Source organism: Pelophylax lessonae (genome assembly GCF_965119305.1).
Source record: "Pelophylax lessonae genome assembly, contig: HAP1_SCAFFOLD_320, whole genome shotgun sequence".
NCBI lineage: Eukaryota > Metazoa > Chordata > Amphibia > Anura > Ranidae > Pelophylax > Pelophylax lessonae.
In genome coordinates, this window is record NW_028120024.1 from 138,962 (window position 1) to 205,954 (window position 66,993).

The following is a 66,993-nucleotide window of genomic DNA, read 5'->3' on the forward strand; positions in this document are numbered from 1 at the left end:
CATTAGTGAGTTCCGGAACCGCTTTTTGAAAAAGGTCCCTCGCGAAAGACGGTAGTTGGTTAGGTAAAAGTGACTCCGGGACGCCACGGATCTTAAGATTGTTGCGTCTGGATCTGTCTTCCAGATCTGCAATTTTTGCTTGGATTTTGTGGATGTCTTCCTGATGGGAGACGTGAGAGTCCACTAATACATTATAGGAGGATGTGAATTCCTCCATCTTGTCTTCCAGATTGTGTACCCGGTCCCCCAAGCCATGCAGCTCTTTCTGGCAGTAGGAGATATATGCAGCAATGTTAGCCTGCATGGAGTTGTTAAGCATGGACATCATCTCCTTGAGCGTGGTGTCTGACACTGGCTGCCCTGTGGTGGTAATGGCAGCAAAGGGGTCTGGAGGCGGTATATAGGCCCAAGGCAGAGGGCTGGTGGATGATTGAGTGCTCACCTCCATGTCCGGTGTTTCATATGTCGCATGGCTGCTGTCCCATCTAGGCCTGGATTTCGCAGGGCTTTGCGTGGAGTGAGTGGATGGAGAGGAGTCCCCTGTGCAGGATGATCGCATCTGGGTCGGTGAGCCGTGCTGCCCGGGGCTCGCCTGATGCAGGTGCGGCCGCCGCTAGAGGGCTGGCGCGCTGCGGCAATGGCTGGGAGCCGGCACCATTTTTTTTAAGACTGGGAGTTGTCGGCCGAAAGAAGTCCGAGAGTTTGCGGACTGTTGGGGCCTCGGTCTTCCGTCTTGCCATCTCTGGGGTGTGCGGGGAGTGATCACGCACTCGTTCCCGAAGAGCTGAGTTGTGAACAGCAGTTGTTGCGGGCCGTAGATCCGGAATTTGCCGGGTGGGATCAGGAGCTCCGGCTCTATGCGGCCATACTAGTTGGCGGTCGCCACGCCCCCCCTCTGCCTGTCATGTTTTTTTTTTTTTTTTATAAATTTTATTGAAAATTTCTTCACAGTACAGTAACCACAATCAAAACAACATGTAATGAATGAAGGTACAGTCGTGTACAGACAGTCGCATTATTGCACCAATAATAAACCGAGAACAGGTAAATAGCAGTATTACTGCATGAAGGTGGGGGGGTGGTGGGGTGAAAAGTAGGGAACCTGGGGGGGGGGGGGGGTAAAGACTACGGAGGACGGCCATAAGTAGTTTGAGGACACCTAGAGTAGAGATAAAATATGCAAATATTCAGATAGTAAAGTGGGACCATCAATTCAATAGTGCCATAGGTAACATTGGCAGATGGATAGACTGACAATAATAACTGATGTTACATTGAGCCCGTCCTTTTCAGCTTAGCAAGATGACCAGTATGGTACGCTGGCCGATTGTGAAGGTCCAGTTGTTCCTGATTTGTGAGCGTAGTAAGGATAAAAGCATTCCAGCGGTCGGAGAAGCGATTAAAAGAGGCAACACTCCCAACATCCATGGACAATCTTTCATTATAGAGACACAGTTTTATGTGTGTGATTTTGGGGCACAAATGGGAGGTCCATTTGTTCAGTATGCATTTCCTGGCTATAAGGATGCAAAGTAAGATCCATTCCTTATGGGGGAGACCGGTGTCCGGGGGTCTGGAAAGAACTTGCGGGTCCCAATATCCGAAGAGCAAAAGGAAGGGATCCTTGGGTATGCGGACTTGCGTGACTCCAAAAATGAAAGAGAGAACGTGGTCCCAGAAGTTGGATATAGCCATGCATTGCCAAAAGTGGTGGGCCAGGGTGGGGCGTGGAACTTTGCAGTGTGGGCATGTCGCACCCTGTGGGTTATGAGGATCCGTAGAGAACGGCATATAGGCACGGTGCAAAATGCGCAACTGAGTTTCCCTCCAAATTTCATTTGGTGTCAGGCAAAGAGTTGCAATAAGTCCTGTTCGAAGTCGGAGGAAAAGATCTGGATGTGGAAAGGCTGTACCCCAGTTCAGAACTGTTGAGTCAGATAGGGGGGGGGGCGTGGACTTCAAAAGGATCGGTTTATATATGCCCGAAATAGTGTTTATATTGTCAGCAATAAAATTGTCTAGGATGGAGAGGCGGAAGCGATCAAAGTCAGAGCTACACGACTTGCGAATAAAGCTCAAGCATTGTCTGTAGTAGAAATGATGAGAAGGTGGCAGGGAGAAGGCTTTGGCTACAGCAGAAAAATCCAAGGGGGTGCCAGAGGTACTGTCACACAGATCCGAAAATTTTGTGAGGCCGTTGGTTTTCCAGAGGTAAAAGATACCAGAGTCCATGCCCAGTGAGAACATAGGGTTTCCCTGAATCGGGAGGTGCCGAGACATGTGGAGAGGAAGATGTAGAAGCTTTCTGAGTTCCCTCCATGCAATGGCCGTATCACGGAGCAGTACATTATGTTGGAGGACAGGGGCCAAGGTTTTCCATTTGCAGTGTAGCAAGGCAGATAGGGAGACAGGGTACACCATAGCGGCCTCCAATGTATACAAAGAGCAGTGGGTAGACTGAGTTAGCCAATCAATACATATCCTAAGTAAGCATGATAAGTTGTAAACTCTTATGTTGGGGAGACCAATTCACCCCTCTCTCCTGGGCAGCTGCAATTTCTTAAGAGATATCCGTGAACGCCTGCCTCTCCAAATAAAATGAGAGATAGCCTTGTTCAAAAGCTGAACATCTTTATGTTTAAGCAACAGAGGCAGGGTTTGCATTGGATAGAGCAGTTTAGCGAAGCTGACCATCTTGACCAGGTGACATCTGCCAAGGAGAGAGAGAGGCAATTCCATCCAGCTGCCCAATTCCTGTACAATTTTGGTTATCAACGGTGGAAAATTTAGTGTGTAAAGTGAGGAAGGGGTCTTACCAATTTTTATTCCTAAATAGGTTATGTGAGTTTTGGCTATAGAGAATATAGAAGTCTGTGGCCATTGACGGGTTGGACAACAGGTGAGTGGTAGTATTTCGCTTTTTTGATAATTAATGCAGAGACCCGCACATATTTTAAAAGTGTCAAAGATAGATTTTATAGTGGGTAGATCAGAAGCCGGATTGGACGTGAAAATAAGCACGTCATCAGCAAAAAGGGCCGTACGGAGGTCGTGCTCACCCACCTTGATGCCATGTAAAGGGGCTTGTTCTGCTAGGTATCGGGATAAAGGTTCCAAGGCTAAATTAAAGAGTAGGGGTGAGAGGGGGCAACCTTGTCTCGTACCTTTATGCAGGCTAAATTCCCCCGTGAGGAGACCCTCCACCACCAGTCTGGCTGTAGGTGCCTTATACATGGAATCAATCAAATGGGTGAAGACCCCAGAGAAGCCCATGTCGGAAAGGACCATCGACAACCAGTGAAAACCCACGTTGTCGAAGGCTTTCTCGGCATCCAGGGTGATGATTGCCAGGTCTTCCCCAGGGTGGAGCCGGGCCTGTTCCAAAACCACAAGATATTTAGCATGGCCGTTCTACCTTTCACAAAACCTGATTGGGCCGAATGGATTAAATGGATGGCCGAAGAGGGTAAAAGGTTAGCCAATCTGGTCGCCACTAGTTTTGACAAAATTTTTACATCCAAATTAAGTAGGGAAATTGGGCGGTAAGCACCTGGGTCAAGAGGGTCTTTACCTTTTTTAGCTAAGAGTTTAATTAAGGCTTGATTACCGGTCGGCAGATATTCGCCGCCTTCCCAAATGTTGGTGTAAACCCGATGTAGAGTGGGTTGGATCACTTCGCGAAAGGATTTGAAAAATTTGCCGGTAAAGCCGTCAGGGCCAGGGGCTTTATTAGAGGGCAGGGATTTTATGACCGAACTCAGTTCATCTGGTGAAATTGGAGCATTAAGAGTTTCCAGCTGTGAAGGGGTCACCTTAGGCAGCTTAGTGCGTTGCAAGAACTCGCGGGTGGTCGGGGGGTCAATGGGGTCTCTAGAGTAAAGCCTGGAATAGTATTCCAGCATTGCCTCACTGATCCGCTTAGGGGGAAGTTGAGGGAAATTCAGGAGGTGTGCGATGAGTTTCTCGAAAAATGGTTTGTCCGGTGTGTTCAGAGCATAAACATTGGATATTAACAACTCCGTGGAGCCAATCTGGATGTGAGCCGTACAAAAACGACCATGGTCGTCAGATGTGACTGACAAAACATTACAGGATAGATTTTTATGGATCAGTATAATGACCCCAGCCTTGCGACCTAGAGCTGCTGATCTCAGCACCTCACCCACCCAGAGCTTCCTAAGCCGGTGGAAGTCTGAGGGGGCGAGGTGTGTCTCTTGCAGTAGGGCAATGTCTGCATGCAGTCTGTGCAAGTGACGTAAAATTTTCATGCGCTTGAGAGGGGACCGGAGGCCCTTAACATTCCATGATATTAACTTCAGGGAGGGTAATCAGGGGAAAGAACTGGTTGCAGGAGTGGGAATGAACACGCCTTAGCTGGAAGCTCAGAGAGTAAGTATCTGACTCTAGATGGGGTAAGAGCAAAGATATGCAAATAAATTGGGCCAGGGCCTTCACCACAATTAGTGAGGGAAGCGAGGTAAAGGGTGAGATATAAGGAGAAGGGGTAGGGGAATACAAAAAAACAACATACAAAAACCAGTACTAACTTCTCTTTTTTCCACATGGGGTCACAATCGAGGGGGTCTCCCACTCACAACGGCCCACGCAGATGCACACAAAATCGCCCCAAGGGAGTCAAAGAGGATGACTTCTCCTGCTGTAAAAAAAAAAAAAAAACACAGGGGGAGAAATAATGTGTGCCCTGGGAGGGATGGAGCGAGCGGCAGGGCCAACAACCCAGGGGGGAAAAGAAGCATGGCAAAACATAGCAATATAATCACATGTAAATACATAGAGAAAATAAAACATGTTCCCTAGGGAGCGGAGTCCTGTAAAAAAAATGAATAAGGCATGGGAGTGAGGTAATTGAGGGTTTGATCAACAGTCAGGTGAGCGAGTACTCGCGTGAAAGGAGAATGAAGATGGAGGACAAAGTCCAACTACAGTACCTTTAGCTGCAGAACAGGCAGGTCCGAGTCCGAGACCTGGGAAAACATATGTAAAGCATACCACAAAATTACTGCGATTGAAGATTGAACATTGAAGATGCAGGAGAAAGTTCAACGGTGTTTAGTGCGGTAAGACGGATCAGCGAAGCGCTGGCGCTTTGGCGAGTCCTTTCGGGGGCTCCGTTGATCCATAGGTCGCGGGAAAGAGAGAGGCCTAGGGGTAAACTGTTGCTGATTGTCTGGATTCAAAGAGCGCAAATAATCTTCCGCCTCAGAGGGATCCTGGAATGACAGCTGCTCACCAGTAGATGATTTCAGACGCAGAATGGCGGGGTAGGCAAGGGTGAACTTTATGTGTTGTTGGAAAAGCTGGGAGCAGATTTGCTGAAAGGCTTTCCGTTTTTTGACACTTCAATGGAGTAATCAGCAAATATTAAAACTTTGACCCCATCCACCTGAAGGGATTTGGATTGTCTGTATTTCTGCAGTAGCAAGTTCTTGTCAGCATAATTAAGAAATTTAGCAATGATGGGCCTAGGGGTCTTGCGGTCCTTAGAATGAGCCCCAATGCGGTGAGCTCGTTCTACCACATGAACACCGGTCAGACCAAGCGCCTCCGGGATGCGGCGGGAGCAGAAGTCAATCAGCTCTGAAGAAAGTAGCGATTCTGGGACTCCCACAAAACGCAAGTTGCTGCGTCTGGCTCGGTTTTCCAAGTCTTCAAGTTTCTGTGACAGGAATACATTCGTCTTTTCCTGCATTTGTTCTTGGGCCTGCATGTGATAAAGTTCATCCTCCAGGCTGGAAATACGCTGCTCAGCCTCGTTTAACCTGGTGACATGTTCCCCCAGCTCCTTCTTTATTTGCAGCATGCCAGACTGCACTGCTTTCTCCACAGTGCTTTGTATGGTAGGGGATAGGAGAGAGGCAACAGCCTGTGCGATCCGTTCAATGAACCCCGGATCGATGTGCGGAGTATGGGAGGAGGAGGGGCCGCCCACCTCCATGGCTGGCTCCGAGGCCTCTGCCGGCTGCTGTGAGGAAAGCGCGGCTTGGACAGCGGGCGGTTCCTGGGCTGCCCGCGGACCCGATTTCTCCAGGAAACGATCCATCGTGGTGGCGGGTGAGTGCACGGCCGGGCTGCGGGTCCCCGATGGGTACAATAGCGGGCGAATGGCAGATTTTTAAGCCGGGCGCGGGAGCTGAGGTGGAGTGTGACTACTCCATGCGGCGCCGGAACCGAAAGCCATGTTTTTTAATTACCCTGTGACAAAAGTCTCTAGAGAATTGCAGTATATCTGGAAAAAAGGTATACAACACCTCACTTCAATCTGTGGTATTGGGGGGCCACAGTTTTATCACACCAGTTCTACAAATAATTGGCTAGTAACTGTTGTCACTGTGTGTAGCACAGTTAATACAGCAACAGAGGCCAAAAGTTTACAGGACTAAAATACACTCTTAGAAAAGTATACTGTTAAATAACATGCCACTTCAATATGTGGTATTGGGGGCCACTGGTCTATCACACCAGTTGTTCAAAAAATTGGCCAGGGAGTTTGGCACTGTGTATATCAGATTGAATGCAGCAAAAGAGGCAATATTGTTGCAGGACACAAATACACTCGTAAAAGTATACTCAGATAACACCCCACTGCAATATGTGGTATTGGGGGGGGGGGGGCAATTGGTCTATCACACCAGTTATAATACATTAAAAGTGCTTTTGTCACTGTTTGTAGTCAGGGCTAGCCTTAGGTGTTCAGGCGCCCTGTGCGAGCTAATCCTGTGCACCTTTTTTGCACTTTATTTGACTTTTCTTTTTTATGATCACTAATAACTTAGCCCCCCTTACATCAGAGAACCCCCGCACATCAGAGACCCCCCCCACAAAATCCCCTTAATTTAGAGCCCCCCTACATCAGAGAGCCCCCCTCACATCAGCGACCCACCTCACATCAGAGACCCCCACACAGAGCCCCCTCACATCAGAGACCCCACACACAGAGCCCCCCCCTAAGGCCGGCCCTGTTTTTAGTATTGCTGCAGCAACGCTCAGTCACCACACTTGTCACAATGCTGCACAGTGGACAATAATACCACTGATCCACTATAATATGCTTTCTACGAACTATATTATACCGTGGATTACCCTCCCCCCCCCCCCCCCCCCTTACATGGTGCACTGCACAGCAATACCAAAAAAATTGCAGCCCTTTAAATGGCTTTTGTGGACATTAACAGAGTGATTTGTGTGACTGTTGCCGATCTCTAACTTCCCCTAAAGCACAGACTGGATACCTGTCCTTAAACTCAAAAGAGACTGTAGTAGACCTATACCAAAATACCAGCCCTGAAAAGGACTTTTGTGGACATTAACAGAGCGTTTTGTGTCACTGCTGCCGATCTCTAACTGCCCCTAAAGCACTGACTGGATACCTGCCCCTAACTTGAAAAAGATACTAGTAGACCTATACCGAAATACCAGCCCTGAAAAGGACTTTTTTGGATCTTAACAGAGCTATTTTTCCCTTACAATCTCTCCCTGATGCATGCAGCAGACCTCTCCCTACGCTGACAAAAAGCAGAATGTGAAATGGCCGCCTGCTCTGGTCTATTTATAGGATAGGAGGCATGTACATGTGCTGAAATGTTTCAATGGCTGTCCCGTTCCACCTGATGGCTGTGTCATGGGTCAAAATTCTCCCCAATGTAAACTAATATGGCCGCCACGAACAACACCATGTGTTCGAAAATTGGCGGGTAGCGAACAAGCAAAATTTGCCGCGAACCGACCGCCGGGCGAACCGCAAGGCCATCTCTAGTGGGCACCCCTCCAATCAGATATGGTCACCTCTGTTGTCATACAGGTACCTCTGCTGTGACATGGGCCATGTCACAGCAGAGGTACCTGTATGACAACAGAAGTGACCATATTTGATTGGAGGTGCCCACATCACATCAGCGTGCCATATTCACACCAGGCCAGCAGTCCTCAAATCACACCAAAAGTGTCCAGACCATATATGGAGCTAAGTGCCTGTAACAAAGCTGTATTAGTCCAGACAAGTAACTGTTATGATTGATCTGTTATGACCATAGACACACATGTTTTCAGCATGGCTCTTTATGATGGAACAGATGGCAGAGCAGGAGGATGACAGCAAAATGAGGAGTTTTTAATACAGTGGCCTGTGGGTGTCAAACTGGTGGCCCTGCAGCTGTTGCGGAACTACAAGTTCTATCATGCTTCTGCCTGTGGGAGTCATGCTTGTAACTGTCAGCCTCGCAATTCCTCATGGGACTTGTAGTTCTGTAACAGCTGGAGGGCCGCCTGTTTGACACCTGTACAAGGAACCACAGAACCCAGCACTGCCCTGCTTCCCTATACTGTATGCTGTAACTAGGATAGATTTACAAATCTTACAGAGCAGAAGATATGTATGTCTGCAGAAAGATGGTCTGTGGGTGGTACTACTTTGTTCCTCATTGGTTCTAAAATCATCCTAATAGAGACTATTGTATTAATAAACTCAGAATTCTGTAAAAAAAAAAAAAAAAAAAAACAGATATAAAAAAATTTGAAAAAAAATGTGTAGATATTAGTAAAGGTGCTACACATGTCCAAAGATAAAGGAAACATTTTCTACTTCAAACTTCTATAAAGGACTGTGTGCTGTCCGAGGTGATATTGTGATCAGATTTGTATGTAGCTGATACTTTGTACATATTTTGTGTCATTTACCTATCAGGCAGCTTATGGCTTTATCTATGGACATCAATCTGCTGTTGATGATGGAAATAGATACAAATAGGCTGGGCTGATGGAATAAATACGTTTCTTTTATCTTGCTTCTTTTCTCTTGTAAGAATGTGTGAGCGCGGCATAAATGTTTATTCAGCTCTGCCACCTTGTGGTGATTCCTGGTAGAACAGTTGGGTATGTGTGCAGTACGAGGCGATGAATTGGGAATGTATAGAGGCAGAAAGTGGAGATGATATCCGCAATAAATCTAGAATCAGGACGGTTTGATCCATTCCCCACAGTACTTCTCTACTAAATGTCATTATTATTAGTTTCCCACCCAAGAGCCGGACATAATTGGATTTATTTTCTTTATCAAGTAATATTTTATTGTGATAAATTGTATAATTAAAGTGCACTCTACAGGCAAACACTTTGTCTTCTTATCACACTCAGACTTGTAATACAGGTGAGTAGTAATGAGAGGAAATGTGATCACAGAACTTCATTCTCTCTCATCTCTTTTACTTCCAATCTATCTATGCTGATCGTCTACTCACCGCTAAACTCCTCCAACCAAATCCATTCCTCCTACGTCACATCACATTATAATTCATAGTTCAGGACATTATTTACTCTCTTGGCTATTAATAGACCACGCCTATAATGGATCAGAGTTGCTTCTTTTAAATCTCCCGCCGTTATTCGACTGGCCAATAGGAAGATTGAGCCGCATTATCCCGCTAAACTCGACATTGTAGAAGTTCTATTCATAGATTCGCTCATCTTCCTCCAAATCACATCACTTGTGTCGCCTTTCAGGTTCCAAATATTCAATCAATTATTTTCTATTCCCAAACACCTCCATCCTTTAATTCTGCTGAATAATTTCTGGAGATCAGAGATCATTGAATATTAAATACCAAACAAACATCCCCCATCTGAAAAGGAACACAGATCTCAGATCCCCCTTCACACTCCTTGGAAGAAAAATACATTTTATTATGGGAAGAAACCGCCCAGAACTGTGATTGGTGCAATTTTCACATTTTAAAATTTAAATTTCCCGCCGGAATTCTATGGAACGTTCCAATTATCTCAGATAGAATAATCCGACACTAAAATCTGATATCTTTTCCTCCGGGAACATCGATCATCCGTCCTCTGAATTGTCGGGCAGTTTATCTAACCAAGAATAATAAATACGTTAGAAATATTAGGTTCAGTTTCAACATAAACGATATATTCTCCTCACCCAGCAGCCAGCTCGGAAAATCGGCTCCATCACCCGGAGTGCGGACTCTACAATCAACTATAACAATGCATCAACTGCCCAACCAATGTAATTTGTAATATTGTTCTGTTCTTCCATAGCTTTGTTAAACGTAAAACAGATCGAACAATCAGATCGCAGAGTGTATGGGCAGCTAGACATCGCAGCACTCCATTTCTTAGTGAAAAGAAATGAGCGGCAGTTCCTATGGTTACACAATAAATGTGTAGAAATGAGTGTTGGGAGTTGTGAATGATCAGCCCTTTGTGTGAGAAGGTGGGTGGCCCTGAGAAGGACCTTTGTTGTGATGAAGTGGGTAAGCGGTGGGGTTTTTTAACCTCCGAATCCGTAGAGAGTGCGCCCCTGGCGTTTGAGAGCATAGACGACATCCATGGCGGTGACGGTCTTCCTCTTGGCGTGCTCGGTGTAGGTGACGGCATCGCGGATGACATTCTCCAGGAAAACCTTCAGCACTCCGCGGGTCTCCTCATAGATGAGTCCGGAGATGCGCTTGACACCCCCTCTGCGGGCCAAACGTCGGATAGCGGGTTTGGTGATGCCTTGGATGTTGTCCCGGAGCACCTTCCTGTGCCGCTTAGCGCCTCCTTTCCCCCAGACCCTTCCCTCCTTCACCGCGACCAGACATGATGATTCTCTGCTACAAAGACAGACTGAGCTCAGCTGTCTGCCCGCCCTCCTTATATACAGCCTGAGCGGACCAGATGGAAACCTTCCTGGGAAAGAGGCGGAGTCACACCATTCATTAAAAAATAAGACAATTTAATTCATTTATAAGGCACCTAATTATTATATTATATGCCGATACATTAATGCAACAGCAATACATTTCCGGAAGATGCATTTATTCCTTCTTATCATGTATTTCTAATTATAGCTGGAGATTACACGGAGAAAAGGAATCTTTAACACTTCATAACAGAAACACAATCACCAGTTTTAATTGTTCAAAGTAATTTAATATTTATAAAATATTGTTTTGAAAAGGAAACAAGGACACGTTTTCCCGACATCTCACCTTCCTGGGTGTAAGGCTGGGCGGACCTGATGGGAGACATGCTGAGAAGGGGGCGCTGTCAGTCATTTATTACACTGCAGATAATTGCATTTATTTAGAATATTGTAATGAATGGAAACGGATGTAATTTATCAGAAGCGAGATATTTTCTTTATTGATTCATTGTACATTTTTTCTGACATGTCATAATTTGATATATTTATATAAGTTTTTTCTTTCTTCATTTACTAGTTGGAAACATTGTTAACAGTTTGCTGATTTTAAAGTTACAAAGAGGGAGCCGATCAGACATGAAACATTTGTTTCATTGTACATATGTATTTGGCAGTGTCATCATTGCTACATATCTCTACCAGCACTTTCACTTTTTTACTCTAGTTTTAATATGGGGGAAATCTGTAACTGTTACATCTCTGAAAAAGGGAACATTAATTATCGGCCAGTTCCACGATCATATACAGATGTGATGACGAAACGTGTAATACTTCTTATCCCATCATATAGAAAGGTAGAGATCTATGAGAGAAGTCATCTCACTATCATGTTCTCTGTGTAGCAGTGTGTGTGTGTGTGTGTGTGGGGGGGGGGGGGGGGTTGGATTCTGCATTCTGAGGACTTGGAATAAAAGAGAACATATGGAAATGTTTTACATTATTCAATCATCTTCACATTCCATTTCTATTCATCTTCTTGATAATAAAGCATTGATGAGATTTCTCGGATAAATGTCTCATCTGATGATCTCAGGTCTCAGTGTCGGATTTGGCGGTATAATAGGGCTGAGTATTTCTCTGTAACGTTCTTCACAATTCAGGCGGCAAATTTAAAAAAGAGCTATGTGAAATCTGGGCCAATTAGAGCCGTGGGCGTTTCCCTCTTAAGCCTCTACTTCATAGAAATCTATTCTGAGATCTTTCTCCGTTTCCCCCCGAGAAAATACTTGTTCAGTAGACTTTTCATTGATCTCTATAGGAAACATTCTCTAGCAGGGCGGATTCTGTATTGTAAAGTAAAAGAAAAGCTTGGAAGAAATGTGACATTTATATTTCTAACGTATTTATTATTCTTGGTTAGATAAACTGTCCGACAATTCAGAGGACGGATGATCGATGTTCCCGGAGGAAGAGATATCAGATTTTAGTGTCTGATTATTCTTTGTGAGATAATTGGAACGTTCCATAGAATTCCGGCGGGAAATCTGAATTTTAGAATGTAAAAATTGCACCAATCACAGTTCTGGACGTTTTCTTCTGATAATAAAATGTATTTTTCGTCCAAGCAGTGTAAAGGAGGATCTGAAATTTTTGTTGCTTTTCAGATGAGGGATGTTTGTTTGGTATTTAATACTGAAAGATCTCTGATCTCCAGAGGATATTCAGCAGAATTAAAGGATGACGGAAAATGAAAACTAACCCCTATAAGGAGATCACATCGTTCCTTATACGATATAAACAAGTAGATGATATATATATATATATATATATATATATATATATATATATATATATATATATATATATATATATATATATATATATATATATATATATATATATATATATATATTCTAATTTGAACAGACAGGTGTCATTATAGCACATTGTCCCCCCACCCGGATCATAATCTTAGGTGTATAAATATACGATCAGATCTCCTAAACATGTATGTCCGGCTCCTTCTTAGGCTCTGGGAAGATCTGTTGGATTTGTAAATAGAAAATAATTGATTCGGATTACTTGGCGCCAGACTTGTGTCAGTAATCATCGAGAATTTAACCGGTTTGGAAGAAATATTTGGAACCTGAAGAGCGACACAAGTGATGTGATTTTGAAGAAGATGAGCAGATCTATGAATAGAACTTCTACAATGTCGAGTTTAGCGGGATAATGCATCTGAATCTTCCTATCGTCCAGAAGGAGCACCTTTACTAATATATACACATTTATAGATGAATCAACATTAGCAGATTAAAAACTTAAAGTGTTAGTAATAAAGGAGCTAAGGAATAAAGGCATCCTCGTAGGGTGGTACTGTAAATGCGAGCATAAAAAGGTGCCACATACCAAATTGAATAGCAAAATTGATCAGTGAACTCTTATGGCCTGTTTAGGCACCAAACTACACAAAATGTCTTACAAATGATACATTTTATTGCATTTTGTTCTTGAAATAGAAAGAGCAAATAAAATACTTGCGGTATGATACAACCCAAATATTCATAGCCACATGACCTTATATATACAGACCAATAGCTTACATGCCCGTACTTCTTGAATTGTATATTTGTTTGCTCTCTGAGCAATCCAATTTGTATACATGCTATACTTTGAGAATGTATCTTCTCATTTCATTTTTTGTTTCCTTTACATCTTTAAAAAAAAAAAAAAAAAATCAAATACAAAATTAAAGTAATAATAATAATTTAAAAAAAAAAAAAAAAAAAAAAAGAGATCACTTAAGACACATACTTTTTTCTTTATTTTAGTTGGAGTGGAAAGGGATAGGACCCCCTGACAGGTTTTTAATTCTGCTTGTGTCCCCATTGAGGGGGGAATTTTCCCTCTCTATCTGTCCTGTTTACCATTTTCACTGAGCTTGAAAGTAAAAGAAAATCTCAAATGTTGGGTTATCACCGGAACAGTAGTAGAGTGGAATTCTTTCACACTGGACACTAGTTCTGGTGTGAATCAGGGATCCCCTCACTTTGCAAGGATTTCTTCTCACTCCCCGTTTAGCTATGGGACCAAAGATGGTAAAAATACATTTTTCATGGGGTTTATTATAACCCTCCCTTATTTTATATATTGAAATAAAATGGAAAAATAAATAAAAAATGATTATTATTATTAATAATAATAATAATAATAAAGACGATTAACACCAACCTCTGCCTTACTTACATCCTCTTTTTGCCCCGTGTGAAGGAATGTGTAGATGTTACCTCTGATTCTAGATACAAGGAAACATTCTACCTGAGTAGTCTATATAGCTGTGTAGTAATATGTGCTAATAAAGTTACTCAGAATATCCAGTGACAATATATTTGTAATGATGAGCAGAAAATGATACAAAGATGATGAGAACATGTAATGTTTAATGTACTGACACCTTCGAAATCTCTAACAATCTCTCCCATCACATCACACAGGGATCTGATGTCCCCGGCTGATGTTTTTGTTCCAGGCTCCTTCTACTCAGCTATAGACGAGCAGATTTGTGTGTTGGAGGGAAATGTTTCCTGATCTTCACTCTTCACTCATGTCATGTGGAGATGATTTAGTTGGAGATGTGAGAAGATTGTTTTCTGATGGGAATGTGTGTAGAAAAGCAGGTAGAAGGAAGAATGAGACACACACTCAGGAGGTTGGAGGTGTTTGCAGCCTCTGTGTTCAGCCTCCTGAGCAGATGATGAGAGCGGTAAGTGAGAGATCGATAAGTGACAGTCCAGTGAGCAGATCGGGTCCCCGATAAAGATCGGCCATCCTTCCATTTCATATTAAAATCGTTTATCTCTCTGACGGGGAAACACAAGAAGAGAGAGAAGATTCTCCAACACTGAAATAAGAATTAGTGGGCGTGTTTAAGGTGTAACCAATAGCAGCGCAGAAGACAAATTCTATATCAACCAATAGCGGCGCAGAACGTCTGTATATAAGGCAGAGCGCCATTCCAGAATGATGTTTCTATTATCTGTTTTAAAAACTCCCTGAGAATCATGACGGAGACCGAGAGCGCCCCAGCCGCCGCTCCTCCAGCGGAGCCCGCCGCCAAGAAGAAAGCGACTAAGAAGGCGACAGCCGGAGGAGGGAAGAAAGGCAGCAAGAAGCCGTCCGGTCCCAGCGTGTCCGATCTCATCGTCACAGCCGTGGCCGCTTCCAAGGAGCGCAGCGGGGTCTCCCTGGCCGCCCTCAAGAAGCTCCTGGCCGCCGGAGGATACGATGTGGAGAAGAACAACAGCCGTCTGAAGATCGCCGTCAGGGCGCTGGTGACCAAGGGGAACCTCGTCCAGGTGAAAGGACATGGAGCCTCCGGATCCTTCAAGATCAACAAGAAGCAGCAAGAGGGCGACAAGGCCAAGAAAACCGCCAAGAAGCCATTGGCTGCTGCTAAGAAGCCGGCCAAGTCCCCCAAGAAACCGGCGGCCAAATCACCCAAGAAGCCGGCGAAGTCCCCTAAGAAGAAGGCGGCCAGCAAAGCGGCCAAGAGCCCCAAAAAACCGGCAAAGGCTGCAGCTGCCAAGAAGGCGACAAAGAGCCCCAAGAAGCCCAAAGCTGCAGCCAAACCGAAAAAAGCCGCCAAGAGTCCGGCTAAGAAGGCGGCCAAAGCCAAGACAGCAGCCAAGCCCAAGAAGGCCGCTCCGAAGAAGAAATAAATCCAAGCAGCCGGAGATCTCCATCTACACCCCCCAAAGGCTCTTCTCAGAGCCACCCACCTCCTCCTAACAGAGCTACACATACCTGCCTACACCCACCTCCTCCTAACAGAGCTACACATACCTGCCTACACCCCACCTCCTAACAGCTACACCTACCTACACCCATCTCCTCCTAACAGAGCTACACCTACCTACCTACACCCATCTCCTCCTAACAGAGCTACACTTACCTCCTCCTAACAGAGCCACACATGATATTCAGTATGTAATGCGGCAATTATGAACGTTCTAAGAAGAATCATTGTAATGTTCGTGAGATCTCATCCTCCTCTATGGGCTGATCGATCCTCAGATCTCTAAGCACTATTCCTAGCGATTCTGTTTGGAATAAGAAATGACGTTTCTAGAAAATACAAGAATGTGTCTCCTGAGAGAATCCAAACATTGTTCAATCTGTTCCTAGGAAGTGATTTGTTTTACCGTTAAATATTGTCCCAATGTATCTCTTAGGGAAGATATTGAGGAAGTGTGAATTGTTACTCTGTAATTGTTAGTAATGTTACAGATGAGTTCCATTGTATTTAGGGGACAATAAATCGGTAAAAGGATCTCCTTTATAGATGAGAAATGTGAATTTCTCTGGGATCGGTTTAGAAATGTTACAGATGAGATTTACTTCCACACTGAGGATCGGAGCGGAGAGAAAAGAGAAATGCAGTGAAGCTGATGGCCGGGAAAGTGTAGAAATGTAGTAGCGGGGATTGGCAGCATGTAGTAGCGGTGATGAGGCGTGGAATGTGTAGAAATGTAGTAGCGGGGATTGGCAGCATGTAGTAGGAGTGATGAGGTAGTATGGAGCTCTCTGTGAGGAGGATGTGGTGGCTCTGAAAAGAGCCTTTGTGCTGTGTACAGATAGTATGGAGGGAGATAAGAATGTATTTAGGCCCTCTCTCCGCGGATGCGGCGTGCCAGCTGTATGTCTTTGGGCATGATGGTGACCCTCTTGGCGTGGATGGCGCAGAGGTTGGTGTCCTCGAAGAGTCCTACGAGATAAGCCTCGGAGGCTTCCTGCAGAGCCATGACGGCGGAGCTCTGGAAGCGCAGGTCGGTCTTGAAGTCCTGGGCGATCTCTCGGACGAGGCGCTGGAAGGGCAGCTTGCGGATGAGCAGCTCGGTGGATTTCTGGTAGCGGCGGATCTCCCGGAGAGCCACGGTGCCGGGCCTGTAGCGGTGAGGCTTCTTGACTCCGCCGGTAGCCGGGGCGCTCTTGCGGGCGGCTTTGGTGGCCAGCTGCTTGCGGGGAGCTTTCCCTCCGGTGGACTTACGAGCGGTCTGCTTGGTTCTTGCCATGGCGGAAAAACTCTTCTAATCTCCAGACGTAACAGAAGTGTGAGAACACGGGCTGTGCGGCGTCTATTTATACAGACCGCGCTCCGCGTTTATTGGTTAGTGCTGACCACGCCTTCTTAGGTTTAATTGGACTATTTCTTAGAGCTCTAATCAGCCAATGACTGAGTTGTGTGATTCAGCTTTCAGTAGGGCGGGGCTTTCCCAGCAAGAGGTCACATGGGGCAGAATAACCCGAACCTGCCCGGAAAGCTGTGCGCGCCATTCCTGAAATAGGAGACATTAGAAATATTGTGAAGATGAAATGCTTTGTGAAATCCACTAAAGGACAATTTTACTATAAACTGCCCAGGAAGGATCATCGGGAAATGTTTTATTGAATCGGAAATAATTTCTGGCTTTATAAAGTCGTTTTTTTCTTAGTGATCAGTAAGGTGTCAGAGTTTAGATTTGATTTTCAGGTAAAATCTCTAATGAAGGTTTCTATGAAACGTGTAATACTTCCTATCCTATCATATAGAAAGGTAGAGATCTATGAGAAAAGTCATCTCACTATCATGTTCTGTATGTAGCAATGGGGGAGGGGATTCTGCATTCTGAGGACTTGGAATAAAAGAGAAGATATGGAAATGTTTTACATTATTCAATCATCTTCACATTCCATTTCTATTCATCTTCTTGATAATAAAGAATTGATGAGATTTCTCGGTTAAATGTCTCATCTGATGATCTCAGGTTTCAGTGTCGGATTTGGCGGTATAATAGGGCTGATTATTTCTCTGTAACGTTCTTTACAATTCAGGCGGCAAATTTAAAAAGGAGCAATTTGAAATCGGAGCCAATCACAGCTGTGGGCGTTTCCTTCTTCAGTCAATAATGTCTTTCTTATAAGGATTTTAAAGAAATGCATTCTGAAATCTTTAATCGTTTCCCCCCCCCCCCCCAAAAAAAAAAAATACTTGTTCAGTAGACTTTTCATTAATTTCTATAGGAAACCTTCTCTAGCAGGGCGAATTCTGGATTGTGAAGTAAAAGAAAAGACTGGAAGAAATGAACATTTATATTTCTAACGTATTTATTATTCTTGGTTAGATAAACTGCCCGACAATTCAGAGGACGGTTGATCGATGTTCCCGAAGGAAGAGATGTCAAATTTTAGTGTCGGATTATTCTATTTGAGATAATTGCAACGTTCCATAGAATTACGGCGGGAAATTTGAATTATATAATGTGAAAATTTCACCAATCACAGTTCTCTGTCTCTAATTCTGCTGAATATCTTCTGGAGATCAAAGGATGGAGGGAAATGTCAGCCAGTCCCTGTAAGGAGATCACATCCTTCCTTCACATTAAATACGATATAAACAAATATAATAACTAAATAAATATATAGCACGTTGTTCCCTCAGCCGGGTCACAATCTTAGGTGAGGAAATCTACAATCAGATCTCCTAAACATCTATATGCCGCACTCACACATTCTTACAATAAAACATCCTCCACAATCTCCCGCCTTACATTGTTACTTTATCTCAAATCACACGTTGGGAAGATCGCGGAGCTTTTATCCCACAACACAATGGAGGAGAGAAGCAAGAGAAACGATACATTGTATCTATTCAATCAGCCCAGCCAAATCTTTGTCTATTTGTATCTATTTCCATCACCAACAGCAGATCGATGTCCATAGATAAAGCCATAAGCTGCCTGATAGGTAAATGACACAAAATATGTACAAAGTATCAGCTACATACAAATCTGATCACAATATCACCTCAGACAGCACACAGTCCTTTATAAAAGTTAGAAATAGAAAAATGTTCCTACGTCATTCCACATGTTTAACACAATTACTAATATCTACACATTTATAGATGAATCATCATTAGCAGATTAAAAACTTAAAGTGTTAGTAATAAAGGAGCTAAGGAATAAAGGCCTCCTCACAGGGTGGTGCTGTGAATGCGAGCATAAAAAGGTGCCACATCCCAAATATAATAGTAAATTGATCAGTGAACTCTTATGGACTTTTTAGGCACCAAACTACACAAAATGTTTTAAAAATTATACCTGTTGTTACATTTTGTTCTTAAAACTAGTGATCGACCGTTATAGTTTTTTTTTTTTTTTTTTTTTTATTGTGATACCGATAGTTTGGTCATCGCATATCGGTAAATATCAACCGATATTTTCGTACATTAAAATAAATAAAAAAAAAATAATATATATATATATATATACATATATGTTTTATTATTATTTTTTTTTACAAGTACTCTTGTGGAGGGATCTGGGGGTCTAAAAGACCCCAAACCCCTCCTCTGCGCTTGGAAACATTCAAAACGCCACGTTTGGCTGTTTTATATGCTGTAATTTATTAGAATTTTGCGCAGAATGTGGGGAAGTCCCCTCCCCCTCCTTGTAATGGCAGGCTGTCCAATGACTTCATTGGAGAATTGTCTTCTTCTATAAAGGACTGTGTGCTGTCCGAGGTGATATTGTGATCAGATTTTTGTGTAGCTGATACTTTGTACATATTTTGTGTCATTTACCTATCAGGTAGCTTATGGCTTTATCTATGGACATCGATTTGCTGTTGGTGATGGAAATATATACAAATAGACAAAGATTTGGCTGGGCTGATTGAATAGATAAATGTTTCATTTTTCTTGTTTCTCTCCCCCATTGTGTTGTGGGATAAAAGCTCCGCGATCTTCCCAACGTGTGATTTGAGATAAAGTAACAATGTAAGGCGGAGGATGTTTTATTGTAAGAATGTGTGAGTTCGGCATATACATGTTTATTCAGCTCTGCCGCCTTGTGGTGATTCCTGGTAGAACAGTCGGGTGGGTGTGCATTACGAGGCGATGAATAGGGAATGTATAGAGGCAGAAAGTGGAGATAGATCTCCGCAATAAATCTAGAATCAGGATGGGAATAGAAGGAAGGTTCGATCCACTCCCCTCCCAGTCTAGGCGATCTACAGTACTTATCTAAAGATAATTTAAAGAGAAAAGTTTTCTATTTTCTAAAAATTAATTAACTTCCTAAATGACAAAACACATAAAGATCGGAGTAGAGCTCTGCTGTGATGTCTGTGGGTGGCTCTTAGAAGAGCCTTTGTGTGTTGTTGGGGTGATGGATGGGGGAAGGGTATTACTTGGCGCTGGTGTACTTGGTGACGGCCTTGGTGCCCTCGGAGACGGCGTGCTTGGCCAGCTCTCCGGGCAGGAGGAGGCGGACAGCCGTCTGTATCTCCCGGGAGGTGATGGTGGAGCGCTTGTTGTAATGAGCCAGGCGGGAAGCTTCGCCGGCGATGCGCTCGAAGATGTCATTGACGAAGGAGTTCATGATGCTCATGGCCTTGGAGGAGATGCCGGTGTCGGGGTGGACCTGCTTGAGCACCTTGTAGACGTAGATGGCATAACTCTCCTTCCTGCTCTTCCTCCGCTTCTTGCCGTCCTTCTTCTGGCTCTTGGTCACGGCTTTCTTGGAGCCCTTCTTGGGCGCCGGGGCGGACTTGGCTGGTTCAGGCATGATAAAGGATAAGAATGTTTCCTCCGCTCTGAGAAGAGAAAGTGTACTGGCGCCGCCCTCATGTGCTGCTTATATAGGCGGTCCTATGCAAATGAGCCTCCTCCCTCCTCACTCTTCTATTGGAGGACTCAGCCATGTGATGGGGAGTGACGTCATGCTTTCCTACCTCTTTTACCGATTGGTCTAGATACAAACCTAGAGGTTATTGGCTGGCTTCAAACGTGGCCAATCACAGGGCGAGACGTCATATCATTCAGAGTATAACAGGAAAGGGAGCGGCTCCAGCCATTCACATCTCTTTGAGAACTCCATTATCACAGAATCATGTCTGGCCGCGGTAAACAAGGAGGAAAGGTTCGGGCTAAGGCCAAGACCCGATCGTCCCGGGCTGGTCTGCAGTTCCCAGTCGGTCGTGTTCACCGCCTGCTCAGGAAGGGTAACTATGCCGAGCGGGTCGGGGCCGGAGCTCCCGTCTATCTCGCCGCTGTTCTCGAGTATCTCACCGCTGAAATCCTCGAGCTGGCCGGCAACGCCGCCCGCGACAACAAGAAGACCCGCATCATCCCCCGACACCTCCAGCTCGCCGTCCGCAACGACGAGGAGCTCAACAAGCTGCTCGGGGGCGTCACCATTGCCCAGGGAGGAGTCCTGCCCAACATCCAGGCCGTGCTGCTGCCCAAGAAGACCGAGAGCCACAAGGCCGCCAAGACCAAGTAATCCCCAACTCCTCTTCCTCACCAAACACAAAGGCTCTTCTCAGAGCCACCCACAACTACATACAAAGAGCCTCATACCTCATTCTGTGTCTTACAACAAATCACATCTATCACTCAGTAGGAAAAGTTTTTCATTCCTACAAATACCTCTAAAAAGCAAACAACTTGCTTATTAACCCTTCTAATACCGGGGACTTGTAGTGAGAACATTTCCTACATCTAAAGAGAGCCTTCCACTCATTATTGGAGAATCTCCTTTCTAAAGTTCTCATCTCCCTCCAGGAACTCCTCGTCATTCCCCATCCTTTATTCCTGCTGAATGGATTCTACAAATCAGCAATTACCAAACAAAACCTCTTCCCAAGGATCTCCAATATCATCCAAGTCAGGATTCTCCTGTAAAGGAAGAAAAAACGTTCAGAACTGTGATTGGCTCAAATTTCCCGCAGGAATAGCATGGAAAGTTACAATCCTCTCTGATTGGCTGATCTGACATAAAATCTCCCTTCCGGGGAAAATTCATCAACGGTCACCCTCTGCTTCCAGGCAGTTTTATAAGCATTGAAATGTTACATTGTTTTAGGGTTTGATTTTACTACAGAATCCTCAGCCATTACTGGCGGATGAAAGGAACGCCCACAGCTCTGATTGGCTCAGATTTTAAATTTGCCCGCCTGAATTGTGGAGAACGTTACAGAGAAATAATCAGCCCTATTATACCGCCAAATCCGACATTTATCCGAGAAATATCAACACTTCATAGTTTTATTTTCACCGCTTAGTGAGGAATGACTACAAATGGAATCTGAAGATGAAAGAAAAGAGAACATATGAAAATGTTTTACATTATTTAAAGTCCTCAGAATCCCCCTCCCCCACACACAACATGAGAGGACTTCTCTCATAGATCTCTACCTTTCTATATGATGGGAAATAAAGGATTGCATGTTTCATTATCAGATCTGTGTAGAACTATATCTCCCCTCTGCCTGATATACAATTTGTACATATAGCAGATGCAAAGATTTCTTCTTACTGTATTACAATCGGAATGTTCACAAAAATTCCATCTTTGAAACATTCTATTTCTAGAATCATCTCAGTATTAGTGATCTCCATTCTTTTCATAATGAAATATACATTTTTAGGTTCAGTTCCAGGATAAACTATGATCTATTCTCCTGACTCAGCAATCGGCTCCACCACCCTGAGTGCTGACTGTACAATCTCCTATAGATCTACTGACCGCCCAATAAGATTCCACATATAATATTGTCCTGTTCTAACATCTATTGTTCAATCTGCTTTATGTTTAGCAGAGTGTATGGGCAGCCAGACATCGCTCCATTCAATTTCTTACTGAAACAATTAGCGGAAGTTCTTATTGTTACACGATAAATATATAGAAATTACATTTCTGAGTTATGAATCATCATCAGCCCTTTGTGTGAGAAGGTGGGTGGCCCTGAGAAGGACCTTTGTTGGGGTGAAGTCGGGTAAGCGGTGAGTGTCAGGGTTTAGCCTCCAAATCCGTAGAGAGTGCGGCCCTGGCGTTTTAGGGCATAGACTACATCCATGGCGGTGACGGTCTTCCTCTTGGCGTGCTCGGTGTAGGTGACGGCATCGCGGATGACATTCTCCAGGAAGACTTTGAGCACTCCGCGGGTCTCCTCATAGATGGGTCCGGAGATGCGCTTGACACCCCCTCTGCGGGCCAAACGTCGGATGGCGGGTTTGGTGATGCCCTGGATGTTGTCCCGGAGCACCTTCCTGTGGCGCTTAGCGCCTCCTTTCCCCAGACCCTTTCCTCCTTTACCGCGCCCAGACATGATGACTCTCTGCTACAAAGACAGACTGAGATCAGCTGTCTGCCCGCCCTCCTTATATACAGCCTGAGCGGACCAGATGGAAACCTTCCTGCGAAAGAGGCGGAGTCACACCATTCATACAAAATAAAGATAATCTTATTCATTTATAAGGCTCCTAATCATTATATTATATTCAGATACATTAATGTTGCATTACATACACAGCAATACATTTCCAGAAGATTCATGTATTCCTTCTTCTCATTTATTTTCGATTTATTTCTGGAGATTACACGAACAGGAAACTTAACACTTTATTACCAGAAACAAAGTAACCAGTTTCATGAAATTGTTCATAGTAATTTCATATAATTTAAATTTATAAATATTGTGAAAAGGAAACAAAGACACACATCTTCAGACATTTCACAGGCTGAGCGGACCTGATGGGAGACATGCTGAGAAGGGGGCGGGGTTCAGTATTTATTACACTGCAGAGAAGTTAATTTATTTAGAAGCTTTTAAATGTTTTACTGAATAGAAACGGGTGTAATTTATCAGAAGCGCAATGTTTCCTTTATTGATCCACTGTACATTTTTTTCTGACATATCATGATGATATATATATATATATATATATATATATATATATATATATATATATAGATATATATATATAGATATATATATATATATATATATATATATATTTATTTATTTATTTCCCTTACTTAGAAACATTGTCAATATTTTGCTATTTCTATTTACAAAACGGGACCGATAAAATAGAAACATTTGTTTTATTAATTCATTGTACATATGTATCTGGCAGTGTCATTATTACTACATATTTCTAACAACACTTTCACTTTTTTATTCTGGTTTTAATATGAGGGAAATCTGTAACTACTTCATCTCTGAAAGACAGAACACTAATTATCGACCAGTTCCACGATCATATACAGAAGTGTATATGTTAATTTTCTCGGATATATGTCTCATCTGATGATCTCAGTGTCGGATTTGGCGGTACAATAGAGCTGATTATTTCTCTGTAACGTTCTTCACAATTCAGGCGGCAAATTCAAAACAGAGCAATATAAAATCTGAGCCAATCAGAGATGTGGGCGTTTCCTTCTTTAGCCAGTAATGTCTTTCTTATAAGGATTTCAAAGAAATGTATTCTGAGATCTTTCTCCGTTCCCCCCCCCAGAAAATACTTGTTCAGTAGACTTTTCTTTGATCTCTATAGGAAACATTCTCTAGCAGGGCGGATTCTGTATTGTGAAGTAAAAGAAAAAAGACTGGAAGAAATGTGACATTTATATTTCTAACGTATTTATTATTCATGGTTAGATAAACTGCCCGACAATTCAGAGGACGGTTGATCGATGTTCCCGGAGGAAGAGATATGAGATTTTAGTGTGGGATTATTCTATCTGAGATAATTGGAACGTTCCATAGAATTCCGGCGGGAAATATGAGTTATAAAATGCGAACATTGCACCAATCACAGTTCTGGGCGTTTTCTTCCGATAATAAAATGTATTTTTCCTTCCAAGGAGTGTGAAGGGGGATCTGAGATCTGTGTTCCTTTTCAGATGGGGGATGTTTGTTTGGTATTTAATATTCAATGATCTCTAATGCTGTTGAATATCTTCTGGAGATCAAAGGATGGAGGAAAATGACAGCCAGTCCCTGTAAGGAGACCACATCCTTCCTTCACACATAAATACGATATAAACAAATATAAATAAATAAATATATAGCACGTTGTTCCCTCACCCGGATCACAATAGGAAACCTACAATCAGATCTCCTAAACATCTATATGCCGCACTCACACATTCTTACAATAAAACATCCTCCACAATCTCCCGCCTTACATTGTTACTTTATCTCAAATCACACCATAGATAAAGGCATAAGCTGCCTGATAGGTAAATGACACAAAATATGTACAAAGTATCAGCTACATACAAATCTGATCACAATATCACCTCGGACAGCACACAGTCCTTTATAGAAGTTAGAAGTAGGAAATTGTCCAATAAAGTCATTTGACATGTTTACTAACATCTACATATCTGCATCTACATGCATTTCTTGTTTTGGATAAAATGTCACTTCTCCTGCAGTGAGATAGTCTCGCGGTCCCACTACTGCTTTATTTTTCTCTGTTCTTGTTATTTTGAATTACCTTTTTATTCACAATAAAATATATTGAGGAGAAAAAAAAGGCCTGCATTCTTGCTTATAAGAAAAAAACTGACCTGATGGAAGACTGATGGAAGGGGCGGGGTCACAGCCATTCAACGATCTGCAGAGAATTTAATTTACTTAGACACATTGTTAAAATGTTTCCGATTTCTATTTACAAATAAGAGACTGAAATGAAACAACTGTGTTTATTGATTCGTTGTATATATATTTATCTGGCAGTGTCATGATTACTACAGATTTCTACCAGCCCTTTCACTTTTTGTTTATTTTAGGATGTAGGGGGGAATCCGTAACGGCTACATGTCATGTCTGAAAGATGAAACATTAATTATCGGTCAGTTCCCCGATCATATACAGATCTGATAATGAAACATGTAATACTTTATTTCCCATCATATAGAAAGGTAGAGATCTATGAGAGGAGTCATCTCACTATCATGTTCTGTATGTAGCAGTGGAAGGGGGGGGGGGGTTCTGCATTCTGAGATCATATGGAAATGCTTTACACTATTCAATAATCTTCCAATTTTATTTCTGTTTATTCCGTACTAATCAATTAATCTGCCTGAAAATAAAGTGTTACAGATATTTATTGGATACATATCTCATCTGATTATCTCAGTTCTCAGTGTGGGATTTGGTGTTATAATGGGACTGGTTATTTGTCTGTAACGTTTTTCACAATTCAAGCGGGAAGATTTGAAAATGGCTAATTCAGATCTGAGCCAATCAGAACTGTGAGCGGTTTCATTATCAGCCTTCATTGGTCAGCGATGTCTTTATGAGGAATCCAAAGAATTGTATTCGGAGATTTTTCTCCATTTTCAGCCCAGAAAAGATTTGTTCCATAGACTTTTTATAGATCTCTATAACAAACTATCTCTATAACAGAGCAAATTCTGTATTCTGATGTGCAAAATCAAACCTTAAAACAGAACAATAATATTTCTACATATATATTTCCTGGAAGTGAAGGGACAGTCCCGGAAAGAGTGATATTTTCTATGAATAATTTTCAGTGTCGGATTAGCCGATCTGAGATGATTGAGCAGATACAATGTTTCACTTTTCTTGCTTCTATCCTCCATTGTGTTGTGGAATAAAAGCTCCTTTTCAAAAAAGTTTTTTTTCAGCAAAAACATGCCCCCCTTCTCCTGGGCACCCAGTTCTTCCATGACATATTTGGGCATTCAACTCACCTCCCAGTCCTGGGCAGCACCCTCAAATCTTCAGAAGTATGAGATGAACCCCAAAAACTTGGAAAGGTGGATCTCACACGTACCAACACAGACTATCCCCCAATTTAACTGATCCCCAAAGGTTTTTGATTAAATAGCGGAATAGAAAATATAATCCAAAAAAGTGTATGTATCTCACACGTACACAACCACACTAGGCCCCAATTACTATTGTTTGTACCCCTAAAAGGCTGGATGAGGAGTAGGGGGAGTATGGAACAGGCAGCACCCTCAAATCTTCAGAAGTATGAGATGAACCCCAAAAACTTGGAAAGGTGGATCTCACACGTACCAACACAGACTATCCCCCAATTTAACTGATCCCAAAAGGTTTTTGATTAAATAGCGGAATAGAAAATATGATCCAAAAAAGTGTATGTATCTCACACGTACACAACCACACTAGGCCCCAATTACTATTGTTTGTACCCCTAAAAGGCTGGATGAGGAGTAGGGGGAGTATGGAACAGGCAGCACCCTCAAATCTTCAGAAGTATGAGATGAACCCCAAAAACTTGTAAAGGTGGATCTCACACGTACCAAAACAGACTATCCCCCAATTTAACTGATCTCCAAAGGTTTTTGATTAAATAGCGGAATAGAAAATATGATCCAAAAAAGTGTATGTATCTCACACGTACACAACCACACTAGGCCCCAATTACTATTGTTTGTACCCCTAAAACGCTGGATGAGGAGTAGGGGGAGTATGGAACAGGCAGCACCCTCAAATCTTCAGAAGTATGAGATGAACCCCAAAAACTTGGAAAGGTGGATCTCACACGTACCAACACAGACTATCCACCAATTTAGGGGAAAAAATATATAATAGACAGATAGAGGGAGAGCCGAGACTCAGGAGGATTAGCACAATGTATTTTGGGGTGTCATTTTTGCTATGTGCATACTATGTGTTTGAAATATCTTGTAAATCAGGGGTCTTCAAACTATGGCCATCCAGTTGTTTAGGAACTACAATTCCCATCATGCCTAGTCATGTCTGTGAATATCAGAGTTTTACAATGCTTCATGGGACATGTAGTTCCGCAACAGCTGGAGGGCCATCGTTTGAGGATCCCTGTTATAAATGAACAACTTTGTGTAAAAAAAATGCACTTTAATTTTCTTTTCATATTTTCCAAAAACTTGAAAAGAAATTACATGTTCAAAAGACTCATTATGCTTAACAGAATATACGTTTGGGTGTTTACTTTGCTAAATGGGGTAATTTTGTGGGCGTTTCATTTGCACTGGTGCTCAAGGGCCTTCTTTTTTTTTTAAACATAAATTTTTATTGAAAGTTTTTCAGATAATACAGTAATAACAAAGTATTGGGTAAGGCCGTGATTACATAAACAGAAGCATTAACATCAGCTTCAAATGTGCAAATACAGGAAAAATTGTCAATGAGCAAAAAAAGGCATGTTGAGAGCCCCTAACATAGGGAACCCCCAACCATAATTGCATTATAGGCATACCAGTAAGAGTAGTACCTCAATAAACCATGGGCGAGGGCGGACCTAGAACCCGAACGGAGTGGGAAGATGAAAAGAGGAGTACCTGTCCCCCCCAATGGGAACACACTGTGAACAGGTAGTCCCCAGCGTCGCTTACTGGACAAAGCGGGCTGCCACTACCCGCCCCCTCACTCCGGGGTCCAGGCCGCCAGCGTGTGGTGAGCCCATTACAAAGCAAATGGTGAGCACCATTTACTACTAGCAGACAATTGGAAACCTCAAAACATGCCAGACTTGTTGATTACAATGAGAATCGCCATCGCAGCCTGGAGGGAACTACATAAACACACAAATGTAGGAGATGCCCATTGTAAACAAAGACTACCTATCCGACTACTAGACATCTTGATCCCATGTCTATCTACCCTAAAATGGAAGGACAGTGACATCCACTGGATTGACGACCTCTTTAGCGACATCGACTGAAACCATTTACTTCCCTCACTCAACAATACCAAATCCCTCGTTCGGAACTATAGACTTACACTCGTATCTCCACGTTCCTGACTAAAAACCCACCAGCACCCATCACTATTCCATACCCAGTATACCAGTTCCTCACAACCCCTCCTGGGTCGATAAAAGGCATCACCTTCTTCTATAACATATTCCATGCCAAAAAAAAAAACTTTTCAAAAATGAAATCCCATGATTAAGTGGGAGGGCGACCTCCAACGACCTTTCTCACCACAACAGTGGACCCACACCTTCCGGCACTCGTACGGGGTGTCGAAATGCACCAACCACTGGGAACTGTCGTAGAAAATTCTCTCCCGCTGGTACCTTACACCATATAGGCTGTCTCAATTCTACCCAGCACACTCCCCGCTCTGCTGGCGAGAGTGTGGCCAGGTTGGCAACTTATACCACATCTTGTGGACATGTAAAAACCTTACAAGCTTCTGGAACCAGGTCTTTGGCCTCATCTCCTCTGTAACACAATCGCCCATTAAGCTAAATCCGGCTTTGGCACTCAATACCCTGGCCATCGATCTGCTTCCTAGTAAGGTCAGATGGGTTGTTTCACACATTTTGCTGGCCGCTAGGGCCACCATTACTAGGAGATGGAAAAAAAAAAGAAGCATCAAACCTATTGGAGGTTGTAGCCTCAGTGACACTCACGTTTGAATTTAAGAAATCACTAGCATTACAGTCCCATTCTCTTAGGACACATACCAAACACTGGGAAACATGGATCACTTGGAATGATAAATGAGTGTTAATTGTTTCTGACTATATCTCTCGAATAACAATACCTTGTATTACTTGTTGTTTATGTAAATTTATTTTTTCTGTTGTGTCTTTTGACACCTTGAATGCATTTCTTGTATCTGCTGTTTAAAACCAATAAAAATCTGTTTGGGAAAAAAAAAAGAAGTAAGTGTCGGCCATAAAAGGCCCCAAAAATTAGCCCACATGGGTTTAACTGACAGCAAAGAACTTAGTATTTGATGGCTAGAGGTACAGTAGGCATTCACAGTATACAGAAGTAAGTGTCGGCCTGTATAGGCTCCAAAAAAATTAGCTCACATGGTTTGAACTGACAGCAAATAACTTAGTATTTGATGGCTAGAGGTACAGTACGCATGCACAGTATACAGAAGTAAGTGTTGGCCTGTATAGGCTCCAAAAATTAGCTCACATGGGTTTAACAGACAGACCATTGTTAGACCATGTGTCTGTGGTCAGATGTATCTTGGCACCAACACTGTGTGCCAGAGATATATTCACTTGCCGCTGAACATGGCCATACAGCTCTGGAATGCCCTTTTGCGAGAAATATTTCCTGCTTGGGACCTCCCATTGTGTTGTTCCAATGGCCACAAATTTACAAAAGGCCTCCGAGTCCCACAGTTGATATGGCAGTAGTTTGCGGGCTATCAGTTCCGACAAGCCAGCAGTCAAACGTTGGGCAAGAGGGTTATCCGGCATCATTATTTATTTCCGCTCCAACATTTGGACCACAGAAGCCTGCCTTTTTCCAGAACAACGTGATGACGGCATCATGGAAGGGGGAGTGGAGGGCAAATGTGAGGAGAGATGAGAAGGAGAAGGGGCTGGACGATGAGAGCCTGGAGTGTTGCTTTGTGGGTTCTGATGGTGTTGCTCCCACTGGGCTCGGTTATGGGAGTTCAGGTGCCTTCTTAAGGCGGTGGTCCCTAGGTGAGTGTTGGGCTTACCGCGACTTATGCATGGACTGCAAAGGCTGCAGATGACAACACTGTTGTCAGCAACGGACACATTAAAAAAAACCCACACTGCGGAGCCATGTGCCGGCGTCCTGCTAATGCCAGATGTGACTGTACATGGTTGATGGCTCACTCCTGATACATTTGCAGTCTGCTTTCTACCTCTTGTGCAATGCAAATTCTGCCTGCCTCTCCTCCCTATCTGCCGGCCCGTCTCCCCCTCTGAACTCCCTTCCTCTTTCTCTCTTGTGGACTCCCACGTGATGTCCATAGGCTCGTCATCATCCACGTCACCTTCCCCACTACTAACATTCAAGATCTCTGAGTAGGCAGCAACAGCGGGGACCAACCTCCTTGGGCTGATCTGGGTACTGTCGTCAGACTGCTGAGTGGCGGCTGTTGCTACCTCCTCTTCCTGATCCAATGCCAACAATGGCTGTGCATCGCAAACGTCTTGTGATGGATTGGAAAATAATTCCAGTGACTCAAGTGGAGGGTATGTGGTGGTGGTGTCTTTGGGGGTGCACACAGCAGAGCGTGAAGAGGGTGCAGATAGAGAGGATGAGGAGGGTGCAGAAGAGGAAGGCTGAGTGACCCACTCAACCAAGTCTGGTGCGTCCTTTGCCGTAATTGCACGCGCCTTTTGAAACTTCACAGTTAGGCTCCGGCCTATTGCTCCTGCCCTACCACTACCACCCCTGCATACGTCTCTGTCTCTTCCTCTGCCTGTCATGTTTTTTAATTACCCTGTGACAAAAGTCTCTAGAGAATTGCATTATATCTGGAAAAAGGTAGATAACACCCCACTTCAATATGTGGTATTGGGGTATCTATCACACCAGTTCTACAAATAATTGGCCAGTAACTGTTGTCACTTTGTGTAGCACAGTCAACACAGCAAGAGAGGACAATTTTTTGCAGGACTAAAGTACACTCTTAGAAAAGTATACTGTTAAAAAACACCCCACTTCAATATGTGGTATTGTGGGGCCACTGGTCTATCACACCAGTTGTTGAAAAAAATGGCCAGGGAGTTTATCGCTGTGTGTATCAGACTTAACTAAGCAAAAGAGGCAATATTGTTGCAGGACACAAATGCACTTGTAAAAGTATACTCAGATAACACCCCACTTCAATATGTGGTATTGGGGGGCCACTGGTCTATCACACCAGTTCTACAAATAATTGGCTAGGGAGTTTGTCACTGTGTGTAGTATTGCTGCAGCAATGCTCAGTCAGCACACCTGTCACAATGCTGCACAGTGCACAATACTACTACTAATCCACTATAATATGCTTTCTACAAAGTATATTATACTGTAGATTAACCCCCTCCCCCACCCCCTTTTTAGTGCACTGCACAGCAATACCAAAAAAATTGCAGCCCTTTAAATGACTGTTGTGGACATTAACAGAGCAATTTGTGTCACTGCTGACGATCTCTAACTGCCCCTACAGCACAGACTGGATACCTGCCCCCAATACTAAAGAGACTGTAATAGACCCTATACCGACATTGCAGCACTTTAAATGACTTTTGTGGACATTAACAGAGCGATTTGTGTCACTGCAGATGACGATCTCTAACTGCCCCTACAGCACAGACTGGATAACATGTCCCTATACTGAAGAAAGACTGGACCTATACCGATATACCAGCCCTGAAAAGGACTATTGTGGACATTAACATAGCAATTTGTGTGACTGCAGCCAATCTCTAACTACCCCTAAAGCAACCCCTGGATACCTGTCCCTAACCTGAAAAGAGACTGTAGAAGGCCTATACGGAAATACCAGCCCTGAAAAGGACTTTTGTGGATCTTCACAGTGCTATATGTGTCTAGCAAACTCTCACTGATGAGCACAGCAGACCTCTCCCTACACTGGCAAAAAGAGGAACGTGAAATGGCCGCCAGGTAAGGTCTATTTATAGGGTAGGGGGACTGTCCATGTGCTGAAATGTTTCAATTGGCTGTCCTGTTCCACCTGACGGCTGTGTCATGGGTCAAAGTTCTCCCCAATGTAAACTAATATGGCCGTCGCAAACTACGCCATGTGTTTGCAAATTTGTCGGGTAGCGAACAAGCAAAATTTGCCGTGAACCGACCGCCGGGCGAACCGCAAGGCCATCTCTATTAAGTGGTTAATGTTAGCAGCAATATACTGTTTGAACCAATAATGTGTTAGTTTATAGACAATATTTGAGCAGCAAACACCACTTGTTGAAGATTTCATTGCTTGGTGGGTGAACCTTCTCGAAAGGGGCAAACTTGATCTTTGGACACATTTGTGTGTGTGTGTGTGTGTGTGGGGGGGGGGGGGGTGATTTTTGTATAATTTTCAGGTCATTAATCTCTTTTCTTGTGCTTTTCAGGGGTTTTATTGCTCTAGTTGACTAAATTCAAATGTCCATATTTACTCTGTAGCACTTAAAACCCTAACTAAAAAAAAAACAAAAAAAAAAAAAAAAAAACATAAATTATAATACATTTAAAAAAGAGCACTTTTTATTTTTTTATTTTCCCATCCTTGTTCCCAGAAACTTTAATGACGTTCGTTGTTCAGCTCCGAAGTTATGTGATGTTCGGAAGTTATGGAACGATGGGGGGGGTCCAGGATTGGAGATTATATGTAACTTCACCAATAAATGAGCTAAACATTTCAGTGAAACAATTTTCTACTTCTAACTTATATAAAGGACTGTTATCCGAGGTGATATTATTGTAATCAGATTTGTATGTAGCTGATACTTTGTACATATTTTTGTCATTTACATATCAGGCAGCTCATTGATTTAGCTATGTACAATGATCTGTTGCTTATTCATTAAATAGATACAGATAGACAAAGATTTGACTGGGCTGACCGAGTAGATACAATGTTTCGTTTTTCTTGCTTCTATTCCCCATTGTGTTGCGAGTTAAAAGCTCCACGATCTTCCCAAATACAAAGTAACAAATTTGTGGCGGGAGATTGTTGAGAATCTGTTATTGTAACAATGTTTGAGTGAGGCATAAAAGTTTAGTAACCTCTGCCACCTTGTGGTCATTCCAGGTACAACACCTCGGTGTGTGCAGTACAAGGAGATGAATAGGAAATGGCTAGAAAGTGGAGATGATCTCCGCAAAAAAATATAGAATATATAGAAATAAATTATTATGACTATTATATATTTATTGAAGCCTCACAAACATGTCACCCACATCTCTGTACAAAGAGCCGGACATACGCAGCATTTATTCCTATTCTTAAATAAGGATATATTTTATTAATGTGATAAATTGTATTATTACTGTCAGATGAAGTGCACTCTAAAGGCAAACACTTTGTCTTCTTATCGCACTCAGACTTGTAATACAGGTGAATAGTAATGAGGGGAAATGTGATCACAGGACATCATTCTCTCATCTCTTTTACTTCCAATCTTTTCTATGCTGATCGTCTACTCACCGCTAAACTCCTCCAACCAAAACCATGCACACCTACATAGAGCTCCAATGTCAGAACACATTGTACTCCATATTTCCAGAAATTATTTCCCCAATTTGCTATTAATAGACCACGCCTATGATGGCTCCGAGTTGCTATATTTAAATCTCCCGCCATAATTCTACTGGCCGTTAGGAAGATTCAGCCGCATTATACCGCTAAAGCCGACATTGTAGAAGTTCTATTCATAGATCTGTTCATCTTCCTCCAAAATGACGTCACTTGTGTCGGTTTTCAGCTTTCAAATATTTTCTCCAAAGCGGTAAAATCCTCGAATATTACTGCCACAAGCCCGCCAAGTAAACCCAATCATTTTTTTTTTTTTTTTTTTTTTTTTTTTTTTTTTTTTTTTTTTAATTACCAAACCCAACGGATCTTCTCAGAGTCACCCACTTCTATCTAAGAAGGAGCCGGACATACATGTGTGGGAGATCTGATTGTATAATTAGACACCGAAAATTGTGATCCGGGTGGGGGGACAATGTGCTATAATGACACCTGTCAGTCCTAACAGCAATTAAGTTTTTTTTTTTTTTTATATGATTTTAAAGTCTAATATAACACATTGAATTGATGTGAGTTTAGATAAGCAGGTGATCTCCTTGGTGTCCATTGCCCTCCATCCTTTAGATTAGACACATTGTTGGGATATGGGACCCATAATCCAATGATAAGGTGCAGAGAACCGTTTGATGGATCAGTAGATGACTCCCGGGTGACATAGTCTGAGCTCAGCACTAACTGCAATACATTTTGCTGTTTTTAAACATATTTGTGATGATCTGATGGAGACAACATTGATTGATTTTCCTTCCACCTATTCTGGAGCTGTTGTAGGGTCAGGAAAATTCGCATTACCCTAATTCTATTTTTCACATCATATGGGGGAAGGGGTGGGACTACAACAATAAATAGAAGACTTTACTTGCACAAGTAATAGAAATGAAGGAAACAGTGAATTGTACAGAAATCCTCTCTTCATCCATTCCCTGTTCATATTTGGCGCTATTCTTCCTTTACTGCGGTTTCCTCGTTCTTCCTTGGAGATTACACAGAAAACATTCATCTGTCACACATCATAACAATTTCATATTTATACAATATTACTGTAAAAAAAAAAAAAAAAAAAAAAGGCCTGCATTCTTGCTTATAATAAAAAGATGACCTGTTGGAAGGGGCGGGGTCACAGCCATTCAATACTCTGCAGATAATTTCACTTACTTAGACACATTGTTAACATTTTTCTGATATCTATTTACAAAAACTGTGTTTATTGATTCTTTGTATATATTTATCTGGCAGTGTTGTGATTACTACAGATTTTTACCAGCCCTTTCACTTTTCCTTTATTTTAGGATGTAGGGGGGAAATCCGTAACGGCTACATGTCATGTCTGAAAAATGAAACATTAATTATCGGCCAGTTCCCCGATCATATACAGATCTGATAATGAAACATGTATTACTTTATTTCCAATCACATAGAAAGGTAGAGATCTATGAGAGAAGTAATCTCACTATCATGTTCTGTATGTAGCAGTGTGTGTGTGTGTGTGTGTGTGTGTGTGTGTGTGTGTGTGTGTGGGGGGGGGGGGGGTAGGGATTCTGCATTTTGAACATATGGAAATGTTTTTACATTATTCAATAATCTTTCATTTCTATTTCTGTTTATTCCGTATTAATCAATGAATCTGCCTGAAAATAAAGTGTTAAAGATATTTCTGGGATAAATATCTCCTCTGATGATCTCAGTGTGGGATTTGGTGTTATAATGGGGCTGATTATTTCTCTGTAACGTTTTCACAATTCAGGCGGGAAATTTGAAAATAGCTATTTCAGATCTGAGCCAATCAGAACTGTGAGCGGTTTCATTATCAGTCTTATTTAGGCAGCGATGTCTTTATGAGGAATCCAAAGAATTTTATTAGGAGATTTATCTCCGTTTTCAGCCTAGAAAAGATTTGTTCCGTAGACTTCTCATAGTTCTCTATAACAAACATCCAATAACAGAGCAACTTCTGTATTCTGATGTGCAAAATCAAACCTTAAAACAGAACAATAATATTTCTACATATATATTTCCTGGAATTGAAGGGACTGTCCGGGAAAGAGTGATATTTTCTATGAATAATTGTCAGTGTCGGATTAGCCGATCTGAGATGACTGAGCAGATATAATGTTTCACTTTTCTTCCTTCTATCCCCCATTGTGTTGCGGAATTAAAGCTCCACGATCTTCCCAGATAAAGGAACAATGTAAGGCGGGAGATTGCGGAGAATCTCTCATTGTAACAATGCAGCAGAGGCGATTAGAGCAGTTGGGTGTGTGCAGTACAAGGCGAGGAATAGGAAATGTATACAGCCAGAAAGGGGAGACGATCTCCGCAATAAAGAAGGATGAGATTAGAAGGTTTTATTCATTCCCCTTCCAGTCTGACCGACCTACTTCTCATCTCAAGATTATTAATGATGCTATTTTGAGTTCATTTTAAATTATCCGAAGAGCTAAAACTTGTAAAAGTAATAAATTGTACGATACATAAAGATTGTGACAGCTCGGTTGTGTAGTATGTGGGTGGCTCTTAGAAGAGCCTTTGTGTGTTGTTGGGGTGATGGGTGGGGGAGGGGTATTACTTGGCGCTGGTGTACTTGGTGACAGCCTTGGTGCCCTCGGAGACGGCGTGCTTGGCCAGCTCTCCGGGCAGGAGGAGGCGGACAGCGGTCTGTATCTCCCGGGAGGTGATGGTGGAGCGCTTGTTGTAATGAGCCAGGCGGGAAGCTTCGCCGGCGATGCGCTCGAAGATGTCATTGACGAAGGAGTTCATGATGCTCATGGCCTTGGAGGAGATGCCGGTGTCGGGGTGGACCTGCTTGAGCACCTTGTAGACGTAGATGGCATAACTCTCCTTCCTGCTCTTCCTCCGCTTCTTGCCGTCCTTCTTCTGGCTCTTGGTCACGGCTTTCTTGGAGCCCTTCTTGGGCGCCGGGGCGGACTTGGCTGGTTCAGGCATGATAAGGGATAAGAATGTTTTCTCCGCTCTGAGAAGATAAAGTGTACTGGCGCCGCCCTCATGTGCTGGTTATATAGGCTGTCCTATGCAAATGAGCTGCCTTCCTTCTCACTCTTCTATTGGAAGACTCGGTCATGTGATGGAGAGTGATGTCATGCTTTCCTTCCTCGTTTACCGATTGGTCTAGATGCAAACCTAGAGAGCATTGGCTGGCTTCAAACGTGGCCAATCATAGGGCGAGACGTCATATCATTCAGAGTATAACAGGAAAGGGAGCGGCTCCAGCCATTCATATCTCTTTGAAAACTCCAATATCACAGAGACATGTCTGGCCGCGGCAAACAAGGAGGAAAGGTTCGGGCTAAGGCCAAGACCCGATCATCCCGGGCTGGTCTGCAGTTCCCAGTCGGTCGTGTTCACCGCCTGCTCAGGAAGGGTAACTATGCCGAGCGGGTCGGAGCCGGAGCTCCCGTCTATCTGGCTGCAGTCCTCGAGTATCTCACCGCTGAGATCCTCGAGCTTGCCGGCAACGCCGCCCGCGACAACAAGAAGACCCGCATCATCCCCCGACACCTCCAGCTGGCAGTCCGCAACGACGAGGAGCTCAACAAGCTGCTCGGGGGCGTCACCATCGCCCAGGGAGGAGTCCTACCCAACATCCAGGCCGTGCTGCTGCCCAAGAAGACCGAGAGCCACAAGGCCGCCAAGACCAAGTAATCACCACCGGTTCATCCACATCACACAACACAACGGCTCTTTTCAGAGCCACCCACCCATCCATACAAAGAGCTGCATACATCTACATTGTTATTCGGAGATCTAATTGTAACAATGAAAGATTGCATTTATTTTCCAGGTAGGAAATAAAATACTTACTATGACTAGAAGGTGTGATTCCCCATGGGGGGGGGGGGGGGGCAATGTCTTAGGATGACACGTGGCAGTAATAAGAAATGATGATAGATGTTTATATTGGAACGCTTTCAGTGTCCCTTTTTATAGAGCAATGTCCTCTCATTACAGGGACTCCTCTTCATTCTCCTCCATCCTTTATTTATCATCATCACAAATCATTCTAGAAATAACAATCCCCCCCCCCCCCTCCTTCACTCTCACCGCAACACAAATATACATTGTCATGTCATCTCTCATGGAATCTCAGTTCTGATTGCTGCAATCTTCATGTTTCCCGCCACAATTCTCTTTACACTTCCCATCTACCATCACGATAATACAGCAGCTTCTATTGTGGAACATTCATCAACGGTCCCTTTATTTCACAACGATAATCCATACATTGATAAACGTCCGTTTTGTTGTTTGATACTTCAGAGTCCGCCCTGCTGTAGAGATGATTAGAAAGTCACTGAACACGTGACCTCTACTCTGAGAAAGGAGAGGGAGCGCACACTTTCTTTGTACTCATAGGAAAGACATTAGTGGCTGGCTGTGGGATCTCCCACAACTCTGATTGGCCAATATTTCAAATTTCACCCGCCTGAATTGTGTAAATCGTTACACAAAAATCCATTTCTTTTATACCGCCAAATCCGACCCTGAATACTGAGATCAGCACAGCAGAGGAGAACTTTGATCGGAAAAACATCAACACTTTAATTTCAATCAGATTAGAGAGGGGTGACCGGATTATTACTGACCAAAAAATGTCCTTTATTGCAAGTGCTCGGAATCCACCGCTATACACAGAACACGACAGTCACATGACTTCTACCTTTCTTTATGATGAGAAAATAGAGTAATGATCATCTAGAAATGTCACTGAGCGATATTTATTGTCCCCTTATCACACCCCGAATATTTCTATAAAGAAAGGTGAGGTGACTGGACATAATGCCTAAGAAAGGGGTTTATCGGTGTCTCAACAAGCTAGCTGAAAAATAATAAAGTGATCTAACGATATTGTAAGCGGAGAGAATATAGACACTAGATCGCTTCGATCTGTTGTATTCCAAGTAAAATAAAGTTGTACAATCGGATTAATATGTGTTTAGCTAAAAAGCTTTCATTCCGACGTGATAAAAGTTGATCTAAGAGAAATAAATGGTTACAGCTCTTTGTAGGAGAAGGTGGGTGGCCCTGAGAAGGACCTTTGTTGGGGTGAAGTGGGTCGGTGGGTGTTAGGGTTTAGCCTCCGAATCCGTAGAGAGTGCGGCCCTGGCGTTTGAGCGCATAGACGACATCCATGGCGGTGACGGTCTTCCTCTTGGCGTGCTCGGTGTAGGTGACGGCATCGCGGATGACATTCTCCAGGAAGACTTTAAGCACTCCGCGGGTCTCCTCATAGATGAGACCGGAGATGCGCTTGACACCCCCTCTGCGGGCCAAACGTCGGATGGCGGGTTTGGTGATGCCCTGGATGTTGTCCCGGAGCACCTTCCTGTGGCGCTTAGCGCCTCCTTTCCCCAGACCCTTTCCTCCTTTACCGCGACCAGACATCTCCAAGCTCTTCGTGTATCAGACGAATGTGAAGTAAAAGCACCCAGCCTCGCTTTATATGCAGCATAGGCGGACCTGATGGAGAATAAGGGGGAGGGGTTGGAGGAGGGCGCGTCCAGACGTCACAATAAGTCCGCCTCTCTGTGCTCTCAATCATCCAATCCTCAGCAGTTCCGTGATTTGAATTTCCCGCTCGATGATGCTCTTTGTTCAATAGAAAGAACAACATTTCACTCCTTTTGGGTGACCATTGGATGTTACCTGATCATCATTACTGGTGAGGTCATGTCTCTGACGTCACCCAGGATCCTCCAAATAAATGTCCTCACTACATACTCAGACATCGGAATATTCACATTCAGTGAATAAAATATTATAGTATCCTAATATAAAAAAAGAATATATAAAATAATATATTATGAAGTACATAGAAATCGCAAAAATACCATAAAATGCAGCATTTGTAACACCCCCACCCCACCCAAAACGAGACATAATACCTCCCAGCTTTTAGTAGAGTGCAGATCTCCTAGATAAATGACCCCAACCGGAAAAAAAGAAAGAAGAATACCAGAGATGTGAGCGCACTCAAATGTCCATACAACTGCCCTCCCCCTTTTTTTCCATCAATATGGAAACTAAAATTCTTCTAGCCACCCCAACATTTAGACAATTGTCTTATGAAGAATTATCAGTTTTCCAATATTTTCTAGAAATCCATTTCCTTCCCAATAATTATCACAATCGTTTAGCCGACTTTTTATTACATATTTTGACCAGAGAAGACTTCATAGACCATTAACGCTTCCTGTATATAAAGTTCTCCCCTCAATCCATCCTCCTGTTTATAACAGATGTTCAAACACCTTCCACTGGTGACCTTCCTATCCAGATTACTATATAAAGTCCCCACAATGAACGCTCGGCTCTGGGTTCCTTCAGGTCATACACTGCACGGATAGATTGGGACATCTAGAACCCTTTGCTGATCTCTCACAAGTCATGTTCCCCCAGAGTCCTGGAACAGATGAGATGTCACACAATGTATTATGTCTCCAGAATCCCGGATCTCTCATCATCTTCTATTAGAATGGGATAGGACCCGGCACAGCTGCTGCACATAACCAGAGGGGTACAAACCAATTCCATCCCTCAGTGCTCATACACCAACCAATCTCACCACATCATTGCACTGTATCAGTTAATGTGTTATTCTGCAGCAATACACCCTGGATCAAACATGCCCCATTCTCAGCAATCAGATCTTTTAGCCTACTTGTTTAATTAGAGGTGTACCACTGTATAGACAAATGGATCATTCATTACAGATCGATCTTAGATCCACATAAGATGATAGAGAGATAGAGAGATAGAGAGATAGAGAGATAGAGAGATAGAGAGATAGAGAGATAGAGAGATAGAGAGATAGATAGATAGATAGATAGATAGATAGATAGATAGATAGATAGATAGATAGATAGATAGATAGATAGATAGATAGATAGATAGATAGATAGATAGATAGATAGATAGATAGATAGATAGATAGATAGATAGATAGATAGATAGATAGATAGATAGATAGATAGATAGATAGATAGATAGATAGATAGATAGATAGATAGATAGATAGATAGATAGATAGATAGATAGATAGATAGATAGATAGATAGATAGATAGATAGATAGATAGATAGATAGATAGATAGATAGATAGATAGATAGATAGATAGATAGATAGATAGATAGATAGATAGATAGATAGATAGATAGATAGATAGATAGATAGATAGATAGATAGATAGATAGATAGATAGATAGATAGATAGATAGATAGATAGATAGATAGATAGATAGATAGATAGATAGATAGATAGATAGATAGATAGATAGATAGATAGATAGATAGATAGATAGATAGATAGATAGATAGATAGATAGATAGATAGATAGATAGATAGATAGATAGATAGATAGATAGATAGACCGAAAATCTATCTATCTATGTGTGAAAGGTGCAGTAGCGGCACACCTATTATAATGATTACACAGGGATTTGATTGAAAGGGGAATGGGAATTCAGCAATAGGTGTTAGGATTTAATACTGATCCACATGGGACATCTAGAAATAATGATCGCACCGAGCGATCCCTCATCTGCCGACTTCTAAAGGTTTTATCTGACACAAAAAAAACATGCAAAATAATCCGATAAATTTTGCAGTCTGGATGCCATTTCCTCAGATCTTCAGCTATGAATTGTAATTCTGTTATCAAACTGCACACACTTATCCGTTTTATTCTGTTCCTATGGATTCGGAAAGGAAGCCATGAAATTACATTGTATCTCTTCACAGATCCCCGCACGGAAGTCATTCCTCTTTTTACCAGCAGGTGTCAGTGTTTCTCCTCCATAGAGAATACATTGGAGCAGTTTAGTTCAATTTCATTCAAATGGATCTGATAGAAAACTTCCTGAGCGCTGATCCATCTGGAAACAATGACACCGACTGATCCCAGATCTGCCCGGAGCAGGGAGGGCAATGCTGGGGGGACGATTCATTGTCTGCTCAGAGATCTGTCCCTCCATGTTAGTACAGAATTGTGCTGGATGGAATAAGCTGTGCAAGTCAACTTTCTACTTGTTATTCACTAAGAACGGAATAATCAGATCAGTGAGATCGGAGGAGGATTTTCTGTCATCTCATTTACTGTATTATGGAGAAAAACTGTCCAATCTCAGATCTTCTAATTCTTACACCGATTAGGAATCTCCGATCTTTTTTATTTTATATCATATTTCTGATGAATATTTTCTCATTTGGCAGGAAGGAAAACTGATAGAAAGGATCCTCAGCCATTCAATACTCCGAAGAGAATTTCATTTACTTTGTAACTAGAAACCAGCAACATGTTTACAATGTTTCTAAGAGGGGACAGATCTGCTTCTTCAGACATGAAATATTTGTGTTATTGATTCATTGTACATATCTGGCAGTGCCATGATTTCTACCAGTCATTTCACTTTTTTCTTATTCTAGTTTTAATATGAGGAAATCTATAACTGCTACATGTCTGATAGAGGTCAGTTCCATGATCCTACACAGATCTGATAATGAAACATGGAATCCTTTATTTCCCATCATATAGAAAGGTAGAGATCTACCGCCAGTCCATTCTCACAGTCTATAATTCCTAAATCTATAAAGATATTTCTGATGAATGTTTTCTCTTTTTGAGAATAGAGATCGCTTGTATGATGTAAAGTAACTCCCCTCCCCCATCCCACACAAAGATGGTGACTCTACTTACAAAGATAACGTGCAGATTTTGGCGGGCATTTTAAAAATGCCGCTTTTTTTAAGAAAACCAATCATTGAAAGGCGTGTGAGTTACTTGTCCAATCGGAAGGCAGTGCTGTGTATAAATGGCTCCGCAGAGCGGCAATGCCTCACATTCACTGTTCCAGCAGAGAGTTGAGTAAAGATGGCGAGAACCAAGCAGACCGCCCGGAAGTCCACCGGAGGGAAAGCTCCCCGCAAGCAGCTGGCCACCAAAGCCGCCCGCAAGAGCGCCCCGGCCACCGGCGGAGTCAAGAAGCCTCACCGTTACAGGCCCGGCACCGTGGCTCTCCGGGAGATCCGCCGCTACCAGAAATCCACCGAGCTGCTCATCCGCAAGCTGCCCTTCCAGCGCCTCGTCCGAGAGATCGCCCAGGACTTCAAGACCGACCTGCGCTTCCAGAGCTCCGCCGTCATGGCTCTGCAAGAGGCTTCAGAGGCTTATCTCGTCGGACTCTTCGAGGACACCAACCTCTGCGCCATCCACGCCAAGAGAGTCACCATCATGCCCAAAGACATACAGCTGGCACGCCGCATCCGCGGAGAGAGGGCATAGAAGGGGAGGGCACCACCACTCCTACTACTACTCCCATCATCCCAACACAAAGGCTCTTTTCAGAGCCACCACATCCTCCTATATACAGAGCTATATATATATATACTACCTCATCACACCGACTACATGCTGGAAAATACCGGCTACTATATTTCTATACATTCCCCGGGATCACCTTCACCACATCTTTCTTTTCTCTCCCTTCTCTGCGCTCCGAAGCTCAGTGTGGAAGTAAAGCTCACCTCTAATATAATTACACAGAAAACATTCACATTTCTCATCTAGAAGGGACATCCTTTCTCTTGCCGATTTATTGTAATAAATACAATGGAACTCATCTGTAACACAATTCACACTTCCTCTATATCTTCCCTAATAGATACAATGTTACAATATTTAACGGTAAAACACACTTTCCTAGGAACAGATTAAACAATCTTTGTCTCTTTGGTTCCCATTCTCTCAGGAGACACATAGTTGCATTTTCTAGAAACGTAATAATTTCTTATTTCAAACAATGGAATCGATTTCGAGTCATTAGGAATCGTGCTTAGAGAGCTGATGACCAATCAGCCCATTTAATTGGGGGGGGGGGGGGGTAAACCTTACACAGTCCACATGGAGATGTCACTATGGGGATCAGGAGGGATTTTTCCTCTATCTCCCCTCCCCCCATACTAGAACTGTGTCATCACAGGAGATCACACACGGACACATTACAGGGAAGAATACATCCGGGATTGGAGAGGAAAACAATTCATCTGTATGGAGATTCATTTTCCTGCCCATCCCTCACTCAGCACTATTGTGTACGGATATGAGGATAGGGGGGGGGGGGGGGGGATTACGAGCAGTAGTTTCTCTTTACTTATTATCGCACGACGCCCATGTTGGGGTTCCACTGTTACTGCAAATATTTTAAACCATTAAAATATTGGCAGGCAATTGAATATAAATTATATATATCAGCCAATAGGAGCTTTTAGGTAATCATACAGATTTATCTTCTCAAAAAGTTATAACATTCTCAACACAGGAGACTTCCTAATCATTGTAAGATGAGCGGAGGATGAGATCTCCCGATCATTAGAATGATTCTCCTTAGAACTTTTACATACTAAAACAAGTGAATGATCTAGAAGAGGAAATATTGATCAGCGCCCATCTCTGATGTCTGTGTGCTATTAGATGTGTAGAAGAGATGCGGAGCACTGTGTGCCGTGAGTGTAGGTAGGTATGTGTGGCTCTGTTAGGAGGAGGTGGGTGTAGGTAGGTAGGTGTGGCTCAGTTAGGAGGAGGTGGGTGTAGGTAGGTATGTGTGGCTCAGTTAGGAGGAGGTGGGTGTAGGTAGGTATGTGTGGCTCAGTTAGGAGGAGGTGGGTGTAGGTAGGTATGTGTGGCTCAGTTAGGAGGAGGTGGGTGTAGGTAGGTATGTGTGGCTCTGTTAGGAGGAGGTGAGTGTAGGTAGGTATGTGTGGCTCAGTTAGGATGAGGTGAGTGTAGGTAGGTATGTGTGGCTCAGTTAGGAGGAGGTGGGTGTAGGTAGGTATGTGTGGCTCTGTTAGGAGGAGGTGGGTGTAGGTAGGTATGTGTGGCTCTGTTAGGAGGAGGTGGGTGTAGGTAGGTATGTGTGGCTCTGTTAGGAAGAGGTGGGTGTAGGTAGGTATGTGTGGCTCAGTTAGGAGGAGGTGGGTGTAGGTAGGTATGTGTGGCTCTGTTAGGAGGAGGTGGGTGTAGGTAGGTATGTGTGGCTCTGTTAGGAGGAGGTGGGTGTAGGCAGGTATGTGTAGCTCTGTTAGGAGGAGGTGGGTGTAGGTAGGTATGTGTGGCTCAGTTAGGAGGAGGTGGGTGTAGGTAGGTATGTGTGGCTCTGTTAGGATGAGGTGAGTGTAGGTAGGTATGTGTGGCTCTGTTAGGAAGAGGTGGGTGTAGGTAGGTATGTGTGGCTCTGTTAGGAGGAGGTGGGTGTAGGTAGGTATGTGTGGCTCTGTTAGGAAGAGGTGGGTGTAGGTAGGTATGTGTGGCTCTGTTAGGAGGAGGTGGGTGTAGGTAGGTATGTGTGGCTCAGTTAGGAGGAGGTGAGTGTAGGTAGGTATGTGTGGCTCTGTTAGGAGGAGGTGGGTGTAGGTAGGTATGTGTGGCTCAGTTAGGAGGAGGTGAGTGTAGGTAGGTATGTGTGGCTCAGTTAGGAGGAGGTGGGTGTAGGTAGGTATGTGTGGCTCAGTTAGGAGGAGGTGGGTGTAGGTAGGTATGTGTGGCTCAGTTAGGAGGAGGTGGGTGTAGGTAGGTATGTGTGGCTCAGTTAGGAGGAGGTGAGTGTAGGTAGGTATGTGTGGCTCTGTTAGGAGGAGGTGGGTGTAGGTAGGTATGTGTGGCTCTGTTAGGAGGAGGTGGGTGTAGGTAGGTATGTGTGGCTCTGTTAGGAGGAGGTGGGTGTAGGTAGGTATGTGTGGCTCTGTTAGGAGGAGGTGGGTGTAGGTAGGTATGTGTGGCTCAGTTAGGAGGAGGTGGGTGTAGGTAGGTATGTGTAGCTCTGTTAGGAGGAGGTGGGTGTAGGTAGGTATGTGTGGCTCAGTTAGGAGGAGGTGGGTGTAGGTAGGTATGTGTAGCTCTGTTAGGAGGAGGTGGGTGTAGGTAGGTATGTGTGGCTCAGTTAGGAGGAGGTGGGTGTAGGTAGGTATGTGTGGCTCAGTTAAGGGGAGGTGGGTGTAGGTAGGTATGTGTGGCTCTGTTAGGAGGAGGTGGGTGTAGGTAGGTATGTGTGGCTCAGTTAGGAGGAGGTGAGTGTAGGTAGGTATGTGTGGCTCTGTTAGGAGGAGGTGAGTGTAGGTAGGTATGTGTGGCTCTGTTAGGAGGAGGTGGGTGTAGGTAGGTGTGGCTCTGTTAGGAGGAGGTGGGTGTAGGTAGGTATGTGTGGCTCTGTTAGGATGAGGTGGGTGTAGGTAGGTATGTGTGGCTCTGTTAGGAGGAGGTGGGTGTAGGTAGGTATGTGTGGCTCTGTTAGGATGAGGTGGGTGTAGGTAGGTATGTGTGGCTCTGTTAGGAGGAGGTGAGTGTAGGTAGGTATGTGTGGCTCAGTTAGGAGGAGGTGGGTGTAGGTAGGTATGTGTGGCTCTGTTAGGATGAGGTGAGTGTAGGTAGGTATGTGTAGCTTTGTTAGGAGGAGGTGGGTGTAGGTAGGTATGTGTGGCTCAGTTAGGAGGAGGTGGGTGTAGGTAGGTATGTGTGGCTCAGTTAGGAGGAGGTGGGTGTAGGTAGGTATGTGTAGCTCTGTTAGGAGGAGGTGGGTGTAGGTAGGTATGTGTAGCTCTGTTAGGAGGAGGTGGGTGGCTCTGAGAAGAGCCTTTGGGGGGTGTAGATGAAGGAGGCCTCCGGCTGCTTGGATTTATTTCTTCTTCGGAGCGGCCTTCTTGGGCTTGGCTGCTGCCTTGGGTTTGGCCGCCTTCTTAGCCGGACTCTTGGCGGCTTTTTTGGGCTTGGGTGCAGCTTTGGGCTTCTTGGGGCTCTTTGTCACCTTCTTGGCAGCTGCAGCCTTTGCCGGTTTCTTGGGGCTCTTGGCCGACTTCTTGGGGGATTTTACTGCCTTCTTGGGGGACTTGGCCGCCGGTTTCTTAGGGGACTTGGCTGGCTTTTTGGCCGCAGCTGATGGCTTCTTTTTGGGGGCTTTCTTGGCCTTGTCGCCCTCTTGCTGCTTCTTGTTGATCTTGAAGGATCCGGAGGCTCCATGTCCTTTCACCTGGACGAGGCTCCCCTTAGTCACCAGCGCCCTGATGGCGACCTTGAGGCGGTTGTTGTTCTTCTCCACATCGTATCCTGAGGCGGCCAGGAGCTTCTTGAGGGCGGCCAGGGAGACCCCGCTGCGCTCCTTGGAAGCGGCCACGGCTGTGACGATGAGATCGGACACGCTGGGACCGGACGGCTTCTTGCTGCCTTTCTTCCCTCCTCCAGCTGCCGCCTTCTTAGTCGCCTTCTTCTTGGCGGCGGGCTCCGCTGGAGGAGCGGCGGCTGGGGCGCTCTCAGTCTCAGACATGATTCTAGAAAGTCTATTGGACAGATAAACTTCCCCACTCACCTCTTCTGGGATTATATAGTTAAACGTCCTGCACTGCTATTGGTCGGTACACAACAATCCTCCTGCTCTGCTATTGGTTACACATCAGACACGCCCACTCAGTATCATGGAGTAGTTGGAGAATCTTCTCTCTCTTGTTGTGTTTCCCCAGTAGATAGAAAACCGACTTTTATGTGAAATAGAACGCTGTCCGATCTTCATCGGGGACCCGATCTGCTCACTGGACTGTCACTTATCGGGGGTCACTTACAGCTGCCAGGAGCTGCTGAGGAGGCTGAACACAGAGGCTGCAAACACCTCCATCCTCCTGAGTGTGTGTCCCATTCTTCCTTCTATCTTCTTTTCTACACAAATTCTACACAGAAAACAATCTTCTCACATCTCCCTCTAGAATGATCTTCACATTAGATGAGTAAAGAGTGACCACCAGGAAACATTTCCCTCTAATACAGAACTCTGCTCATTTATAGCTGAGTAGAAGGAGCCTGGAAGAAAAACATCAGCCGGTGACATGAGATCCTTGTGTGATGTGATGGGAGAGATTGTTATACATACAAATGTCTCAGCTGATTACACAATGTCATGTTTAATATACAATGTATCATTATCTGCTCACCATGATAAACATGTTTTTATACAAATACTCTGAGTATGTTTATTGTCACATATTGCTGCAAATCTATACTGGCGGCTACTCAGGTATAATGTCATATAGAGGTAAAGAAGTCACTCTGGAAGACCTCGCCTCTATTAAAATGTAATCTGCCCCCCTCCATTCCAAGCACCGCTCTTCTAGTGTTAATCAATTCCGGCTAATCCGGAAAATATACAGCGCCAAGAAAAAAGCTTTCCATGATCCTAATCACATCAAAAGTCCATGTATCTCATAATTCAACAAATTTCCAAATTTACAGTGAAAGGAGGAAAATAGTCAAATACGATATATTTATCGAAGCATCACAAACGTGTCACCCACATCTCTGTACAAAGAGCCGGACATACGCAGTTTTTATTCCTATTCTTCAAAAAGGATATATTTTATCAATGTGATCAATTGTATTATTACTGTCAGATGAAGTGCACTCTAAAGGCAAACACTTTGTCTTCTTATCGCACTCAGACTTGTAATGCAGGTGAATAGTAATGAGGGGAAATGTGATCACAGGACATCATTCTCTCATCTCTTTTCATTCCAATCTTTCTATGCTGATCGTCTACTCCCCGCTAAACTCATCCAACCAAAACCATGCACACCTACATAGAGCTCCAATGTCAGAACACATTGTACTCCATATTTCCAGAAATTATTTTCCCTCTTGGCTATTAATAGACCACGTCTATGATGGCTCCTAGTTGCTATATTTAAATCTCCCGCCATAATTCTACTGGCCGTTAGGAAGATTCAGCCGCATTATACCGCTAAATCCGACATTGTAGAAGTTCTATTCATAAATCTGTTCATCTTCCTCCAAATGACATCACTTGTGTCGGTTTTCAGCTTCCAAATATTTCCTCCAAAGCGGTAAAATCCTCGAAGATTCCTTCCACAAGCCCGCCAAGTAAACCCAATCAATTATTTTCTATTACCAAACCCAATGGATCTTCTCAGAGCCACCCACTTCTATCTAAGAAGGAGCCGGACATGCATGTTTGGGAGATCTGATTGTATAATTAGACACCGAAGATTGTGATCCGGGTGGGCAATGTGTTATAATGACACCTGTCTGTCCTAACAGCAATTATGAGTCTCTATGATTTTATTGTCTAATATAACACATTGAATTGATGTGAATTTAGATAAGCAGATGATCTCCTTATAGGGACTGGTTTCCATTGTCCTCCATCCTTTGGATTAGACACATTGCTAGGATATGGGACCCAAATCCAGGTTCAGGATTCAGAGTAAAGCTGGATACACACTATCCAACTTTTGTGGTTAGATTTCCTTCAGATTCACCTTTTCTATGTAGTGCAAGGGCCTGCCAGATTGCATACAAATTGAAAGTGTATAGGTATGACCTCATATTATATGGTTTTGGTAAGTCTGAAGGAAAAAAGTCTTCAGAAAATCTTATAGTGTGTATGGCCCTTTAGACGCTGTGCATGCAGATCTTAATTTATATATATATAATTGTCATTGCAGGTGAGAAGGAAATAGTGAGAGAGGGTCGGAAAGCATTGGATCAGATTCCTCTTTCTGCATTTTGATGAAAATGCATCCAATCAATGGGAGGAAAGGAGAGTAAGAGTATCCAGGAGACACCTTCATACCTCAGAAAGGGACTTTGCCACCTCTCCCTCGTCCTCCTGCACAGTGCTGGATGGAGGGCCCAGTCTGGATCCTCACTGCAAATGGCTTCTGAAAAGATAAGTGTGCCTTTATTTGCAGGTTAAGGAAATCTTAACCAACGGAAATCTGCTGCCATTCTAAACACTGGCCACATACTATGCAATCTTTTTTAAAAATCGTCGGTTAGCTATAAAGTGCCTTTTAGTTTTGTACTAAAGAAAAATGTACAATCGGATCTTTTAGTGTATGTTCAGCTAAAAAGAACCTTCTTTCTCCACAAATTTGTTCTAAAATTGCTAGAAACTCACATAACTCCGGTAGCAATGTATAAATATCAACATAGACAGCCCTTTGTATGAGAAGGTGGGTGGCCCTGAGAAGGACCTTTGTTGGGTTGAAGTGGGTAGGTGTTGGCGTTTATCCTCCGAATCACCAGATATTATTGTCAAAAACGATGTCATATTTATAGAATATTACTCTAAAAAAGAAATTATATATACGAATAACACCTCTTCCCTGATTAAACCTGAGCGGACCTGATAGGAGACTAATCGAAAGGGGCGTGGCCACAACATATTCGTATTCTGTAGAGAATTTTACGTTCTTAGAACCTTGTAACATTTGGCGGATTGTGTGATACAAAGAGGAAACCGATCTGGTTCTTAAGGCATGAAATAGTTTCTTTATTCATTCATTGTACATATTTATGTGTCATGGTTACTACCAGACATTTCTTGTTATACATATTCTGCTTGTGATATGAGGACAATCTTTCACTGATAAATGTCTGAAAGAGACATAAATTGATGATCAGATCTGTATGTGATGATTTCCCCATCATATATAGAAAAGTAGAGATCTATAATAGAATACATTTCTCTATCATGCTGTGTGTGTAGCAGTGGTGAGATCCTGGATTCTGAGAACATATTGAAGTGTTTTCTCATGGTTTAGTAACAGAGAATCCTTCTGTACGAATGGCATTGGAGTAATAATGGGATTTAGCCGATAAATGTCTCATCTGATGATCTCCTCCGTGTCGGATTTGGCGGTATAAAAGGGCTGAATATTTCTATGTAACGATCTACACAATTCTGGCGGGCAAATTTGAAAACTGCTATTGGAAATCTGAGCCAATCACAGCTGTGGGCGTCTCCTTCATCAGCCAGTAATAATGTCTTCTTATGAGGAATCCAAAGAAATGTATTGTGAGATCTCTCTGTTCTCAGCCCAGAAAATACTTGTTCTGTAGACTTTCCATTGATCTCGATAGCAGGGCGGATTCTGTATTGTGAAATGAAACATCCTGAAATTATTATTTCCAACGTATTTCTTATTCTCGGTTCATGAATCCCCCTGAGTTGATCAATGTTCCCGGTAAGGTCGGCTGAGTGGATCGGAGATGACTGTAACGGTCTATGGAATTCCTGGGATCCATTTATAGGAAGGAATTGGAAAGTTGATCCAATCGCAGTTGTGGGAGATTCCTTCAGATAGGATTTTGTCTTCTGATGAGTGTGAAGGAGGTGATGAGATTTGTGTTCCTTTTCAGTTGGAAGGATTCTTGTTTGGAATGTATAGAATATGTAATCATCCATCAGAAGTAAAGGATGGAGAGCAATGAGGATCAGTCCCTGTAATGTTGTACAATAAGAAGATCCAATCCCATCCCCCAACAACAATGCTGATATATTGTAATGAAAAGAGATGAGAGATTTCCCCTCATTACTATTCACCTGTATTACAAGTCTGAGTGTGAATAAGAAGACAAAGTGTTTGCCTTTAGAGTGCCCTTTTCCTGACAGTAATAATACAATTTATCACATTAATAAAGAATGAGAGAAACATGCATTGTGGTCGTACTGTTTATTTTTTTTGTTTTTTTATAAAAGAGAAGGAAAACTTTTCAATAAAATGATATTTGAAAAAAAAAAAAAAAAAAGAATGAGACAAAAAAAAAAAACACATATGTGGGGCTCTTTGTATGGTTGGGTGGAAATACATTCTCCTAAAGACTCTTCTAAGCCGATATTTCTACTATCACAGCTCTCATCCCATCCCCATGCACTATAACATTCACTAACTTTCATTGTATGCACATTTGGTAATAATAAATATATTAAATCACTCATCACGATCAGAAAATGACATTCCTGCTAGGAAAAAAAAAAAATAATAATGATGAACAAATGTGTAGACACACACTTAAAGGGGGTTGAAACAATCAGATTTTTTTTAATTTTTAAATGGTTTGATCCAATGATTTTTATGTATTTCCTTTGGAGCCGCATTTATTGTCTTTGTTCTACGATTACAGCGTAAAAAAATAAATCATCCTGTTGCTGTTTGATGAAATGGCCGCACGGTGGCAGTGTTGTGTTGATCTTTTGTGCCAGTATTTCCCCTAAATACTGTAACTGTCCGATCAGAACAATATGGAGCTCAGTATTAGAATTGAGGTATGTTTGGGGGAATAAAAAAAAAAAAAATAATTAAGTTTTTTTTTTTTTTTTTTTTTTTTTTTTTTATGACATTTAAGTCATTTATTTTTATGGTACGTTTGTGATTTCTGCCTCTTTCACGCCTCAGCTGTGTCCTCTCCTCTGCAGGGCTCTGGATGCCTCCAGATTTTCTTCTAGTCGCATCCTGATTCTCTCTGGATTGTGGAGATCATCTCCACATTCTGACTGTATATATTCCTCTATTCTACTGCAAACACACCAAAGTGTTATACCCCGACTGACCACTAGGTGTCAGCACTGAGTGAACATTTATGCTGCACTCAGAAACATTGTTACAATTTTAAATCCCACAATCACCCACCTTACATTGTTACTTTATATGAAATCACAACCTGGAAAAGATACAAGAGTAGACTAGAGAATACCCCAGGAAGAATGAAGAACAAGAGGACACTTCTCTTTCTCCTAGGCAGTCTCTGTACACTAGAGCAGAAGATTATAACTGAAACAATCCATGTAAGAGAACACCACAAAGCCAGCAAATATAAGGGCCTTCTGGAGTAAAGAGAATCTGCATGTATTCACTGGGGCACAGAATTCTGGTCAGTACTCACAATGTTTTAGGGTCAGCGGTTGCCTCCTTCCAATTTTCAACGGGCACTCTTTAGTCAGGGAGAAACCAAGCTCACAATACTACAAGAGGATAGAGACAGGAAGGAGAGGAGTGAACAGAGTGGACACATCAATATGTGCCCCAAAGATGGGGCACTATTCATTTCACTAACACAAGTGATGGAGCACTATTCCTCTCACTAACACAAGTGATGGAGGCCAGGGCCGGTACAAGGGGTGGGCGGCAGGGTCGGCTGCCCTGGGCGTCGTTAGCATGGGAGGTGGAGGGGGCGCTGCCAAGAGTGTTTCTGTGGCTATTAGTTGAGAGGAGAGAGCGGGATGTACTCTCTCTCTCTCTTCTCGCCAGGCTTCACACTGACTCCTATCACTGTAGCGGTCGTCAGATCGGGACTTCGGCTTTTCCTTCTCATCTTCATATGTCAGAGCGGAGGAGGAGCGGAGGAGGAGCCTAGGAGAAGACATTTCCTAAACCTTTGCACGGACAGCTGGGCTAGCGGAGAGATGCGGCTTCAGAAGGGGAAGAAGATTGCGGCTCAGGAATGACACTGGATGTCAGATCGGGACTATACAGAGTTTGTTACCCGCCCCCTTTCCACATTTTTTGCTGGGAGGAGAGGGGATAACAAACTCTGTATAGTCCCGATCTGACATCCAGTGTCATTCCTGAGCCGCAATCTTCTCCCCTTCTGCAGCCGCATCTCTCCGTGCAAAGCTTGAGGAATTGTCTTCTCCTAGGCTCCTCCTCCGCTCTGACATATGAAGATGAGAAGGAGCCAGTCAGAAGAGGAGGATCACAGATTGATGTGCCGCGCTATATCTGAGGTCTGGAGGAAAGGGTGAACTGTCTGCACCGGGGGCACAAATCTTATCCTGTCACCTCTCAAATTCCACCATCTCAGCACAATCCCCCCCCCCCCTCTCCCATATCGATCCCACCATGAAGTAATCATCTCCTCCCCACCCCTCCTAGTACAAATTCTCTTATCCCCCCCCCCAGGACAATCCCCCCAAAAGTATTTGTACTAGGAGGGGTGGGGAGAAGATGATTACTTCTAGGTGGGATCGATATGGGGGGGGGGGGGATGTGCTGGGATGGGGAATTTGAGAGATGACAAGATAAGATTTCTTCTAGCAGGGAAATTGGGGGGAGGGTGCTGGGGGGGTGAGGATTTGTGCCAGGAGGGGGGACTTGGGGATTGTCTTTGAAGAGATTATTGGGATGGGGTGGGGGGATTTGTGCCAGAACAGGAAGTCTTGGGGCTGTTAAAAAGGGGTATTTGGGGGGGGGGGTTGTGCCAGTAGGAATGATGGGGGGATTTGTGCTAGGGGGAAATTAAGACTTGTTCTAGAAGGGGAACATTTGGGGGGTACTAGGAGGGTGATTTAGGGAGATGGGGGGGGGGGGGAGGATTTGTGCCAGGAGGGGGGGACTTATGCGGTGGGGTTGGGGGAAGAGGGTTTGTGCTAGGAGGGGGGATTTGTGCTGCTGGGATGGGGGGGGGGAGAGGATTTGTGACAGGAGGGGGGATTTTTGCTGTGTGGATGGAGGGAAGAGAATTTGTGCCAGGAGGGATATTTGTGCTGTGGGAAGGGGGGGGGGGCAGAGGATTTGTGCCAGGAGGGGGTATTTTTGCTGTGGGGATGGAGGGAAGAGGATTTGTGCCAGGAGGGGGGATTTGTGCTGGGGGGATGGGGGGGATTTGGGCTAAGAGGGTATTTGGGGGGTTTGGCTAGAAGAGGTGATGGGGTATTTGTGCCAGGATGGGGAGTTTTTGGGCTGTTAGAAATGGGAAAGGGGGGGATTTATGCTAGTAGGGATGATTGGGGGTATTTGTGCTAGAGGGGAAATTTGGGGGTAGGATTTGTGCTAGGAGGGGGAATTTGGTGGGATGTGCTAGGAGGAGGAATTTGGGGGGTTTGTGCTGGGGGGATGGGGGAAGAGGATTTGTGCTAAGAGGGGGGATTTGTGCTAGGATGGGGGATTTGGTGGGATGGGCTAGGAGGAGGAATTTGGGGGGTTTGTGCTGGGGGGATGGGGAAGAGGATTTGTGCTAGGAGGGGGGATTCGTGCAAGAAGGGAAAACATTTTTTTTGGAGGGGGGGGGGGATTTGGGGGAGAGGATTTGTGCTAGTAGGAAAATTGATGGGTATTTGTGTTAGGAGGGGACATTTGGGGGAGGAGAAGATTTGTGCTGGGAGGGGGGATTTGGAGAGGGGAGAATTTGTGTTTGGAGGGGAAATTTGAGGGGTGAGAATGTGCGCTAACAGAGCTTTTTTGAGTAGCGATAGTTGTGCTAGCAGGGAACATTTGGGAAGAGAGAGGCTTTGAGCTTAGAGAGGATGGGGGGAAAGATTTGTGCAGGGAGGGGGATTTCAGCAGGGAGAGATGTGTACTGGGAGGAGGGAGGATATTTGTTTGTGGAAATATTTGGCTTGGAAAGGGAATATCTGCTTAGGGCTAAGTGTGCCAATTAGTGCTCAATTCTCTTTTTTATATTGCTAAAACATTATGTTCCTACATCTTGGGGGGGCGCAGTTTGGTGTCTTCGCCCTGGGCGCTGGATGGCCTTGTCCCGGCTCTGATGGAGGCACTATTCCTTTCATTGATACCAATGATGGGACACTATTCCTCCTACTGATACCAATGATCGGACACTATTCCTCTCATTGATACCAATGATGGGGCATTATTCCTCCCATTGATGTCAATGATGGGGCACTATTCCTCACACTGATACCAATGATGGGGCACTATTCCTCCTGCTGAGACCAAGAATAGAGTACTATTCCTCCCACTGATGTCAATGATGGGGCACTATTCCTCCCACCGATAGCAATGATGGGACACTATTCCTCCTGCTGAGACCAAGAATAGAGTACTATTCCTCCCACTGATGCCAATGACGGGGCACTATTCCTTTCATTGATGCCAATGATAGGACACTATTCCTCCCACTGATACCAATGATGGGGCACTATTGCTCTCATTGATACCAATGATGTGGCACTATTTCCTTCCACTCCACTGATACCAATGATGGGGCACTATTTCCCCCACTGATACCAATGATGGGACACTATTCCTCCCACTGATGCCAATGATGGGACACTATTCCTCCCACTGATACCAATGATGGGGCTCTATTCCTCCCACTGACAACAATGATGGGACACTATTCCTCCCACCTACACCAATGATGGGGCACTATTCCTCCAACTGATAAAAATAATGGGGCACTATTCCTGCCACTGATACCAATGATGGGGCACTATTTCTCCCACTAATACCAATGATGGGGTACTGTTCCTCCCACTAATACCAGTGATAGGGCAAGATTCCCCCCATGATAGCAATGATGGGGCACTATTCCTCCCACTGATGCCAATAACGTGGCACTATTCCTCTCACTAACAACAAGGATGGTTCGCTATTCCTCTCGCTGATGCCAATGATAGGAACACTATTCCTGCCCCTGATACCAACGATAGGACACTATTTCTCTCACTGTCAATACTAATGATGGGACACTATTCCTCCCACTGATGCCAATGATGGGGCACTAAACCTCCCACTCACACCAATGATGGAGTACTGTTCTTCTCTCTGATACCAGTGATGGCGCAATAGTCTCCCTCCTACATACTACAGATTCTATGTAATTTGATTTACTCCCATTGACCATCAAGCCTAAGGCAGTGTTTATTTTCAGAGTTGCCAGAGGATTTTCTACTCTTACTGGCCACAATCTAGCCATCTAAAGTCTGAAGGACTTTACATTAGATTACACCACATTGTACAACCCACTACCACCTAGCAGAAAGTACTAAACACAGTTTACCTGAGTACAGTTGTTGCACCTATGTCTGTGTAAACAGCCTGCTAGCACCCATAGATGGCACAAGCGATTACATTCCAGGACCAACAGGCAGGGTATAAAAGAATATTTTTAGAACCAGCAGATAGTATAGGAGGCCAGGCTCCACAACTAAGAAACACCTCATTGTGTACTTTTGGGCCCTTTCCTTACTTTCTTTAGCCCTTCACTTGTACTGCCATTGTTAGCCCTTCACTTGTAGTTTCATGTCAGGACTGCAAATGATAACAGCCAGTCTTAAGATGTAAAATAACAACAGAATACATGCGCAAAACTAGAAAGCTGTCACCAAGATCACCATGTGCTTGAGCTCCAGTCCACTTGAGTGTTAAACTTATTTTTAAATTACAAGAATTCCCAATTCCCAGATTTATTGATTATGAATGAATCATTCTGTTTATTTAGTTATTGTGTTAACTCTGACATCATTCTTCACTTTAAAACTCATAAATCTTATAGCAGAACTCATAAATGTCTGTTTGATGTCCTTGTTTCTGAGAAAGTATATAATGGGGTTGCATATATGTGGTACATAGGAGTATACACAAAGGACAAACACGCTAAAGTCTGCATTAAAAACCAGGTTGAACTCGTTGGCCAGGAACACAAACACCCCGGAAAACCGTCAGGCCCAGGGGCCTTGGTGGGATGTAATCCCTTAATCGCCTGTAGTACCTCCGATTCCGCGATCTGCTCATTCATGAGATCGACGTGGGACTGTAACAGCGAGGGCAGATTCAGGTCGGCAAAAAATGAGTCGGCTAGTCTCCGATCGTAGGTCGTTGGAGCCCGGTAAAGTTTGGAATAGAACCTTGTGAATTCAGATGTAAGCAGGGTAGGATTGCGAGAGAGGACCCCCTGTCCGCAACCGTAACCTGGGTAGGGCAGCCGTAAAGGGGCGAGTGGCCAGCTTCCGCGCCAATAGAGTGGTAGGCCTATCTCCCATAGTATAGTATCTATGACGGGACCACCGAAGGTACTTCTCCGCTTGGGTCGTGAGAATCAAATTCAGCGCCAGCCTGGCCACATCAATTTTGTGTCTAATATCTACGTGGGGGTGTGTCCGTTGCTCAAGGAGTAGTGCACTCAGTGTTTGCTCTTGCGCTCTTATTGTGCTCTCCCGGGTACGTTTTAGTCTAGCCGCTATCCGAATCAATTTACCGCGAATAGTAGCCTTATGGACCGCCCAGGTAATGGTTGGGGACGTATCACCCGGCCTATTTTCCTGGAAAAACTGTTTAATATCTAGTTCAATTTCCCCCAGGACCCCAGGGTCATTAAGTAAAGCCGCGTTAAGCCGCCACGGAGAAGGACCCTGAGTGGACCACAAAGCCGAAAACGGCACTAATACCGGTGAATGATCGGACCAAGAAGTCGCCAGAATCTGTGCAGAGCACACGCATGAGGCAAGGGCAGAGCTGGCAAACACGTGATCTATGCGAGAGTAGGTACCATGGACATGAGAAAAATGTGTGTAGTCTCTCTGAGTCGGTTTATATTCCCTCCACAGGTCCAGCAAATCCCAGTCGTGAAGAAGTCGGGCCAATTTGGAACCGCTCTTCGGTGCATGTCTATACCTGGGCACGCCCCGGACGGACTTGTCCAGTGTATTCTCTAGAGGGAGGTTGCTATTCCCCCCTAGGATCACCCTGCCCTGCACTTTGGGAAGCAACGTGAGCAGAATATCCTGAAAAAATGCTATCTGACCTGTGTTAGGGGTATAATAAGAGACACAAGAGACCAGTTGATCATGAACAAGGCCCACCACCATGAGGTACCGACCCTCTCTATCCCCAACCACCGTGACCGGAGTAAATTGGACCCCACGAGAAAAACAGATAGCTACTCCCCGCTTCTTGTCCTGACCCGAGGATAGATAAAATTGGGGATAATGAGCCGAGAGGTATTTAGGCGCAGAAGTTTTAGAAAAATGAGTTTCCTGCAACAGCAAAATGTCCGCTTTCTGGCGTTTGTATTGTAGGAAGGCCTTGGTGCACTTCAGTGGAGAATTAAAGCCCTGCACATTATGTGATATCAGTGTGAATCTAGAGGAACCCGGGGGTGACATGGTGGTTTGGCAGTGCACTCTTACCTGGTCGCAGCGTAGTAAGTCCCAGCTTGGCAAAATTCAACATCCCTCCGTCCGGGGAGTCTGGGAGCAGCAGCACGGGGCTAGCACACAGAGCCTGGGTCCAAGAGAAGGAAAAAGAAAGTTAGAGAAAGAATAGGAGAGGGCAGGAGGATTTACCCCCCATGCCGATAAGGCACTAATGCAATACACAATAGAAAGTACTTGGGAATTGTGTTCCCCCAGTTCCCAAACCTGAGGCATGTGTCGTGAGGTTGCCCCCATCACAAGAGGAGGGCAAGTTCACAGGAGTGGCACACGGTAACATCCCGATCAACAATCCGAAAAACATATAAAGGCAGGGAGTCAAGGCGGCGCCGCCGGGATTGACAGGGAAGGGAATCAACATTTCAACGAACATAAGTCAGGTAAAATAGAAAAGCTTGGACAAGCAAAAGTAATCCTGGCTACATTTCAGGTCTTGCGCCCCTACCTGCCCCCTTGCTGCCCAGCGGAGGGGGTGCCTCGATGTGACCACACCGGGGATAGCGGGCGATCAGGCTGGGCAGCCGATGGTGACTGTGGAGAACGCGGTTCTCTGGACAAGATGCCTAGTTTCAGAAGCAAATCCTCTCCGGCATGGAAAATGGTGAATGAGTGGTTCTTGCCGTTGAAAGTAAATGACAGCCGAAAGGGGAAGGACCAACGATATTTGATATGATTGTCCATCAAACATTGAAGCAAAGGCTTAAGAGTGCGGCTCTTCTGCACTGTGGAAGGGGCAAGGTCCGTGAACAGCTGTATTGGGGAGCCAAGCAGAGTGAGGTCCCGGCGGTTCCTGGCCGCTGACATCATCTTCTCCTTAACTTTGTAGTAGTGCGGCTTTAAAATGATGTCACGGGGAAGACCATCCGGCCGCGGTGCAGTCAGGGCCCTCTGCACCCTGTCCACTTCCATTTGATGTGGAGAAATGTCCGGAATCAAGTCTCTCATAAGGTCCTGGACTGCCGTTTCCAGGTCTTGGTGCGTCTCAGGAAGACCCCTTATGCGCACATTATAACGGCCCGATCCGTTTTCCAGATCCTCAATTTTGAAATAGGCCTCCTCCAACCGTTCATGAAGCTCAGGCACTAATTTAGTATTCTGATTGACCTGGAGCAGAGAGCCATCCACCTTGCTTTTAATAGTGTCAAGTCTTGCCCCAAAACTCTGAAGATCCTGTTTGATATCAGTCGTGATGATGGAACATGCTTTGGACAGTTCCTGCTGGAGCATTGTGGAAAACCTTGCTAATAACACTGCATCACCCGAAAAGGGGCCTGGGGGGGGCGCCAGATTATCTCCCGTGGGGCTAGGCTGGCTGGACAGTGAATCTGCCATTTCAGCCATGTTCCGGTCCATCGAGGAGCCCGGGGAGCCTGACATTTTCGGGGGCGGTGGGAGGGTAGCTGGTAACTCACCCCGGCGCCCGGAGATCTCCCGGATGCCCCCGATGCCTGTGAGGAGAAGGGGTCACCCATGTCCTCCACTGAGGGGGAATCGGCTGCCAAGTTGGGAGATGCTGGAGTGGGAGGCCGTTCCAGGGCCGCGTCCCGACCGCACGGAGTGCTCTGCTTGCCCCTCGCCATCTTTGGGGAGGGAGTTTTCCCGGAGGAGATAGGCCGCAGTCCATCCCTCTGGTTGCCGCGCTTGTAGGGCCTTTTCCTGGGCAGTCCACCCGATCCCCGCCGCATGACCACCTCACGAACCTTCCGGGAGAGAGCCCAGCCACCACTTAGCCTCCCGCCGCTGTATTTAGCTGGATTGTCTGTGGTGATGTGTGGAGCGCGACTAGAAAATGTCCGTTCTCGTGCCCGCGCTCATGCGCACTGTACATGCCCCCTTTCAATGTAGTGACCAGCATACATGCCCCTCAATGTAGTGACCAGCATGCCCCCTTTCAATGCAGCGTGCGTGCCCCCTTCAAAGCAGACAGTACTGTACTGGGCTAGTGGGCTGGCAAGTGGCAATGGATGGAGAATGGTGCTGGATGGTAGAGTGCTGGGTGAGGTTCATGCATGGCTGCACTGTGCACAGTGGTGGGTATGGGAGGGGGGGGGGGGGTGTCCGTTGCTGACACCAGTGTTGCCATCTGCAGCCTTTGCAGTCAATGCATAAGTCGCGGTAAGCCCAACACTCACCTAGGGACAACCGCCTTAAGAAGGCACCTGAAATCCCATCACCAAGCCCAGTGGGAGCAAAACTGTCAGAACCCATAAAGCCACACTCCATGCTCTCACCGTCCAGCCTCTTCTCCTTCTCCTCCTCCTTCTACTTCTCCTCACAGTTGTCTAACACTCAACCTTCCATGATGCTGTCGTCACGTTGTTCTGGAAAAAGGCAGGCTTCTGTGGCTCAAATGTTGGAGCGTAAAAAAAAAGATGTCCGTTCAACCCATGTGAGCTCATGTTTGCGGCCTAAACAGCCCGCCACCAACTTGTGTATACTGTGAACGCCTACTGTACCTCTAGCCATCATATACTACGTTCTTTACTGTCAGTTCAACCCATGTGAGCTCATGTTTGTAATGCTGAGACTGCAGCAGAAGAGGGAGCAGGATGAGCCAGAGACGTTTCTTGGTTTTGAAGGTGTCTACTCCACTGCAGCTCGTGCTTTGCACTTAGATGCCTGATCATGCAGGTTGTGCTCAGGTTGAGAAGGTTTATGCCTCGCTTCAGGCTCTGATTGCACAGGGTGCAAACCACTCGTGTCCTGTCATCAGCACATTTTCTAAAGAACTTCCACGCTAGAGAACTCCTTTGAGCTGACTTTGGTGCGCTCGTTCCCTTGCTGCGTTGGGCAGTAGCAGGCGTAGTGTCTAGGGCACGGGCGCTCCGCTTCTGCACCCTGCTCCCTCTTCTGCTGTGCTGGTGGCTCTGTGCGACCACCGCCTCTTCCTCCAAACTACTCAGGTCACCTGCATGATGTTCATTCCATTTCATTCCATGTGGGGTCGAGGACCTCATCGTCCTCCACATCATCTTCCACCCAGTCTTCACCCCTGCCCTCCTTGTCGGTCTCCACAATGCTGAACGCCGCAGCAGTTGGCACCTGCGTTTCAACATCATCGGAGACGTGCTGCGATGGTCCTTGCATGTACTCATCTTGAGAAATGAGTGGTTGGGCATCGCTGCACTCAATCTCTTCCACTTCTGGGGCAGGGCTAGGTGGATGGCCCTGGGAAACCCTGCTGACAGAGTCCTCAAAAAGAAGAAGAGACTGCTGTATGGCTTGGGGCTCAGACTGCTTGCCTGATTTGCAAGGGGGTGAGGTGAAAGACAGTTGGACATTGGCTGCAGGTGCCAACTCTGACCTTTCTGCAGTAGACTGGGTGGGAGACAATGTGAAGGAACTGGAGGCACTGTCAGCAGCAAACCAATCTACTATCGCCTCTCTGTGTTCTGGCCTCATCACTTCTAGAGGCGTATGATGCCCTACCAAATACTGATGCAGGTTTTGTCGCCTACTAACACTTGAGGAAGGTGTTTCACTTGTGCGTGTAGCTGGCACAGATCGACCACATCCTCTCCTTGCAACAGGAGCTCTACCAGCAGCACCACGACCCAGGCCACGGCCCCTATTTGACGGTCTCCTCATATTTTTGTAATTTATGATCTTGCCCTAGAAAGGTGTTTATTGAATAGCGGAACAAAACAACAACAGTATTGCACGGGTGTATATGTCAAATATGCAAACTATGCCGCAATTTAATGTTTTTTTACCCCAAAAGGGTGTATATTGAATAGCGGAATAGAAAAAAGGATAAAAAAACGGTGTATCTCACACGTACAAACACAGACTAGGCCCCGATTAAAATTTTTTGTACCCTAAAGGGAGGATGAGGAAGAGGAGTAGGAGGAGTTGGGGACAGGAGGCAAACTGAAGCGCCCTGCAATCCTTGGCGGTGGAAGGAGATGCGAAAAACAAATTTAAAAGGTGTATCTCACACGTACTGATACAGACTATGCCGTAATTTAATTTTCTTACACTCCAAAAGGGTGTATATTGAATAGCGGAATAGGAAAAATGTTATAATACGGTGTATCTCACACGTACAAACACAGACTAGGCCCCGATTACAATTTTTTGTACCCTAAAGGCAGGATGAGGAAGAGGAGTAGGAGGAGTTGGGAACAGGAGGCAAACTGAAGCGTCCTGCAATCCTCGGTGGTAGAAGGAGATGCGCCAAAAAAATTTAAAAAGGTGTATCTCACATGTACCGATACAGACTATCCCGCAATTTCATTTTTTACACTCAAACAGGGTGTATATTGAATAGCGGAATAGGACAAATTTTACAAAACGGTGTATCTCACACGTACAAACACCAACTAGGCCCCAATTACAATTTTTTGTACCCTAAAGGCAGGATGAGGAGTAGGAGGAGTTCGGAACAGGCAGGAGGCAGACTGAAGCACCCTCAAATCCTCGGCAGTATGAGATGCATCCCAAAAATTGGAAAGGTGTATCTCACACGTACCGACACAGACTATCCCGCAATTTAATTGTTTATACCCAAAGGTTTTGATTAAATAGCGGAATAGAAAATATGATCAAAAAAAGTGTATGTGGGGCATGGTCTGACCGCGCGGGTTGATGGCTGCTTGTTAGGAGAGCTCCCGCCGCCACGAGCCTACTACGCTTCTTAGCAGGGTCAGCTCACCTCCGATCGTGCCGGTAAGGATGTCCTCCACACCCCGGTCCTCTTCTGTCACTCGCTCCCGCTCCCCGAGAGATTCGGGCACCAGGCTCAGCCCCAGCATACCGGAGCTGTTCCGCTCCCAGACAGCAAACATGGCGCCGACGGGCCGCACCTCTCCTACCGCCACCGCCACGGCTCCATCCGCTCGATCCTATGCCGCTGTCACCTCAGGGGACCCTGATCCCGGCCCAGCTATACCACCACCGCCCAGACAACTCTGCATGGACGACCTCCGCGCCATTGCAGCAGACATAAAGGACACGCTGGGGGCCGCCATATTGGACCTGAAGGCAGACATTCACTCCCTCACTGGCAGGGTGCAGGAGACGGAGCGGGTGAATGCTCTGCAGGACTCAGCCATAAATGACTTGTATTACAGAGCTGACGCGCACACTGCCCAAATGAGGGACATGCAACGCCATATGGAGGACCTGGATAATCGTGGCAGACGCCACAACCTCCGGCTTAGAGGGGTGCCTGAATCGATAGAGGGGGACCTCTTGACCCCCACCATTACATCGCTGTTCAACTCACTCCTGGACAGGCCTCCCCAATCCCCCATCGATATGGAACGTATACATAGGGCCCTACGTCCAAAAGGTAGGGAGGGTGACCCCCCGAGAGACATAGTGTGCTGCTTGGTTGACTATCGCCTGAAGGAGGATATCCTGAGGAAGGCCAGGAACAGGCCGCGTATTGAGTTGGAAGGGGCCACTGTCCAGATTTACCAGGACCTCTCCGGCATCACATTACAGCACCGCAGGGAGCTGAGACCACTGCTGGAAACCCTGCAAGCCAAAAACATTGTATATCGCTGGAAATTTCCATTTTGTCTTTCGGCCTCCGCTAAGGGTCGCACAGCACTTCTCCGAGTCCCCGAGGATTTACCACACTTTTGTTCTACCCTGGGCATCCCCTACATGCCCCTGCCTAACTGGTACGCTGAGTTCCGCCCTGTCTCTTCCTCACTGGTCGCCTCTGCTATGGAACCCATGGACGCCCAGGATGTTCGCTTCAGACGACATCGCTCCCCATCTGAGTCCCGTCCAGCTAAGGCTCCCACATCTTCAGCTCACACCAACAGCCCTACCAAACCTCCGAAGGACCGCCGAGCTAGGCTGGAGGCCTAACTCAGGCTCTTTGCCGCCTATGGCATACAGACCTTGATACCGACAGGCCTCGTTCACTCCCATTACTTCCCCTGGTTTCTGTGTTTCTCAAACTCCGATGCTGTTTTTCTTTTTTTTTTTTTTTCTCCTTCCCTAACTGTCTGATGAACTTTCTCCATTAAGTGTCGTTTTTTCCACAGCTTGGAGGACTACTACAGCAAAAGCCTGACTCTGTGCCGTTGTGTCGTGCCGACACCTTACAACCGTTGAACTATGTCCACCAACCTCTCACTTTCCGGCTTCTGGATCAGTAACGTATCATCGACTCCCTGTTCCCATGCCTTTCCTTTTTTTTTTGTGCCCGTCACCACTCTCCCCCTGTGATCCTCAATGCCCAGGACTCTACTTCCCTCTGACTGTGGGACCCACGTTTCTCCTGATTGTACGCAAATACTTGCATCGGGGCCTCTCCTCCATGTAGCCCCCCGATCTGCCTTTATGCATTGTACTGTCCTACATGATTTTTTTTTTTTTCTGGAAAAAGTTGCAGTATTCCTATATGTTTTCCTTAAACTTTACCATTTTGTCTGCAATGCGTGGTGCCTTCCACGGGGGTCGGACACGATCATCTCCACCATGGTGGGGTGTGTGCTCTTGCCCCCTTTGGGAGACCTTACAATATTAACAAGCTCTGTGGGCAATGTATGCTGGTTTGCACCGTGTTAACTTACTGCTCACCTGGTGGGACTGACCGCTGTCTGACGCTGATCGCCCCTCCGTTGCTTTAGGGACGGTGGCGGACTTGGGGCCGGGGGCATCAATTCCGTCCTTGCCTGACTATGCCTGTACATACAGCCAGGTGATGCACAAACAATGCTTTATCTTGTTTCTCCCTTCGCAGAGACACGGCATACTCCTCTCACACTGGTTAATCGAAGTGGACTCTGCTCAGGCCCCCGGGTAACCTCGACACTCTTTTTTTTTTTCTTTTCTTTCAACGGGACCCTTCTTTCTTGTGTTTGGACGTTTCCTCCACGTTTTTGCTGTCTCGTACCCCTCCCGCGCCGGTTTATATGGGCCCCCGGCAGGGTCTCTGCGAGCCTCCCTTTCACTCTCTGTACCCTTGGGGTTCCCATTGTTACCCTCCTGCCGAATTGCTACGGTCTACATTGACGTCACCGGGAACATGATTGAGCTACTCCATCTTCACGGTGTGACAGGACAATGCATGGGAATTTATTGGGTTTGGTATTAGCTCTACAGTTTTTTCAGGGTTTTTTTTTTTTTTTTTTTCTCTTTCAAGTTTTGATATTGTCTATTATTATTCTCTGTTGCATGGTTAAGCTGACGGTTAATTTTTCCCTCACCACCTCCCGTTCCTATCACGGTTCTACTAACCTGGCCTTTTTGCTCCACTACCCCACCGGCTATGTCCGCAGCACAGACCCCTCATCCGTCACGGAGCTACACCCAGAACGTTTAGAGCCACCTGCCCTTCCATGGATCAGGGGTCGCTTGCACCCACGACTACCCTCCCGTAGGCTGCTCATACAATTGATTTTACGCCTGGTATTTATGGATACCCTGTGGTGCCTTCCCCCTCACCTTTCCGTACTTATGTGCTGCACCTTCACCCTGTCCTCCACGCTTCTCATCCGCTGATCTCTGGCTCGTGGCTGGGCTCCCCCTATCTGAGTGCCTACCGTAGCCTCCTCTTCCCGCTAGGCCCTCGCCAACCCCCGCTAGTGGCCCAAGTGAACCTCCTTTTTCTGGTTCTATTCCACCCCCTCTTAATCTGCCACTACCCCCGTGATTACATCCCACTCCACTCCGTTCAGTCCCGGCCGGCCGGACTAGGTAGTGGTCACCCCACCCGCTCCTGACTCCTTCCTCCCCTCCCGCTGTCCCCCCTATCTCACCCTCCCTGTGCTGTACACTTCCTCTTTCCCTTTGTGTCCACTTTTCCTCTTCCCCTCTTCCCTACCCACAGCCTTCCAGACACCCGACCTTATGCATACCACACTGAAACTCTACTCCCTTAATGTACGGGGCCTTAACATTCCTGAAAAGCGCTCTAAACTCGCCATCGCCTTGCGTAAGGCGAAAGCAGACATCGTGCTCCTTCAGGAAACACACTACAGGTCAGATAGTATCCAAAAACTTCCGTCCTCGATCTATCTTGAAACTTTCCACGCTGCCTCTGCCGACTCCAAATCAAAGGGGGTCTCTATACTCCTCTCCAAACATTGCCAGTTCAGGGTCTCTGATTCCTTGGCTGACGACCAAGGTTGTTTCCTCTTCATCAAAGGAACGCTGCACGGACGCCCTCTTACACTGGCCAATATTTATGCCCCTAATAAAAATATAGTCCCCTTCTTCAGATCTACCCTCCAGCAACTTTCGGATTTCTGTTCCGGACAGATAATTCTGGGTGGGGACTTTAATGTCGCCTTGTCCCCGCTTGTTGACACGTCGGCGGGTTCCTCTTCTATGCCGTACGCTGCCCTGCGCTCCATCAAATCCCTACTTCTGAACCTTCTTCTCCATGACTCCTGGCGCACTTTACACCCGGACACCAAAGACTTTACCTTTTACTCGTCCCCTCATAACCGCTACTCCCACATTGACTACCTCTTCGTTTCCCAGGACCTCCTATCATCCCTCCACTCTGCCTCCATAGAGCCGATGTATCTTTCGGATCACAATCCACTTTGTGTTACCCTGGCATTCCCCACCCATTCACACACCTCGCGGGCGTGGCGTTTAGATAGTTCCCTTCTTTCGGATGCTGCCTGCGTCTCGGCACTTACAGATCGCCTTACCCATTACTTTGCTGAAAATAGGTCCTCGGACACTTCCGTTACCACACTCTGGGCTGCACACAAGTGCGTCATTCGGGGGGAACTCATAGCATTGGCATCTAAACGTAGAAAGGAAC

General features: G+C 44.8%; 6 protein-coding genes across 6 annotated transcripts; 2 read left to right on the plus strand and 4 right to left on the minus strand.

The window, feature by feature from the left end:
• Nucleotides 1-14,718: 14,718 nt before the first annotated feature.
• Nucleotides 14,719-15,375, plus strand: LOC309543702 (uncharacterized protein; the record flags this gene model as incomplete). Its single annotated transcript, XM_082276150.1, has 1 exon — nt 14,719-15,375. One exon carries the CDS (start codon nt 14,719-14,721, stop codon nt 15,373-15,375), a length of 657 nt encoding a protein of 218 aa, XP_082132276.1.
• A 942-nt stretch (nt 15,376-16,317) lies between these two features.
• Nucleotides 16,318-16,728, minus strand: LOC309543698 (histone H3.2; the record flags this gene model as incomplete). The annotated part of the gene is made up of 1 exon (XM_082276147.1): nt 16,318-16,728. The coding sequence occupies one exon, from the start codon at nt 16,726-16,728 to the stop codon at nt 16,318-16,320; it is 411 nt and encodes a 136-aa protein (XP_082132273.1).
• A 3,153-nt stretch (nt 16,729-19,881) lies between these two features.
• On the minus strand, nt 19,882-20,262 carry LOC309543708 (histone H2B 1.1; the record flags this gene model as incomplete). Its single annotated transcript, XM_082276156.1, has 1 exon — nt 19,882-20,262. One exon carries the CDS (start codon nt 20,260-20,262, stop codon nt 19,882-19,884), a length of 381 nt encoding a protein of 126 aa, XP_082132282.1.
• An 18,334-nt stretch (nt 20,263-38,596) lies between these two features.
• LOC309543712 (histone H4) lies at nt 38,597-38,908 on the minus strand (the record flags this gene model as incomplete). The annotated part of the gene is made up of 1 exon (XM_082276159.1): nt 38,597-38,908. The coding sequence occupies one exon, from the start codon at nt 38,906-38,908 to the stop codon at nt 38,597-38,599; it is 312 nt and encodes a 103-aa protein (XP_082132285.1).
• Nucleotides 38,909-42,394: 3,486 nt separating this feature from the next.
• LOC309543697 (histone H3.2) lies at nt 42,395-42,805 on the plus strand (the record flags this gene model as incomplete). Its single annotated transcript, XM_082276146.1, has 1 exon — nt 42,395-42,805. One exon carries the CDS (start codon nt 42,395-42,397, stop codon nt 42,803-42,805), a length of 411 nt encoding a protein of 136 aa, XP_082132272.1.
• Nucleotides 42,806-46,190: 3,385 nt separating this feature from the next.
• Nucleotides 46,191-46,835, minus strand: LOC309543709 (histone H1B-like; the record flags this gene model as incomplete). Its single annotated transcript, XM_082276157.1, has 1 exon — nt 46,191-46,835. One exon carries the CDS (start codon nt 46,833-46,835, stop codon nt 46,191-46,193), a length of 645 nt encoding a protein of 214 aa, XP_082132283.1.
• Nucleotides 46,836-66,993: the final 20,158 nt, after the last annotated feature.